The sequence below is a fragment of the Sphaeramia orbicularis genome, chromosome 1 (genome assembly GCF_902148855.1).
Source record: "Sphaeramia orbicularis chromosome 1, fSphaOr1.1, whole genome shotgun sequence".
Taxonomy (NCBI): Eukaryota; Metazoa; Chordata; class Actinopteri; order Kurtiformes; family Apogonidae; genus Sphaeramia; species Sphaeramia orbicularis.
The window spans coordinates 13,120,067-13,192,155 of NC_043957.1; the positions used below are offsets into that span (position 1 = coordinate 13,120,067).

The window sequence follows — 72,089 nt, forward strand, 5'->3', positions numbered from 1 at the left end:
GACCTACGGTTATGGAATTATGGCGATTTTTTAAAGACTAAGTTTAGTTTCACTCTTCACAATGGCAAAATCCCTATAAAAGTCTTGCAGGTGCATTTTTAACATGTCTCTCTGTAGTGCAGTGGTTCATGTAGCTGACTGTGGAGCAGAAGGACCCTAGTTGAAGTCCCAGGCAATCCAAAATTTTTTTTTTTTTTTTTTTAAAACAGGTTTTATTGCATTGTATTGTGGATATTGGAAATTTTGCACACATTCAAAAGTACACGGAGTACATTTTTTCAAAATAAAACCCCAATTAAGAATAATACAAAATGTCTATTGCATAACTTCTTTTTATTTTTATGACCAAACGCTCAACTGTTTGTACAATGTTTCTTCATTCAAAAGTACTCTTTCTCACAGACACACATGCTCACACAATAGGGTTTTTCCAAAATAAATGCCTTAAATGTGATAAATCATCACTTTTATACTCACTTATTCATACAACTTCAATTCATTTTTCAAACTGATTCTTTCTCTCACATACAAAACAAATGCACATACACACAGTAGGGTTTCCAAAATAAAAGTCTCATTTTAAAGGTGATGGTGGCTTCAGCAGAGGGTCGCTGGTGTTCTGTACAGATGTAAGGAGGATAGACACTAAAGGATGGGAACTGGTATGGGGACGGAGAGGTGTGAGTGGAGCTGAGGTGTGGAGGGTCACGGGAGGCGGATTGCAGGGGAGGCGGATCACGCGGTGGGGCGGATCGCGTGGGAGGCGGATCGCCCGGTGCGAGGTCCCGCCCAATGCTGCTTGCAGCTTTAATTATTATTATTATTATACTTCCGTCTCTTTCAACTGGATTTTGACCCCCTAAACATGCTCCAAAACTCACCAAATTTGGCACACATGTCAGGCCTGGTGAAAAATTTGATAAAATGAAAAAAGAAACCCCATAGGTGCCAAAATGGGCTCTCTAGCGCCACCTATGTGAAAAAAAACGGTAACTGCCCTAGTGGCCAGTAGGAATGTCGTAGAGACATGGAACCAGTGCCAAAATATTTGTTGGATGAAGCACTAAAAATGATATGCTGACAGTGATGACCTAACTCAAACAGGAAGTTCGCAATATGCCTTTCAAAATAAAATTTTCAAAACTAACTCCGATGACACCGTTTGTCCTATTGACTTCTAAATAGCACCAAAAGATAGAGTGATCCCTCTGCACAAAAGTGGTCTCGTAGCTTAGTCTTAACTGTCTTAGTTTTTTTTTTACAAGCCTGCAAAGTTGCGATGTTTGGAAGTCATTTTTCACTTTGCAGTTTTTCCCCACATGTGACATATCTACGCGTTCATGGGACTCACCACAATGTTCACATGCAAAAATTTTTGAGATAGGATTTATGGTTATTGATTTATAACAATTTGTTTATTTTCATACTTTTTCCTCTTTAGACTGCCATTTGACTCCCTTAACATGCTCCAAAACTCACCAAATTTGCCATGTATGTCATGGCTGGTGAACACTTTCATTCAATATCAAAATTAACCCCTTGTGTGCCAAAATGGACTCTGTAGTGCCACCTATGTACTAAAAAACACACAAAATCTGCCCTAGCGGCCAGTAGGAATGTCACAGAAACATGAAACAAATGCCAAAATGTTGGTCTGATTGAGCCCGACAAATCCTACACTGACACTCATGAGCTAACTCCAACAGGAAGTTGGCAATCTGCCTTTGAAAGTTACTATACGTTTCTGCAATTACTGCTTAGTCATTTCACACTTTTAAAAAAAAAAATTATACCTCATGAAATTCCCACAAGTCTGCAGAATCCAAAAGTGAAAGAATTTTTCAGATCCGACCTACGGTTATGGAATAATGGTGATTTTTTGAAGACTATGTTTACTTTCACTTTTAACAATGACAAAGTCCCTATAAAACTCTTCCTGGTGCACAGCTGTATGTGTCTGTCTGTAGTGCAGTGGTTCATGTAGCTGCCTAAGGAACAAGAGGACCCAGGTTCAAATCCCAGACAATCCAATTTTTTTTTTTTTTTTTTTTTTTCTTCTTTCTCCATTTTGAAACAGGTTTTCCTGGATTGTATTTTGGATATTGGAAATTTTGCACACATTCAAAAGTACACGGAGTACATTTTTTCTAAATAAAACCCTAATTACCAATAATACAAAATTTCTATTACATAACTTCTTTTCATTTTTATGACCAAACACTCAACTGTTTGTGCAATGTTTCTTCATTCAAAAGTACTCTTTCTCACAGACACACATCCTCACACAATAGGGTTTTTCCAAAATAAAAGCCTTAAATGTGAGAAATCATCACTTTAATGCTCAATTATTTATACAATTTCAATTCATTTTTCAAACTGATTCTTTCTCTCACATACAAAACAAATGCACATGCACACAGTAGGGTTTCCAAAATAAAAGTGTCATTTTAAAGGTGATGGTGGTTTCAGCAGAGGGTCGCTGGTGTTCTGTACAGATGTAAGGAGGACAGACACTAAAGGATGGGAACTGGTATGGGGATGGAGAGGTGTGAGTGGAGCTGAGGTGTGGAGGGTCACGGGAGGCGGATTGCAGGGGAGGCGGATCACGCGGTGGGGCGGATCGCGTGGGAGGCGGATCGCCCGGTGCGAGGTCCCGCCCAATGCTGCTTGCAGCTTTAATTATTATTATTATTATACTATCGTCACTTTAAACTGGATTTTGACCCCCTGAACATGCTCAAAAACTCACCAAATTTGGCACACATATCAGGCCTGGCGAAAAATTTGATAAAATGAAAAAATTAACCCCATACGTGCCAAAATGGGCTCTCTAGCGCCACCTATGTGAAAAATATGGCAAATGCCCTAGTGGCCAGTAGGAATGTCGTAGAGAAATAGAACCAGTGCCAAAATGTTGGTTGGAAAAAGCACTAAAAATCATCCACTGACACTTATGACCTAATTCCAACAGGAAGTTCGCAATATGCCTTTCAAAATAAAATTTCTAAAACTTACTCCGATGACACCGTTTGTCGTATTGACTTCTAAATAGCACCAAAAGATAGACTGAACCCTCCTCACAAAAGTGATCTCGTAGCTTAGTCTTAACTGTCCTAGTTTTTTTTTTACAAGCCCGCAAATTTGTGATGTTTGGAAGTCATTTTTCACTTTGCAGTTTTTCCCCACATGTGACATGTCTACGTGTTCAGGGAACTCACCACAACGTTCACATACAAAAAATTTTGAGATAGGATGTACGGTTTTTGATTTATGAGAATTTGTTTCTTTTCATACTTTTTCCTCTTTAGACTGCCATTTGACCCCCGTAACATGCGCCAAAACTCACCAAATTTGCCATGTATGTCATGGCTGGTGAACACTTTGATTCAATATCAAAATTAACCCCTTGGATGCGAAAATGGACTCTGTAGCGCCACCTATGTACTAAAAAACACACAAAATCTGCCCTAGCGGCCAGTAGGAATGTCACAGAAACATGAAACAAATGGCAAAATGTTGGTCTGATTGAGCCGACAAATCATACACTGACACTCATGAGCTAACTCCAACAGGAAGTTGGCAATCTGCCTTTGAAAGGTACTCTACGTTTCTGCAATTACTGCTTATTCATTTCAGAGTTTTGACATAAAAGTTAGACCTCATTGAATTCCCACAAGTCTGCAGAATCCAAAAGTGAAAGAATTTTTCAGATACGACCTACGGTTATGGAATTATAGCGATTTTTTGAAGACTATGTTTAGTTTCACTTTTCCAAATGGCAAAATCCCTATAAAAGTCTTGCTGGTGCACATTTTCACAAGTCTCTCTGTAGTGCAGTGGTTCATGTAGCTACCTATAGAGCTGAAGGAACCTGGTTCAAGTCCCAAGTAATCCAAAATTTTTTTTTTTTTTTTTTTTTATTTTAAAACAGGTTTTACTGCATTGTATTGTGGATATTGGAAATTTTGCACACATTCAAAAGTACACGGAGTACATTTTTTCAAAATAAAACCAAAATTAAGAATAATACAAAATGTCTATTACATAACTTCTTTTCATTTTTATGACCAAACGCTCAACTGTTTGTACAATGTTTCTTCATTCAAAAGTACTCTTTCTCACAGACACACATCCTCACACAATAGGGTTTTTCCAAAATTAAAGCCTTAAATGTGGTAAATCATCACTTTTATACTCACTTATTCATAAAATTTCAATTAATTTTTCAAACTGATTCTTTCTCTCACATTAAAAACAAATGCACATACACACAGTAGGGTTTCCAAAATAAAAGTCTCATTTTAAAGGTGATGGTGGTTTCAGCAGAGGGTCACTGGTGTTCTGTACAGATGTAAGGAGGACAGACACTAAAGGATGGGAACTGGTATGGGGACGGACAGGTGTGAGTGGAGCTGAGGCGTCGACAGTCACGGGTGGCGGATCGCGGGGGAGGCGGATCGCCCGGTGCGAGGTCCCGCCCAATGCTGCTTGCAGCTTTAATTATTATTATTTTTCCGTGACGCTTTAAACTGGAATTTGCCCCCCTATACATGCTCAAAAACTCACCAAATTTGGCACACATGTCAGGCCTGGCGAAAAATTTGATAAAATGAAAAAATTAACCCCATAGGTGCCAAAATGGCCTCTCTAGCGCCACCTATGTGAAAAAAATGGGAAAAGCCCTAGTGGCCACTAGGAATGTCGTACAGACATGAAACCAGTGCCAAAATTCTTGTTGGATGAAGCGCTACAAATCATCCACTGACACTTATGACCTAACTCCAACAGGAAGTTCGCAATATGCCTTTCAAAATAAAATTTCTAAAACTAACTCCGATGACACCGTTTGTCATATTGACTTCTAAATAGCATCAAAAGATAGAGTGAAACCTCCTCAAAAAAGTGATCTCTCACTTTTTCCGGAACTGTCTTAGTTTTTTTTTTACAAGCCCGCAAAGTTGTGATGTTTGGAACTCATTTTTCACTTTGCAGTTTTTTCCTGACATGTGACATATCTACACGTTCATGGGACTCAGCACAATGCTCACATGCAAAAATTTTTGAGATAGGATGTACGGTTGTTGATTTATAACAATTCTTTTATTTTCATACTTTTTCCACTTTAGACTGCCATTTGACCCCCTTAACATGCTCCAAAACTCACCAAATTTGCCATGTATGTCATGGCTGGTGAACACTTTCATGCAATATCAAAAATTAACCCCTTGGGTGCCAAAATGGACTCTGTAGCGCCACCTATGTACTAAAAAACACACAAAATCTGCCCTAGCAGCCAGTAGGAATGTCACAGAAACATGAAACAAATGCCAAAATGTTGGTCTGATTGAGCCCGACAAATCATACACTGACACTCATGAGCTAACTCCAACAGGAAGTTGGCAATCTGCCTTTGAAAGTTACTCTACGTTTCTGCAATTACTGCTTATTCATTTCAGAGTTTTGACATAAAAGTTAGACCTCATTGAATTCCCACAAGTCTGCAGAATCCAAAAGTGAAAGAATTTTTCAGATACGACCTACGGTTATGGAATTATAGCGATTTTTTGAAGACTATGTTTAGTTTCACTTTTCCAAATGGCAAAATCCCTATAAAAATCTTGCTGGTGCACATTTTCACATGTCTCTCTGTAGTGCAGTGGTTCATGTAGCTGCCTATGGAGCCAAAGGACCCTGGTTCAAGTTCCAGGTAATCCAAAAATTTTTTTTTTTTTTTATTTTATTTTAAAACAGGTTTTACTGCATTGTATTGTGGATATTGGAAATTTTGCACACATTCAAAAGTACACAGAGTACATTTTTCAAAATAAACCAAATTAAGAATAATACAAAATGTCTATTACATAACTTCTTTTCATTTTTATGACCAAACACTCAACTGTTTGTACAATGTTTCTTCATTCAAAAGTACTCTTTCTCACAGACACACATCCTCACACAATAGGGTTTTTCCAAAATAAAAGCCTTAAATGTGGTAAATCATCACTTTTATACTCACTTATTCATACAATTTCAATTCATTTTTCAAACTGATTCTTTCTCTCACATTAAAAACAAATGCACATACAGTAGGGTTTCCAAAATAAAAGTCTCATTTTAAAGGTGATGGTGGTTTCAGCAGAGGGTCACTGGTGTTCTGTACAGATGTAAGGAGGACAGACACTAAAGGATGGGAACTGGTATGGGGACGGACAGGTGTGAGTGGAGCTGAGGCGTCGACAGTCATGGGTGGCGGATCGCGGGGAAGGCGGATCGCCCGGTGCGAGGTCCCGCCCAATGCTGCTTGCAGCTTTAATTTTTTTTTTTTTTGTCTTATTTTTCTTTTTCTTACGCTTTGAGCTCAATTTTGACCCTCTGAACATTTACGAAAACTCACCAAATTTTGCCTAAAATTCAGAATAGTGAGAAATTGAATTTACATATAGGTTTCGTAGATGTCGGTAAAGAAATGTTGCGGCAGCGCCCCCTTGAAAAGTGGAAATGCATTGCGCCAATGGGAGCACGTCCAACATATAGTTTGTCGTAGAGCCACGAAAATCGGTACACAGATTCATCATGAGGAGACAAAAAAAAAAAAATATTATTATGGCCACGCCCCTAAACAAACCCTTAGTCGGCCATATTGGATTGAAATTTCCAAAACTCAGATGTGAATCTCTCAGGCCTACACCCATATATCAGAAAAAATTGAAATTTGGCGCGATAGCGCCCCCTACAATTTTTCCTTTACGAAAATTACCTTATTTCAGACATATGAACACCAATTTGGCTCAAATTTTACTCAGTGGTACATCTCATAGGCCTACATCCATTCAATGGAACAAATTGAATTTTGGCTCCATAATGCCCCATAAAGATTTATTTATACAAAAATGTTTTCAGTTCGGACATACGAACACCGATTTGGCTCAAATTTGACTCAGACGTCTATCTCCCAGGCTTACACCCATTTATCAGAAATATTTGAAATTCGGTGCCATAGCGCCCCCTACAATTTTACCTTTATGAAAATTACTTCACGTTAGACATACGAATACCAATTTGGCTCAAATTTGAATCAGTTGTCAGTCTCCAAGGCCTACACCCATTTATCAAAAGAAATTGCCACTTCGCTCAGTAGCGCCCCCTACAAATTTACCTTCACGAAAATTGCATCAATTCGGACATACAAACACTGATTTGGCTCAAATTTGACTCAGTGGTACATCTTGCAAACCTACACTCATTCAATGGTAGAAATTTATTTTTAGCTGCATAGCGCCCCCTGCAGATTTACTTATACAAAACTTTCTTTAGTTCGGACATACAAACAAAGATTTGCCTCAAATGTGAATCAGTTGTCGATCTCCCAGGCCGACACCCATTCATCAGAAGACATTAAAATTTGGTGCTAGAGTGCCACCTGCTGAACGATGGAAATACTTCTACTGGACGTGCCCGTGGCGAGGGCCTTTAGATGCCGCTTGCGGCTTTAATTATTCTATTAATTTCTTTCTTTATTTTTTTTAATTTATTTTTCTTCTCCTGCTCTTTGAGCTCAATTTTGACCCCCTGAACATTTATGAAAACTTACCAAATTTTGCCGAAAATTCAGGAGTGCGAGAAATTGAATTTACATATAGGTTTCGTAGATTTCAGTAAAGAAATGTTGCTGCAGCGCCCCATTGAAAAGTGAAAATGCATTGCGCCAATGGGAGCACGTCCAACATAAAGTTTGTCATAGAGCCACGAAAATCGGTACACAGATTAATCATGAGGAGACAAACAAAAAATATTATTATGGCCACGCCCCTAAACCCACCCTTAGTCGGCCATATTGGATTGAAATTTCGAAAATGCTGAGTCAGCGTTGTCGCTGACGTTGTATTTTAACTATCTCCTACTAAGCCGTTTGGCCAAATGAGCTCAAAATCGGTGTACAGTATCTAGACAAGTGGGGTATAAAAAGTTAGCTGAAGTTTTTGAATTGGTGTCACCGTTTTTGTGCGACGAGGTTGCATACTTTGCAAAGTTTTTTCGAAAATTTACCATCACAAAAATTGCTTCAGCTCAACATACAAACACCGATTTGGCTGAAATTTGACTCAGACGTCCATCTCCCAGGCCTACACCCATTTATTAAAAGAAATTGAAATTTCGCACTATAGTGCCCCCTACAAATGTACATTTACAAAAAAGACATCAGTTCGGACATACGAACACTGATGTGGCTGAAATTTGACTCAGACATCTTTCTCCCAGGACTACACCTATTTGTCAAAAGAAACTGATATTTTGCACTACAGCGCCCCCTACAACATTTTTTTATATTTTTTTATTAAAATTGCTTCAGTTCGAACATACGATCACCGATTTGGCTCAGATTTGACTCAGATGTCTATCTCTCAGGCCTACACCCATTTATCTGAAAAATTTGAAATTTGGTGCCATAGCGCCCCCTACAAATTTACCTTTACGAAAATTACTTCACTTCAGATATACGAACACCAATTTGGCTCAAATTTGAATCAGTTGTCAATCTCCCAGGCCTAAACCCATTTATCAGAAGAAATTGCCATGTCGCTCAGTAGCGCCCCCTACAAATTTACCTTCATGAAAATTGCATTAATTCAGACATATGAACACCGATTTGGCTCAAGTTTGAATCAATTGTAAATCTCCCAGGCCTACGCCCATTCATCAGAATCAGTATCTAGAGAAGTGGGGAATCAAAAGTTTTTTTTTGGATGGGTGTCACCGTTTTTGTGTGACGACGTCGCAAACTTTGCAAAATTTCTTCGCGAATTTAACATTACAAAAATTGCTTCAGCTCAAACGTACAAACACCGATTTGGCTCAAATTTGACTCAGACGTCCATCTCCCAGGCCTACACCCATTTTATAAAAAAAATGAAATTTCGCACTCTAGCGCCTCCTACAAGTGTACATTTTAAAAAATGACAGTAGTTCGGAGATACGAACACCAATGTGGCTCACATTTGACTCAGACATCTGTCTCCCAGGCCTACACCTACTTGTCAAAAGAAACTGAAATTTCGCAATACAGCGCCGCCTACAAGTTTTTTAAAAACTTTTTTTAGTAACATTGCTTCAGTTTGGACATACGAACACCGATTTGGCTCAAATTTGACTCAGATTTCGATCTCTCAGGCCTACACCCATATATCAGAAAAAATTGCCATTTGGCGCTATAGCGCCCCCTACAATTTTACCTTTACGAAAATTACTTCACTTCAGACATACAAACACATATTTGGCTCAAATTTGACTCAGTGGTAAATCTCGCAGGCCTACACCCATTCAATGGAACAAATTGAATTTTGGCTACATAACGCCCCCTACAGATTTATTTATACAAAAATTTGTTCAGTTCGGACATACTAACACTGATTTGTCTCAAATTTGAGTAAATTGTCAATCTCCCAGGCCTTCACCCATTCATCAGAAGACATTGAAATTTGTTGCTAGACGGCCACCTGCTGAACGATGGCCATACTTCTACTGGACGTGCCCTTGGCAAGGGCCTTTTGATGCCACTTGCGGCTTTAATTTCTCCTTGTCCTGCGCTTTGAGGTCAAATTTGACACCCTGAACATTTACAAAAACTCACCAAATTTTGCCAAAAATTCAGAAGTGCAAGACATTGAATTTACATATAGGTTTCGTAGATGTTGGTAAAGAAATGTTGCGGCACCGCCCCCTTGAAAAGTGGAAATGCATTACGTCAATGGGAGCATGTCCAACGTAAATTTTGTTGTAGAGCCATGAAAATTGGTACACAGATTCATCATGAGAAGACAAACAAAAAAAATTATTGTGGCCACGCCCCTTAACCAACCGGAAGTCGGCCATATTGGATTGAAATTTCCAAAATGCTGAGTCAGCGTTTTCGCTGACATCATATTTTAACTATCTCCTCCTTGGCTGTTTGGCCAAATGAGCTCAAAATCGGTGTACAGTATCTAGAGAAGTGGGGCATCAAAAGTTAGCCGAATTTTTGGGATTGGTGTCACCGTTTTTGTGTGACAACGTCGCAAACTTTGCAAAGTTTCTTCGCGAATTTACCATTACAAAAATTGCTTCAGCTCAGACATACGAACACCGATTTGGCTCAAATTACACTCAGACATCTATGTCCCAGGCCTACACCCATTTATTAAAAGAAATTGAAATTTCGCACTATATCGCCCCCTACAAATGTACATTTATAAAAATGACATCAGTTCGGAGATAGGAACACCGATTTGGCTGAAATTTGACTCAGACATCTGTCTCCCAGGCCTAAACTTACTTGTCAAAAGAAACTGAAATTTCGCACTACAGTTCCCACTACAAGTTTTTTTTAAATTTTTTTTATTAAAATTTCTTCAATTCGGACATACGAACACCAATTTGGCTCAAATTTGACTCAGACGTCTATCGCTGAGGCCTACACCCATTTATCATAAAAATTTTGAAATTTGAAGCTATAGCGCCCCCTACAATTTTACCTTTACGAAAATTACTTGACATCAGACATATGAACACCAATTTTGCTATAATTTGAATCAGTTGTCAATCTCCCTGGCCTACACCCATTCATCAAAAGAAATTGCCATTTCGCTCACTAGCGCCCTCTAGAAATTTTCCTTCATGAAAATTACATCACCTCGGACATATGAACACCGATTTGGCTCAAATTTGACTCAGTGGAACATCTAGCAGGCCTACACCCTTTCAATGGAAGAAATTTAATTTTAGCTGCGTAGCGCCACCTACAGATTTACTTATAGAAAAATTTCCTTAGTTCGGACATACGAGCAATGATTTCCCTCAAATTTGAATCAGTTGTACATTTCCCAGGCCTAAACCCATTCATCAGAAGACACTGAAATTTGGTGCTAGAGCGCCACCTGCTGAACGATGGGCATACTTCTACTGGACGTGCCCTTGGCAAGGGCTTTTAGATGCCACTTGCGGCTTTAATTTTCATTTATGTTGTCTTATTTTTCTTTCTCCTGCGCTTTGAGCTCAATGTTGAGCCCCTGAACATTTACGAAAACTCACCAAAGTTTTCCTAAAATTCAGAAATGTGCAAAATTGAATTTACATAAAGGTTTCGTAGATGTCGGTAAAGAAATGTTACTGCAGCGCCCCCTTGAAAAGTGGAAATACATCGCGCCAATGGGAGCATGTCCAACATAAAGTTTGTCATAGAGCCACGAAAATCGGTCCACAAATTCATCATGAGGAGACAAACAAAAAATATTAATATGGCCACGCCCCTAAACCTACCCTTAGTCGGCCATATTGGATTGAAATTTCCAAAATGCTGAGTCAGTGTTTTTATTGACGTATTTAAACTATCTCCTCGTTGGGCATTTGGCCAAATGCGCTCAAAATTTGTGTACAGTATCTAGATAAGTGGGGCATCAAAAGTTAACCGACTTTTTTGAATCGGTGTCACCGTTTTTGTGCGACGAGGTTGCAAACATTGTGAAGTTTTTTCGGGAATTTACCATCACAAAAATTTCTTCATCTCAGACATACAAACACCGATTTGGCTCAAATTTGACTCAGACGTCTATCTCCCAGGCCTACACCCATTTATTAAAGGAAATGGAAATTTTGCACTATAGCGCCCCTTACAAATTTACATTTACAAAAATGACATCAGTTCGGACATACAAACACCGATTTGGCTCAAATTTGACTCAGACATCTGTCTCCCAGGCTTACACCTATTTGTCAAAAGAAACTGAAATTTTGCACTACAGCGCCCCCTACAAACATTTTTTTATTAAAATTGCTTCAGTTCGGACATGCGAACACCAATTTGGTTCAAATTTGACTCAGACATCCATCTCCCAGGCCTCCACCCATTTATCAGAAAAATTTGAAATTCGGTGCCATAGCGACCCCTACAATTTTACCTTTACTAAAATTACTTCACGTTAGACATACAAACACCAATTTGGCTAGAATTTTAATCAGTTGTCAATCTCCCAGGCCTGCACCCATTTATCAAAAGAAATTGCCACTTCGCTCAGTAGCGCCCCCTACAAATTTATCTTCACGAAAATTGCATCAATTCGGACATACGAACACCGATTTGCAAAAATTTGACTCAGTGGTACATTTTGCAGGCCTACACCCATTCAATGGAAGAAATTTAATTTTAGCTGCAAAGCGCCCCCTACAGATTTACTTATACAAAACTTTCTTTAGTTCAGACATACAAAGATTTGCCTCACATTTAAATCAGTTGTCAATCTCCCAGGCCTAAACCCATTCATCAGAAGACACAAAATTTGGTGCAAGATCGCCACCTGCTGAACGATGGACATACTTCTACTGGACGTGCCCATGGCGAGGGCCTTTAGATTCCACTTGCGGCTTTATTTATTTATTTTTTTGGCCCGATCTGAGTAAAGCCTATTGAGTCTTCAGTGGGCGCATGGGGACAAAATCGCCAGTGACGCGGTCGCCTTTCGCCACTGTCGCCACTCTCACACACATTCACATTCACGGCACTCAGACCTTTCTGAAGATGTATATGACATGTGCACAAATCGCATATTTGCACCTGCTCAGAATGAATGGGAGTCAAAGGGACACGCCAAGTCAGGGTCAGTCACGCGGGTGTAAGTGCACGACACGTGACATCTGACCCCACAGACATGTGGGGGACCTCGAGAGCTTTCAAATAAGGCCAAATACGTGGTTACCATGGAAACAGCTATATTGTTCTTGCTCAGATTATTATGATTTTTATTTTTAGGCCCGAGCCGAGTAAAGCCGGCGCAGGGCCTATTGAGTCTGCAGTGGGCGCATGGGGACAAAATCACCAGTGATGCGGTTGCCTTTCTCCACTGTCGCCACTCTCACACACATTCACATTCACGGCACTGATACCTTTCCGACGATGTACATGACATGTGCACAAATCGCAAATTTACACCTGCTCAGAATGAATGGGAGTCAATGGGACACGTGCACTCGGGGTCAGTCACGTGGGTGAAAGTGCAGGAAACGTGACATCTGACCCCACAGACATGTGGGGGACCTCGAGAGCTTTCAAGTAAGGCCAAATACGTGGTTGCCATAGAAACGGCTATGTTGTTCTTGCTCAGATAATTTTTATCATTTTTATTTTTAGACCCGAGCCGAGTAAAGCCGGCGCAGGGCCTATTGAGTCTGCAGTGGGCGCATGGGGACAAAATCGCCAGTGACGCGGTCGCCTTTCGCCACTGTCGCCACTCTCACACATTTTCACATTCACTGCACTGAGACCTTTCCGACGATGTATATGACATGTGCACAAATCGCATATTTACACCTGCTCAGAATGAATGGGAGTCAATGGGACACGCACACTCGGGGTTAGTCACGTGGGTGTAAGTGCACGACACATGATATCTGACCCCACACACATGTGGGGGACCTCGAGAACTTTCAAAAAAGAGCAAATACGTGGTTGCCATAGAAACGGCTATATTGTTCTTTCTCAGATTATTATTTTATTTATTTATTTATTTATTTTTATTTTTCTTTCTCCTGGCTTTGAGCTCAATTTTGACCCCCTGAACATTTATGAAAACTCACCAAATTTTGCACAAAATTCAGAAATGTGCAAAATTGAATTTACATATAGGTTTCGTAGATGTCGGTAAAGAAATGTTGCTGCAGCGCCCCCTTGAAAAGTGGAAATGCATTACGTCAATGGGAGCATGTCCAACATAAAGTTTGTCGTAGAACCACGAAAATCGGTACACAGATTCATCATGAGGAGACAAACAAAAAATATTTTTGTGGCCACGCCCCTAAACTCACCCTTAGTCGGCCATATTGGATTGAAATTTCCAAAATGTTGAGTCAGCGTTTTCGCTGACGTCGTATTTTAACTATCTCCTCCTTGGCCATTTGGCCGAATGAGTTCAAAATCGGTTTACAGTATCTAGAGACGTGGGGCATCAAAAGTTAGCCAAATTCTTGGGATCGGTGTCACCGTTTTTGTGTGACGACGTCGCAAACTTTGCAAAGTTTCTTTGGGAATTTACCATTACAAAAATTGCTTCACCTCAGACATTCGAACACCGATTTGGCTCAAATTTGACTCAGACGTCTATCTCCCAGGCCTACACCCTTTAATTAAAGAAATTTCGCACAATAGCGCCCCCTACAAAATATACATTTACAAAAATGACACCAGTTCGGACATACGAACACCGAATTGCCTCAAATTTGACTAAGACATCTGTCTCCCAGGCCTACACCTATTTGTCAAAGGAAACTGAAATTTCGCTCTACAGTGTCCCCTCCAAGGTTTTTTTTTACATTTTTTTATTAAAATTGCTTCAGTTCGGACATACGAACACCGATTTGGCTCAAATTTCACTCAGACATCTATCTCTCAGGCCTACACCCATTTGTCAGAAAAAATTGAAATTTGGCGCTATAGCGCCCCCTACAACTTTACCTTTACGATAATGGCTTCAGTTTGGACATATGAACACCGATTTTACTCAAATTTGAATCGGTTGTCAATCTCCCAAGCCTACACCCATTTATCAAAAGAAAATGCCATTTCGCTCAATAACGCCCCCTACAAATTTACCTTCATGAAAATTGCATCAGTTCAGACATACGAACACCGATTTGGCTAAAATTTGACTCAGTGGTATATCTCTCAGGCCTACACCCATTCAATGGAACAAATTTAATTTTGGCTCCATAGCGCCCCCTACAGATTTATTTATACAAAAATTTGTTCAGTTCGGACATACGAACACTGATTTGTCTCAAACTTGAGTCAATTGTCAATCTGCCAGGCCTACACCCATTCATCAGAAGACATAAAATTTGGTGTTACAGCGGCACCTGCTGAATGATGGACATACTACTAGTGGACATGCCCGTGGCGAGGGCCTTTAGATGCCTCTTGCGGCTTCAATTTTTTTTTTTCTTTGTACTGCGCTTTGAGCTCAAATTTGACCCCCTGAACATTTACAAAAACTCACCAAAGTTTTCCCAAAATTCAAAAATGTGCAAAATTAAATTTACAAATAGGTTTCATAGATGTCGGTAAAGAAATGTTGCGGCAGCGCCCCCTTGAAAAGTGGAAATATCTTACGTCAATGGGAGCGTGTCCAACATAATGTTTGTTTTAGAGCCATGAAAATCGGTACACAGATTCATCGTCAGGAGACAAAAAAAATATATTATTATGGCCACACCCCTAGACCAACCGGAAGTCAGCCATATTGGATTGAATTTTCCATAATGCTGAGTCAGTGTTTTTGCTGACGTCGTATTTTAGCTTTCTCCTCCTTGGGCGTTTCGCCGAATGAGCGATTTGGCTCAAATTTGAATCAGACGTCTATCTCCCAGGCCTATATCCATTTATTGAAAGAAATTGAAATTTTGCTTTATAGCGCCCCCTACAAATATACATTTACAAAAAATTGCATCAGTTCAGACATATGAACTGATACAAATGTACATTAACAAAAATTGCATCAGTCCGGACATACGAACACCACTTTGACTCAATTTGAATCATTTGTCATTCTCCCCAGCCTTCACCCATTCATCAGAATACATTGAATTTTGGACTATAGCACCCCCCACAAATCTACCATCGTGAAAATTGTGTCAGTTTTGACATACGAATACTGATTTGGTTTAAATTTGAATCAGTTGTACATCTCCCAGGCCTATACACATTACATGTGAGAAATAGAAATTTTGCTACATGCAAATTTACCTTAACAAAAATTGTCTCAGCTTAGACAAACAGTGATAAATAAGTTTGTTGTACATCTTGCAGGCCTTCACCCATTCAATGGAAGAAATTGAAATTTGGCACCATAGCGTTTTCTACAGAATGGACATATTTGTATGCCATGCATGCAAAATTGTGTTTTTTCATATTTGTATAAAATTCTCCAACATGACTGATCACAAATTTCATTTTTCTTTATTATTATTATTTTTTCTTCTCCTGCTCTTTGAGCTCAAATTTGACCCCCTGAACTTTTACGAAAACTCAAAAAATTTTGCCCAAAATTCAGAAGTGCGAGAAATTGAATTTACATATATGTTTCATAGATGTCGGTAAAGAAATGTTGCTGCAGCGCCCCCTTGAAAAGTGGAAATGCATTACGCCAATGGGAGCACGTCCAACGTAAAGTTTGTTATAGAGCCACGAAAATCGGTACACAGATTCATCATGAGGAGACAAAAAAAAATATTACTATGGCCACGCCCCAAAACCAACCCTTAGTCAGCTATATTGGATTGAAATTTCCAAAATGCTGAGTCAGCGTTTTCACTGACGTCGTATTTTAACTATCTCCTTCTTTGCCGTTTGGCCGAGTGAGCTCAAATCGGTGTACAGTATCTAGAGAAGTGGGGCATCAAAATTTAGCCGAATTTTTTGGATAAGTGTCACCGTTTTTGTGTGACGAGGTCGCAAATTTTGTAAAGTTTCTTCGTGAATTTACCATTACAAAAATTGCTTCAGCTCAGACATACGAACACCGATTATGCTGAAATTTGACTCAGACGTCTATCTCTCAGGCCGACACCCATTTATCAGAAAAATTTTAAATTTGGAGCTTTAGCGCCCCCTACAATTTTACCTTGATGAAAATTACTTCACTTCAGACATGCGAACACCAATTTGGCTCAAATTTGAATCAGTTGTCAATCTCCCAGGCCTACACCCATTTATCAAAAGAAATTGATATTTCGCTCAGTAGCGCCCCCTACAAATTTACCTTTACGAAAATTGCATCAGTTAAGACATACGAACACCGATTTGGCTCAAATTTGACTCAGTGGTACATCTCACAGGCCTACACCCATTCAATGAAACAAATATAATTTTTGCTCATAGCGCCCCCTACAGATTTATTTATAAAAAATTTTGTTCAGTTCGGACTTACGAACACTGATTTGTCTCAAATCAATTGTCAATGTCCCAGGCCTACACCCATTCATCAGAAGACACAAAATTTGGGGCTAGAGCGCCACCTGCTGAACGATGAGCATACTTCCACTGGACGTGCCCTTGGCGAGGGCCCTTAGATGCCGCTTGCGGCTTTAATTTTTTTTTTTTTTGTCTTATTTTTCTTTCTCCTGCGCTTTGAGCTCAATTTTGACCCCCTGAACATTTTCGAAAACTCACCAAATTTTGCCTAAAATTCAGAAGTGCGAGAAATTGAATTTACATATAGGTTTCGTAGATGTCGGTAAAGACATGTTGCGGCAGCCCCCCCTTGAAAAGTGGAAATGCATTGCGCCAATGGGAGCGCGTCCAACAGAAAGTTTGTTGTAGAGCCACGAAAATCGGTAGACAGATTCATCATGAGGAGACAAACAAAAAATATTATTATGGCCACACCCCTAAACCAACCCTTAGTCGGCCATATTGGATTGAAATTTCCAAAATGCTGAGTCAGCGTTTTCGCTGAAGTTGTATTTTAACGATCTCCTACTAAGCCGTTTGGCCGAATGAGCTCAAAATCAGTGTACAGTATCTAGAGAAGTGGGGCATCAAAAGTTAGCCGAATTTTTTGAATCGGCATCACCGTTTTTGTGTGACGAGGTTGCAAACTTTGCGAAGTTTTTTCGAAAATTTACCATCACAAAAATTGCTTCAGCTCAGACATACGAACACCAATTTGGCTGAAATTTGACTCAGACATCTATCTCCCAGGCCTACACCCATTTATTAAAAGAAATTGAAATTTCGCACTATAGCGCCCCCTACAAATGTACATTTACAAAAATGACATCAGTTCGGACATACGAACACCGATTTGGCTCAAATTTGACTCAGACATCTGTCTCAAAGGCCTACACCTATTTATCAAAAGAAACTGAAATTTTGCAATACAGCGCCCCCTGCAAAAATTTTTAATATTTTTTTATTAACATTGCTTCAGTTCGGACATACGAACACCAATTTGGCTCAAATTTGACTCAGACATCTATATCCCAGGCCTACACCCATTTATCAGAAAAATTTTAAATTCGGCGCCATAGCGCCCCCGACAATGTTACCTTTACAAAAATTACTTCATGTTAGACATGCAAACACCAATTTGGCTCATATTTGAATCAGTTGTGAATCTCCCAGGCCTACACCCATTTATCAAAACAAATTGCCACTTCGCTCAGTAGCGCCCCCTACAAATTTACCTTCACGAAAATTGCATCAGTTCAGACATACGAACACCGATTTGGCTCAAATTTGACTCAGTGGTACATCTCACAGGCCTACACCCATTCAATGGAACAAATTGAATTTCGGCTTATAATGCCCCCTACAGATTTATTTATACAAAATTTTGTTCAGTTCGGACATACGAACACTGATTTGTCTCAAATCAATTGTCAATGTCCCAGGCTTACACCCATTCATCAGAAGACACAAAATTTGGGGCAAGAGCGCCACCTGCTGAACGATGAGCATACTTCCACTGGACGTGCCCTTGGCGAGGGCCTTTAGATGCCGCTTGCGCCTTTAATTTTTCTTAACTTTTTTTTTTTTTTTAATTTATTTTCTTCTCCTGCTCTTTGAGCTCAAATTTGACCCCCTGAACACTTACGAAAACTCACCAAATTTTGCCTAAAATTCAGAAGTGCGGGAAATTTAATTTACATATAGGTTTTGTAGATGTCGGTAAAGAAATGTTACCGCAGCGCCCCCTTGAAAAGTGGAAATGCATTACGCCAATGGGAGCATGTCCAATGTAAAGTTTGTTGTAGAGCCACGATAATCGGTACACAGATTCAACATGAGGAGACAAACAAAAAATATTATTATGGCCACGCCCCAAAACCAACCCTCAGTTGGCCATATTGGATTGAAATTTCCAAAATGCTGAGTCAGCGTTTTCGCTGATGTCGTATTTTAACTACCTCCTCCTTGGCCTTTTGGCCAAATGAGCTCAAAATCGGTGTACAGTAACTAGAGAAGTGGGGCATCAAAAGTTAGCCGAATTTTTTGGATAGGTCTCACCGTTTTTGTGTGACGACGTCGCAAACTTTGTAAAGTTTCTTTGTGAATTTACCATAACAAAAATTGCTTCAGCTCAGACATACGAACACCAATTTGGCTCAAATTTGACTCAGACGTCAATCTCCCAGGCCTACACCCATTTATTAAAAGAAATTGAAATTTCGCACAATAGCGCCCCCTACAAATGTACATTTACAAAAATGAAATCAGTTCGGACATACGAACACCGATTTACCTCAAATTTGACTCAGACATCTGTCTCCCAGGCCTAACCCTATTTGTCAAAAGAAACTGAAATTTCACATTACAGCGCCCCCTACAAGTTTTTTTTTTTTTTTTTTTTTATTCAAATTGCTTCGGTTCCGACATACGAACATCAATTTGTCTCAAATTGGACTCAGACGTCTATCTCTTAGCCCTACACCCATTTATCAGAAAAATTTGAAATTTGGACCTATAGCGCCCCCTACAATTTTACTTTTACAAAAATTTCTTCACTTCACACATATGAACACCAATTTGGCTCAAATTTGAGTCAGTTGTTAATCTCCCAGGCCTACACCCATTTATCAAATGAAATTGCCATTTCGCTCAATAGCGACCCCTACAAATTAACCTTCCCAAAATTCCCATTAACCTTCCCAAAATCCCAAAAGCGCCCCCTTGAAAAGTGGAAATGCATTACGCCAATGGGAGCATGTCCAATGTAAAGTTTGTTGTAGAGCCACGATAATCGGTACACAGATTCATCAAGAGGAGACAAACAAAACATATTATTATGGCCACACCCCTAAACCAATCCTTAGTCGGCTATATTGGATTGACATTTCCAAAATGCTGAGTCAGCGTTTTCACTGACGTATTTTCACTATCTCCTACTAAGCCGTTTGGCCAAATGAGCTCAAAATCGGTGTACAGTATCTAGAGAAGTGGGGTATCAAAAGTTAGCCGACTTTTTTCAATCGGTGTCACCGTTTTGTTGCGACGAGGTTGCAAACTTTGAAAAGATATTTCGAAAATTTACCATCATAAAAATTGCTTCACCTTAGACATACAAACACCGATTTTGCTAAGATTTGACTCAGACGTCCATCTCCCAGGCCTACACCCATTTATTAAAAGAAATTTAAATTTCACACTATAGCGCCCTCTACAAATGTACATTACAAAAATGACATCAGTTCGGACATACGAACACCGATTTGGCTCAAATTTTACTAAGACATCTGTCTCTCCGGCCTACACCTATTTGTCAAAAGAAACTGAAATTTTGTACTCCAGCGCCCCCTACAAAATTTTAAATATGTTTTTAATAAAATTGCTTCAGTTCGGACATACGAACACCGATTTGGCTCAAATTTGACTCAGACGTCTATCTCCCTAGCCTACACCCATTTATCCAAAAAATTTTAAATTCGGTGCCATAGCGCCCCCTACAATTTTACCTGTATGAAAATTACTTCATGTTAGACATACGAATACCAATTTGGCTCAAATTTGAATCAGTTGTCAATCTGTCAGGCCTACACTCATTTATCAAAAGAAATTACCACTTCGCTCAGTAGCGCCCCCTACAAATTTACCTTCACGAAAATTGCATTAATTCAGACATACGAACACCGATCTGCCTCAAATTTGAATCAGTTGTCAATCTCCCAGGCCTACACTCATTCATCAGAAGACATTGAAATTTGGTGCTAGAGCGCCACCTGCTGAATGATGGACATACTTCTACTGGACGTGCCCGTGGCGAGGGCCTTCTGATGCCGCTTGTGGCTGTAATTTTTATTTATTTATTTATTTTTGTCTTATTTCTCTTTCTCCTGCGCTTTGAGCTCAATTTTGACCCTCTGAACATTTACGAAAACTCACCAAATTTTGCCTAAAATTCAGAAGTGTGAGACATTGAATTTACATATAGGTTTCGTAGATGTCGGTAAAAAAATGTTGCAGCAGCGCCCCCTTTAAAAGTGGAAATGCATTGCGCCAATGGGAGAGCGTCTAACATAAAGTGTGTCGTAGAGCCACGAAAATCCGTACAAAGATTCATCATGAGGAGAAAAAAAAAAAATTATTATGGCCCATGCCCCAAACCAACCGGAAGTCGAACATATTGGATTGAAATTTCTAAAATGCTGAGTCAGCGTTTTCGCTGATGTTGTATTTTAACTATCTCCTACTAAGCCATTTGGCCAAATGAGCTCAAAATCGGTGTACAGTATCTAGAGACATGGGGCATCAAAAGTTAACCGAATTTTTTGGATTGGTGTCACTATTTTTGTGTGACAACGTCGCAAACTTTGCAAAGTTTCTTTGCGAATTTAACATTACAAAAATTGCTTCAGCACACACATACGAACACCGATTTGGCTCAAATTAAACTCAGACGTCCATCTCCCAGGCCTACACCCATTTATTAAAAGAAATTGAAATTTTTCACTATAGCGCCCCATAAAAATGTACATTTAAAAAAATGACATCAGTTTGGAGATACAAACACCGATTTGGTTCAAATTTGACTCAGACATCTGTCTCCCGGGCCTACACCTACTTGTTAAAAGAAAGGGAAATTTCGCGCTACAGCGCCCCCTAAAAGTTTTTTGTTTTTTTTTTAAATTAAAATTGCTTCAGTTTGGACATACGAACACCAATTTGGCTAAAATTTGACTCAGACGTCTGTCTCTCAGGCCTACACCCATTTATCTGAAAAATTTCAAATTTGGAGCTATAGCACCCCCTACAATTTTACCTTGATGAAAATTACTTCACTTCAGACATACGAACACCAATTTGGCTAAAATTTGAATCAGTAATCAATCTCCCAGGCCCACACCCATTTATCAAAAGAAATTGCTATTTCGCTCACTATTGCCCCCTACAAATTCACCTTCTTGAAAATTGCATCACCTCGGACATATGAACACCGATTTGGATAAAATTTTACTCAGTTGTACATCTCGCAGGCCTACACCCATTCAATGGAAGAAATTTAATTTTAGCTGCATAGCTCCCCCTACAAATGTACATTTACAAAAATGACATCAGTTCGGACATACGAACACCGATTTGGCTCAAATTTCACTCAGACATCTGTCTCCCAGTCCTACACCTATTTGTCAAACGAAACTGAAAATTTGCACTACAGCGCCCCCTACAAAAATTTTTTTATATTTTTAAATTAAAATTGGTTCAGTTCGGACATACGAACACCAATTTGGCTCAAATTTGACTCAGACGTCTATCTTTCAGGCCTACACCAATTTATCAGAAAATTTATAAATTTGGAGCCATAGCGCCCCCTACAATTTTACCTTTACGAAAATTACTTCACGTTAGACATACAAACACCAATTTGGCTCAAATTTGAATCAGTTGTCAATCTCCCAGGCCTACACCCATTTATCAAAAGAAATTGCCACTTCGCTCAGTAGCGCCCACTACAAATTTACCTTCACGACAATTGCATCAATTCGGACATACGAAAACCGATTTAGCTCAAATTTGACTCACTGGTACATCTCGCAGGCCTACACCCATTCAAAAGAAGAAATTTAATTTTAGCTGATTAGCGCCCCTTACAGATTTACTTATGCAAAACTTTCTTTAGTTCGGACATACAAACAAAGATCTGCCTCAAATTTGAATCAGTTGTCAATCTCCCAGGCCTACACCCATTCATCAGAAGACACAAAATTTGGGGCTAGAGCGCCACCTGCTGAACGATGGACATACTTCTGCTGGACGTGCCCGTGGCGAGGGCCTTTCGATGCCACTTGCGGCTTTAATTTTTTTCTTTTGTCTTATTTTTCCTTCTCCTGCGCTTTGAGCTCAATTTTGACCCCCTGAACATTTACGAAAACTCACCAAATTTTGCACAAAATTCAGAAGTGCGAGAAATTGAATTTACATATAGGTTTCTTAGATGTCGGTATAGAAATGTTGCGGCAGCGCCCCCTTGAAAAGTGGAAATGCATTACGCCAATGGGAGCGCATCCAACATAAAGTTTGTCATAGAGGCACGAAAATCGTTAACAGATTCATCATGAGGAGACAAACAAAAAATATTATTATGGCCACGCCCCTAAACGTACCCTTAGTCAGCTATATTGGATTGAAATTTCCAAAATGCTGAGTCAGTGTTTTCGCTGACATTGTATTTTAACTATCTCCTCCTTGGCCGTTTGGCCAAATGAGCTCAAAATCGGTGTACCGTATCTAGAGAAGTGGGGTATCAAAAGTTAGCCAAAGTTTTTGAATCGGTGTCACCGGTTTTGTGCAACGAGGTTGCATACTTTGCAAACTTTTTTCGAAAATGTACCATCACAAAAATTGCTTCAGCTCAGACATACAAACACCGATTTGGCTAAAATTTCCATCAGACGTCTATCTCCCAGGCCTACACCCATTTATTAAATGAAATTGATTATGGCCATGCCCCTAAACCAACCGGAAGTCGACCATATTGGATTGAAATTTCGTAAATGCTGAGTCAGCGTTTTCGCTGACGTTGTTTTTTAACTATCTCCTACTAAACCGTTTGGACAAATGAGCTCAAAATCGGTGTACAGTATCTAGAGAAGTGGGGAATCAAAAGTTAGCCGAATTTTTTGAATCGGTGTCACCGTTTTTTTGCGACAAGGCTGCAAACAATTCAAAGTTTTTTCTAAAATTTGCCATCACAAAAATTGCTGTAGCTTAGAAATACAAACACCGATTTGGCTGAAATTTGACTCAGACGTCCATCTCCCAGGCCTACACCCATTTATTAAAAGAAATTGAAATTTCACACTATAGCGCCCCCTACAAATGTACATTTACAAAAATGACATCAGTTCAGACTTTCGAAAACCGATTTGGCTCAAATTTGACTCAGACATCTTTCTCCCATGCCTACACCCACTTGTCAAAAGAAACTGAAATTTTGCACTACAGCGCCCCCTACAAGTTTTTTTTTTTTTTTTTTTTTTTTTTAAATTGCTTCAGTTCGGACATACGAACACCAATTTGGCTCAAATTTGACTCAGATGTCTATCTCTCAGGCCTACTCCCATTTATCAGATAAATTTTAAATTCGGTGCCATACCGCCCCCTACAATTTTACCTTTATGAAAATTACTTCACGTTAGACATACGAACGCCAATTTGGCTCAAATGTGAATCAGTTTTCAATCTCCCAGGCCTACACCCATTTATCAAAAGAAATTGCCACTTCGCTCAGTAGCACCCCCTACAAATTTACCTTCACGAAAGTTGCATTAATTCGGAAATACGAACACCAATTTGGCTCAAATTTGACTCAGTAGTACATCTCGCAGGCCTACACCCATTCAAAGGAAGAAATTTAATTTTAGCTGCATAGCGCCCCCTACAGATTTACTTATACAAAAATTTCTTTAGTTCGGACATACAAACAAAAATTTGCCTCAAATTTGAATCAGTTGTAAATCTCCCAGGCCTACACCCATTCATCAGAAGACATTGAAATTTGGGGCTAGAGCGCCACCTGCTGAACGATGCAAATACTTCTACTGGACGTGCCCTTGGCGAGGGACTGTACATGCCGTTTGCGGCCTTAATTTTTATTCACTTTTCTTCTCCTGCTCTTTGAGCTCAAATTTGACCCCCTGAACATTTACAAAAACTATCCAAATTTTGCCTAAAATTCAGAAGTTTTAGAACTTGAATTTACATTTAGGTTTCGTAGATGTTGGTAAAGAAATGTTGCCGCAGTGCCCCCTTGAAAAGTGGAAATGCATTACGCCAATGGGAGCACGTCCAACATAAACTTTTTTGTAGAGCCACGAAAATCGGGACACAGATTCATCATGAGGAGACAAACAAAAAATATTAGATTGGCCATGCCCCAAAACCAACCCTTAGTCGGCCATATTGGATTGAAATTTCCAAAATGCTGAGTCAGCGTTATCGCTGACGTCGTATTTTAACTATCCCCTCCTAAGGCGTTTTGCCAAATGACTTCAAAATCGGTGTACAGTATCTAGAGAAGTGGGGCATCAAAAGTTAGCCGAATTTTTTGGATTGGTATCACTATTTTTGTGTGACGACGTTTCTTCACAAATTTACCAGTGCAAAAATTGCTTCAGCTCACACATATGAACACCAATTTTGCTCAAATTAGACTCAGACATCTACCTCCCAGGCCTACACCCATTTATTGAAAGACATTGAAATTTCGCACAATAGCGGCCCCTACAATTTTTTTTTTTTTTTTTTTTTTTTTTTTTTTATTGCTTCAGTTGGGACATACGAACCCCAATTTGGCTCAAATTTGACTCAGACATCTATCTCTAAGGCCTACACCCATATATCAGAAAAAGTTGAAATTTGGCGCTATAGCGCCCCCTACAATTTTACCTTTACAAAAATTACTTTTCTTCAGACATACGAACACCAATTTGACTCAAATTTGAAGCAGTTTTCAATCTCCCAGGCCTACACCCATTCATCAAAAGAAATTGCCATTTTGCTCAATAGCGCCCCCTACAAATTTACCTTCATTAAAATTGCATCAGTTAAGATATATGAACACCGATTTGGCTCAAATTTTACTCAGTGGTACATCTCCAAGGCCGACACCCATTCAATGGAAAAAATTGAATTTTGGCTCCATAGCGCCCCTTACAGATTTATTTATACAAAAAATTTTTTCAGTTCGGACATACGAACACTGATTTGTCTAAAATTTGGGTCAATTGTCAATCTCCCAGGCCTAATCCCATTCATCACAAGACACAAAATTTGGGGCTAGAGCGCCACCTGCTGAACAATGGACATACTTCTACTGGACGTGCCCATGGCGAGGGCCTTTAGATGCCGCTTGCGGCTTTAATTTTTAAAAATTTTTTATTTTTTTATTGTTTTCCTTCTCCTGCGCATTGAGCTCATTTTTGACCCCCTGAACATTTACAAAAACTCACCAAATTTTCCCAAAATTCAGAAATGTGCTAAATTGAATTTACATATAGGTTTCGTAGGTTTTCGTACGCCAATGGGTGCACATCCAACATGAAGTTTGTCGTAGTGCCACGAAAATCGATACACAGATTCATCATGAGGAGACAAACAAAAAATATTACAGTGGCAACGCCCCTAAATCAACCGGAAGTCGGCCATATTGGATTGAAATTTCAAAAATGCTGAGTCAGCGTTTTCGCTGACGTCGTATTTTAATTTTACTATCTCATACTAAGCCGTTTGGCCAAATGAGCTCAAAATCGGTGTACAGTATCTAGAGAAGTGGGGCATTAAAAGTTAGCCAAATTCTTTGAATCGGTATCACCATTTTTGTGTGACGAGGTTGCAAACATTGCAAAGTTTTTTCGAAAATTTACCATCACAAAAATTGCTTCAGCTTAGACATACAAACACCGATTTGGCTCAAATTTGACTCAGACGTCTATCTCCCAGGCCTACACCCATTTATTAAAAGAAATTGAAATTTTGCACTATAGCGCCCCCTACAAATGTACATTTACAAAAATGACATCAGTTCGGACATACGAACACCGATTTGGCTCAAATTTGACTTAGACATGTGTCTCCCAGGCCTACACCTATTTGTCAACAGAAATTGAAATTTTGCACTACAGCGCCCCCTACAACAATTTTTCATATTTTTTTATTAAAGTTTCTTCAGTTCAGACATACAAACACTGATTTGGCTCAAATTTGACTCAGACATCTATCTCCCAGGCCTACACCCATTTATCATAAAAAAATTGAAATTCGGTGCCATAGCGCCCCCTACAATTTTACCTTTATGAAAATTACTTCACGTTAGACATGCGAACACCAATTTGGCTCAAATTTGAATCAGTTGTCAATCTCCCAGTCCTACACCCATTTATCAAAAGAAAATGCCATTTCAAACAATAGCGCCCCCTACAAATTTACCTTCATTAAAATTGCATCAGTTCAGACATACGAACACCGATTTTGCTCAAATTTCACTCAGTGGTACATCTCGCAGGCCATTCAAAGGAACAAATTGAATTTTGGCTCCATAGCGCCCCCTAAAGATTTATTTATACAAAAAATGTTTTCAGTTCGGACATACGAACACTGATTTGTCTCAAATTTGAGTCAATTGTCAATGTCCCAGGCCTACACCCATTCATCAGAAGACATTGAAATTTGAGGCTAGAGCGCCGAGCACCGATTTGGCTTAAATTTGACTCAGACGTCTATCTTCCAGGCCTACACCCATTTATTGAAAGAAATTGAAATTTCGCACTATAGCACCCCCTACAACTGTACATTTACAAAAATGACATCAGTTTGGACATACGAACACCGACTTGTCTCAAATTTGACTCAGACATCTGTCTCCCAGGCCTATACCTATTTGTCAAAAGAAACTGAAATTATGCAGTACAGCGCCCCCTACAACAATTTTTCATATTTTTTGATTAAAGTTTCTTCAGTTCAGACATACGAACACCGATTTGGCTCAAATTTGACTCAGACGTCTATCTCCCAGGCCTACACCCATTTATCATAAAAAAAATTGAAATTCGGTGCCATAGCGCCCCCTACAATTTTACCTTTATGAAAATTACTTCACGTTAGACATGCGAACACCAATTTGGCTCAAATTTGAATCAGTTGTCAATCTCCCAGGCCTACACCCATTTATCAAAAGAAAATGCCATTTCAAACAATAGCGCCCCCAACAAATTTACCTTCATTAAAATTGCATCAGTTCAGACATACGAACACCGATTTTGCTCAAATTTCACTCAGTGGTACATCTCGCAGGCCATTCAATGGAACAAATTGAATTTTGGCTCAATAGCGCCCCCTAAAGATTTATTTATACAAATTTTTTTTTCAGTTCGGACATACGAACACTGATTTGTCTCAAATTTGAGTCAATTGTCAATGTCCCAGGCCTACACCCATTCATCATAAGACATTGAAATTTGGGGCTAGAGCGCCGAGCACCGATTTTGCTTAAGTTTGACTCAGACATCTATCTTCCAGGCCTACACCCATTTATTGAAAGAAATTGAAATTTCGCACTATAGCACCCCCTACAACTGTACATTTACAAAAATGACATCAGTTCGGACATACGAACACCAACTTGTCTCAAATTTGACTTAGACATCTGTCTCCCAGGCCTACACCTATTTGTCAAAAGAAACTGAAATTATGCAGTACAGCGCCCCCTACAAAAATTTTTAATATTTTTTTTATTAAAATTGCTTCAGTTCGGACATATGAACACCAATTTGGCTCAAATTTGACTCAGACCTCTATCTCTCAGGCCTACACCCATTTATCAGAAAAAATTGAAATTCGGTGCCATAGCGCCCCCTACAATTTTACCTTTACGAAAATTACTTCACTTTTGACATACAAACACCAATTTGGCTCAAATTTGAATCAGTTGTCAATCTCTCAGGCCTACACCCATTTATCAAAAGAAAATGACATTTCGCTAAATAGCGCCCCCTACAAATTTACCTTCACAAAAATTGCATTAATTCAAACATACAAACACCGATTTGGCTCAAATTTGACTCAGTGGTAAATCTCTCAGGTCTACACCCATTCAAAGGAAGACATTTAATTTTTGCTGCATACCGCCCCCTACAGATTTACTTATACAAAAATTTCTTTAGTTTGGACATACAAACAAAGATCTGCCTCAAATTTGAATCAGTTGTCAATCTCCCAGGCCTACACCCTTTCATCAGAAGACATTGAAAGTTGGTGCTAGAGCGCCACCTGCTGAACGATGGACATACTTCTACTGGACGTGCCCGTGGCGAGGGCATTTGGATGCCGCTTGCGGCTTTAATTTTTCTTTCTCCTGTGCTTTGAGCTCAAATAGTACCTCTTTAACATTTACAAAAACTCACCAAAATTTGCCCAAAATTCAGAAATGTGCAAAATTGAATTTAGATATAGGTTTCGTAGATGTCGGTAAAGAAATGTTGTGGCAGCGCCCCCTTGAAAAGTGGAAATGCATTACGTCAATGGGAGCACGTCCAATGTAAAGTTTGTCGTAGATTCATGAAAATCCGTACACAGATTCATCATGAGGAGACAAACAAAAAATATTATTGTGGCCACGCCCCTAAACCAACCGGAAGTTTGCCATATTGGATTTAAATTTCCAAACTGCTGAGTCAGCATTTTCACTGACGTCGTATTTTAACTATCTCCTCCTTGGCTGTTTGGCCAAATGAGCTCAAAATCAGTGTACAGTATCTAGAGAAGAAGGGCATCAAAAGTTAGCCAAATTTTCTGGATTGGTGTCACTGTGTTTGTGTGACGACGTCGCAAACTTTGCAAAGTTTCTTCGCGAATTTACCATTACCATTTACCATACAATTTACCTTCATGAAAATTGCATTAATTCAGACATACAAACACCGATTTGGCTCAAATTTGACTCAGTGGTAAATCTCGCAGGTCTACACCCATTCAAAGGAAGAAATTTAATTTTAGCTGTATAGCGTCCCCTACAGATTTACTTATACAAAAATTTCTTTAGTTTGGACATACAAACAAAGATCTTCCTCAAATGTAAATCAGTTGTCAATCTCCCAGGCCTACACCCATTCATCAGAAGACATTGAAATTTGGTGCTAGAGTGCCACCTGCTGAACAATGGACATACTTCTACTGGACGTGCCCGTGGCGAGGGCCTTTAGATGCCGTGTGCGGCTTTAATTGAAATTGGAATGTTTAACTTTATTTTGCAGAGTTCTCTTGTAAACCAGCCCATTCTATATGATCTTCACCCATGAAAAATATAAATCCCTCTCCCAGATGAGACGCATAAACTGCAGTAGTAGCCATCAAAGATTTCCAGAAGTCTAGTTTCTGTTTTTTAGTTTCAACTGTTTTCTCAGTTCTTGCTACTCAGAGATGAGATGTTCAATGATGGAACCTCAAATGTCCTGAAGGGGGCAGTAAATTGATACAATTCCATTCAGAGTCAAATCAGAAGCCTTTCTCTTGCATTTTTATTGTGTACTATAAAAATTAAACTACTTTATTATTATTATTATTATTATTATTATTTTTTTTTTTTTTTTTTTTTTTTTTTTTACTGTTAATCATATTTTACCTTTTATTTTTGTTGTAGAAATTTGTGACTTCCTTCAACAAAAGAGTTTGGATCGGGCTGAAGGATGTAGATAAGAAGGGGGTGTGGAAATGGGTTGATGAGACAACACTGAACATAAGGTACAAATGTTATAACCTCCGCCAAGGAGGTGATGTTTTTGTCGGCGTTGTCAGTGTCTGTCTGTCTGTCTGTTTGTCTTTCTGTCTGTTTGTTTGTCTGTCTATCTGTTTGTCTGTCTGTTTATTTGTCTGTCTGGTTGTCTGTCTGTCTGTTTGTTTGTCTGTCCGTCTGTTTGTCTTTCTGTCTGTTTGTCTGTTTGTTTGTCTGTCTGTCTGTCATTCTGTCTGTCTGTCTGTTTGTTTGTCTGTCTGTCTGTTTGTCTGTCTGTCTGTTTGTTTGTTTGTTTGTCTGTCCGTCTGTTTGCCTGTCCGTCTGTTTGTCTGTCCGTTTGTCTGTTTGTCTGTCTGTCTGTTTGTCTGTCATTCTGTCTGTCTGTCTGTTTGTTTGTCTGTCCGTCTGTTTGTCTTTCTGTCTGTTTGTCTGTTTGTTTGTCTGTCTGTTTGTCTGTCATTCTGTCTGTCTGTCTGTTTGTTTGTCTGTCTGTCTGTTTGTCTGTCTGTCTGTTTGTTTGTTTGTCTGTCCGTCTGTTTGCCTGTCCGTCTGTTTGTCTGTCCGTTTGTCTGTTTGTCTGTCTGTCTGTCTGTTTGTCTGTCCGTCTGTTTGTCTGTCCGTCTGTCTGTTTGTCTGTCTGCCTGTCTGTCCGTGTGCAAGATAACTCAAAAAGTTATGGACAGATTTGGATGAAAATTTCAGGAAATGTTGATTCTGGCACAAGGAACAAATTATTCAATTTTGGTGGTGATCGGGGGTGGGGGGGCACTGATCTGCCTTGACGGAGGTCTGCGCGCTCCGACTGCTTCTAGTTGTTTATTTAATAACATTTGAGAGAGAGAGATAGACGGACTCTCCTGAGGTTAGGGATGGTGTAATAATGTGATCAGTACTTATGTCCTGTTTCTCAGAGTCTCCTGGGAGGAAGGAAGATCTGGCTTTAAATTTCCCAGCTTATCTGTGAAGCACCAATCAGCTGCAGCCAGCAAAGCAACACCACTCCTGCAGCTCATCCTCAATCAATCATTATCTGTTGGAGGGAAAGGCAGAACACACCCACACAAGGAAGAGAACAGAAAAAAACTACAAAAATACAACAGAATCACAAATGACACAGCACACTACCACATACAACCCAATATGATCTCAAGTGGGCTGGACCAGTAAAAAAAATAGAATGATCTCTTAGATATAATAATCCAAATTTTTCCCTTTGTTTTAGTGTGAAAAAAGCAAAACAAAATTACAGTATGAAAATGGAATAATCCCAACAACCATGCATAATCATACAAAAATATTACATCTCAGCTTATTATTAACACAACTTACAGATCACAGTGGATCTGCAAATGCACAAAAATTTAGTAACAGGCATAATGTTGTTAAAATTCCAGTTATTTTTCTCAAGCCATTTCAGGTTGTTCACATTTTGTTGTGCAAGGTAACTTTGTAAATGTGAATAATTTCATAATGTAATTTAACTTTTTCCACATACCCATAAGGATCCAGTGGGACTTTTATGTCAGTTCCCAAATGAATTTTTCTCTGTATTTAACCATTCCTAAGTGATTTATCACCATTTATAATAATATCATCCTCTGAATTTTGCATTTTTTCCAGTGAAAATCATCTTTTTTTCCTACGTCTAACAGACTGAAAATGAAGATGTTCATTAAAGCTCCAAGTAAAGTCAAAGGTTATTGTATCAAAACAGAAAAAAAAAACTGAAGAAAAGGTGACTTTTTCTGTAAAATATATCATTAACTGAACATAAACCCAGTGTCTCATCCACTGTCATTGATTCAACCCCATGGGCTTTACTGGTGGATCAATGTTGTAGAAGAAGACGGTGTTTCCACGGTAACTACAGAGTCTCTGAATGCCTAAATGGGTCATATCTGATGACCATGAAAAGATGAATAACTGCATTTTACACCAATTATTGACATGGATTGTGTCCCACTTCTCTAGATACTGTACACCGATTTTGAGTTCATTTGGCCAAACGGCCAAGGAGGAGATAGTTAAAATACGACGTCAGCGAAAACGCTTACTCAGCATTTTGGAAATTTCAATCCAATATGGCCGACTTCCAGTTGGTTTAGGGGCGTGGCCACAATAATATTTTTTTGTTTGTTTCCTCATGATGAATCTGTGTGCCAATTTTTGTGGCTCTACGACAAACTTTACGTTGGACATGCTCCCATTGACGTAATGCATTTCCACTTTTCAAGGGGGCGCTGCCGCAACATTTTTTTACCGACATCTACGAAACCTATAAGTAAATTAAATTTTGCACATTTCTGAATTTTGGGCAAACTTTGGTGAGTTTTCGTAAATGTTCAGGGGGTCAAAATTGAGCTCAAAGCACAGGAGAAAGAAAAAAAAAAAATAAATAAAAAAATAATAAGAAGAAGAATCTGAGCAAGAACAATACAGCCGTTTCTATGGCAACCACGTATTTGGTCTTATTTGAAAGCTCTCGAGCTTCCCCACATGTCTGTGGGGTCAGATGTCACGTGTTGTGCACTTACACCCACGTGACTGACCCCGACTGGGCGTGTCCCATTGACTCCCATTCATTCTGAGCAGGTGTAAATATGCGATTTGTGCACATGTCATGTACATCGTCGGAAAGGTCTCAGTGCCGTGAATGTGAATATGTGTGAGAGTGGCGACAGTGGCAAAAGGCGACCGCGTCACTGGCGATTTCGTCACCATGCGCCCACTGCAGACTCAATAGGCCCTGTGCCGGCTTTACTCGGCTCGGGCCTAATAATAATAATCTGAGCAAGAACAATATAGCCGTTTCTATGGCAACCACATATTTGGCCTTATTTGAAAGCTCTCGAGGTCTCCCACATGTCTGTGGGGTCAGATGTCACGTGTCGTGCACTTACACCCACGTGACTGACCCCGACTGGGTGTGTCTCATTGACTCCCATTCATTCTGAGCAGGTTTAAATACGCGATTTGTGCACATGTCATGTACATCTTCGGAAAGGTCTCAGTGCCGTGAATGTGAATATGTGTGAAAGTGGCGACAGTGGTGAAAGGCGACCGCGTCACTGGCGATTTCGTCCCCATGCGCCCACTGCAGACTCAATAGGCCCTGCGCCGGCTTTATTCGGCTCGGGCCTAATAATAAGAATCTGAGCAAGAACAATATAGCCGTTTTTATAGCAACCACGTATTTGGCCTTATGTGAAAGCTCTCGAGGTCCCCCACATGTCTGCGGGGTCAGATGTCACATGTCGTGCACTTACACCCACGTGGCTGACCCCGAGTGGGCGTGTCCCATTGACTCCCATTCATTCTGAGCAGGTGTAAATATGCGATTTGTGCACATGTCATATACATCGTCGGAAAGGTCTCAGTGCCGTGAATGTGAATATGTGTGAGAGTGGCCGCAGTGGTGAAAGGCAACCGCGTCACTGGCGATTTCGTCCCCATGCGCCCACTGCAGACTCAATAGGCCCTGCGCCGGCTTTACTCGGCTCGGGCCTAATAATAAGAATCTGAGCAAGAACAATATAGCCGTTTCCATGGCAACCATGTATTTGGCCTTATGTGAAAGCTCTCGAGGTCCCCCACATATCTGTGGGGTCAGATGTCACGTGTCGTGCACTTACACACACGTGACTGACCCCGAGTGGGCGTGTCCCATTGACTCCCATTCATTCTGAGCAGGTTTAAATATGCAATTTGTGCACATGTCATATACATCTTCGGAAAGGTCTCAGTGCCCTGAATGTGAATATGTGTGAGAGTGGCGACAGTGGTGAAAGGCGACCGCATTACTGGCGATTTCGTCCCCATGCGCCCACTGCAGACTCAATAGGCCCTGCGCCGGCTCTACTCTGCTCGGGCCTAATAATAAGAATCTGAGCAAGAACAACATAGCCGTTTCTATGGCAACCACGTATTTGGTCTTATTTGAAAGCTCTCGAGCTCCCCCACATGTCTGTGGGGTCAGATGTCACGTGTTGTGCACTTACACCCACGTGACTGACCCCGACTGGGCGTGTCCCATTGACTCCCATTCATTCTGAGCAGGTGTAAATATGCGATTTGTGCACATGTCATGTACATCGTCGGAAAGGTCTCAGTGCCGTGAATGTGAATATGTGTGAGAGTGGCGACAGTGGCGAAAGGCGACCGCGTCACTGGCGATTTCGTCCCCATGCACCCACTGCCAACTCAATAGGCCCTGCGCCGGCTTTACTCGGCTCGGGCTTAATTAAAATTGTGTTAATAATTGAACATGAAAGTGATGATTTATCACATTTAGGGCTTTTATTTTGGGAAAAACCCTTTTATGTAAACATGTGTGTCTGTGAGAAAGAGTACTTTTGAATTAAGAAACAGTGTACAAACAGTTGAGCATTTGGTCATAAAAAAATCAGACCAACATTTTGGCATTTGTTTCATGTTTCTGTGACATTCCTACTGGCCGCTAGGGCAGATTTTGTGTGTTTTTTAGTACATAGGTGGCACTACAGAGTCCATTTTGGCAGCCAAGGGGTTAATTTTGATATTGAATCAAAGTGTTCACAAGCCATGACATACATGGCAAATTTGGTGAGGTTTGAAGCATGTTAAGGGGGTCAAATGGCAGTCTAAAGTGGAAAAAGTATGAAAATAAACAAATTGCTATAAATCAATAGCCGTACATCCTATCTCAAAAAATTTTGCATGTGAGTGTTGTGCTGAGTCCCCTGAACGTGTAGATATGTCACATGTGGGGAAAAACTCTAAAGTGAAAAATGAGTTCCAAACATCGCAACTTTGCGGGCTTCTAAAAAGCAAACCAAGACAGTTAAGGTTAAGTTACGAGATCACATTTTTGAGGAGAGTGCACTCTATCTTTTGGTGCTATTTAGAAGTCAATACGACAAATGGTGTAATCGGAGTTAGTTTTAAAAATTTTATTTTGAAAGGCATAATGTGAACTTCCTGTTGGAGATAGCTCATAGGTGTCAGTGCTTGATTTGTTGGGCTTGATTAAACAAAAGTTTTGGCATTGGTTTCGTGTGTCTACGACATTCCTACTAGAAGTTAGCAATTTGAGCATTTTATTTTGAAAGGCAAATTCTGAACTTCCTGTTGGAGTTAGGTCATGAGTGTCAGCACGTGATTTGTCGGGCTCGATGAGATGAAAATTTTGGTGTTTGTTTCATGTTTCTACGACATTCCTACTGGCCGCTAGGGCCGTTTTTGTGTTTCTAGGGGGTGCTAGAGAGCTCATTTTGGCACCTATGGGGTTTATTTTTACATTTTATCAAATTTTTCGCCAGACCTGACATGTGTGCCAAATTTGGTGAGTTTTTGAGCATGTTTAGGGGGTCAAAATCCAGGTCAAAGTGGTGTGTGAATAATAATTAAAGCTGCAAGCAGCATTGGGCGGGACCTCGCACCGGGCGATCCGCCTCCCCTCACTGTCGACACCTCAGCTCTGCCGACCCCTAAAGTCCAAGCCAAGCCCCACTCAGCAACATATCAAACCCCATAAGCACTCCCTGTATACGAAGTATGTGATGATCAAAATTTGTGTGGCATGTGGCCTGGTTAAGGTTTGATTGACATGTTGGATGTATTACATTTGTACATATAGCCTCATTTTTAGACAACACAGTGTTACCCAGTAAACTATTTTTGCTTACTACAGAAACTACAGTACCACCTTAACCAAAATATCACAAACACCACTTTATAGTTAATAAAAATTTATTCAGAATTAAGTCATATATATATCATTTTACATATATGTAGTTGTATTAATTTAACAAAAAAAAACCTGACAAAACATCTTTTAGAATTTTGCATTTTGTTTAAGACACTACATTTACAAATGCTAAATTTGTATTAAATTAATGTCTTTTCTGTGCAGTAGGGAAGGTTAAAAATTCCAACATTCACTGTAAACATGTAATGTTCTGAACACAAATTACTGTGAATAGGGTTCATCTAAACTACTGCTAACTGCTGCTATATAATATTACACAGAAAAAAATATCAAGTAAAAAAAAAAAATCACTTTAAACATATCACAGACAACACTTTAGAGTTAACAAGCATTTATTTCTAATTAATTAATAAATTATTTTTTTCTTCTTTATGGGCTCAGCTGGCTGACAGGCAGCTGTCTGTACCAATAAGGCAGCAGCTGACACCAACTGTACTCCCAGTCATCATTGCCCATTTTTCTAACACCTTTGCTCTTTTATTTGGACATTTTACCAGGGAGTACTAATTAATTTAACTACCATAAAAAAATACATATCAAAAATACTTGCGGATCACAGAGTTGAGACGTCATATACAGGAACAAACCTCAGAGAGAAAAAACAATTAGTTCTGGCACACAGGAGGAGATACATATTTTTGTAATGCAATTTTGTCCTGTTCAACACCACTGGTACACACAATGAGAGGTGTGTGTACCTTTTGGTGCCACAACAGATTTGCTCTTAGTTCATGAACAGTACATCAATCTTAAATCAGAAAGTGCACCGTTAACAATGAACTTCAACCTGAGAAAAAAAAACACATACACATACAAACAACACATTCAAAGAATACATACAAACTGTATGTATTCTTTACATACAGTTACAGCACAGACCAACCGTTCACATATGGCAGAACCCAAAAACACAACTACTTACAGTGGTGACACATGATTATCAATACAAGCATATCTATGCACCATGACTAAATCTATGTCCTGCATAATGCACACTATTTAACAAGATAATAAATATACATAAATACCTGATATAAATAACTATCAATAAATATACTGTCCATACACGCATACAATAAACCACAAAAACAACTACACAACCTAGTTGGACAGATTTACACATTTAAGAAACAAAGCAATATGTACATAGTCGTTTGTGCCTTAAAACCCCACATATAAAAAAAACAACTGAACCTACTCATAAACGACTGCAACAATCATCATGCACATTATTTAACAAGAGACTGGCAACATTTTGCCAGAATGAATACCCAATATCAATAACCATCAATAAATATACTGTCCCAACACGCATACAATAAAACCACAAAAACACCTACACAACCTAGTTTGACAGATTTACACATTTAAGGAACAACAAAGCAATATGTACATAGTCATTTTATTCTTAAAACCATATATATATAAAAAAACAACTACACCTACTCAAACGACTGCAACAATAACAACAACCAGATCTAACTTTATGTCTCTTGTTTGCATCAAGCTCATTAATTAACAAGAGATTGGCAACACTTTGCCAGAATAAATACCGATAAATACCAGATATAAAACACCATCAATAAATATACTGTCCCTACACAAACACAAACCACACAACCTAGCTGGACAGATTTACACACATTTAAAATGCAACAAATAAATATATACACATGCTAAAAGTCAGTTTCCTCTTACAACCCGTAAAAATAATCAATTACGCCTACTCAAACTGTAAAAACATCAACCATAACAACCATCAAACCTAATCTACTCTACATCGGACTCATCATCGAAAAAACCCTCTAAATCTTCAAACTCCTCTGCAAACAGCAAATCTACATCTTCTAATAAATCCTGATCTTTAACACGAAAACCACACCAGATGGCTTCATGATCACTAAAGTACGCAGACATCACTGTACAATCCACATCATACCATGTTGTTTTGACATAAACATGGTCAATCAGTGTCCCCTTCTCTGTTGTCTCTTGCGTTACATGCTGAATATATCCTTTTTGGCCCATAAATTTACAAATTGATGGTCTTTTCAAAATGTCCTCATTAAAATCCCCCATTATAACAATTGTGTTACTGATTGGATTCAACCAATCTAGTAACTTCCCCAGATTCTGTTTGAATAATGAATTTGGATAACATGGTGGATGATAAATTACTGCCATCAAGATGTTCAATTTGCTAAACAGGCACACCAAACACTCCAGATTCAAATCGGGCACCTGCAGAATCTCACAGTCCAAATCACCTGCTGTATACAAGCCTACTCCACCATGTTCTAGGTCCCTAAGCTCAGACAATTTGGGGTTACTGCTGCTGTAACACAAGGCTCGAGGACGACTGTGGAAAATGTAACCGTCAATGTGAACACTGTCTGTTGAGGATTGTGCACTGAGCCACGTCTCTGTCACAGCAATACAGTTAGGCTGTAAATGCTGCGTGCAAGACACCAAATGGGACAGGTGGCGACTTAAATTTTGAACGTTCATTAAATACACAGAGAAACTGTGTGTATTTAATGAAGGCTGTGGCTGCTCAATCAGAAATGGAGGCATGCTATCCAAGGCCTCCTTTATGGTGTCCTTGCAGTAAATGGCCTTCTCTTTAAAATCCCTGATGACGAGTCCAGACAAAGCCCTGACACGACTAAGTGCTACATACGCCTGCCCAGGTGCAAACACCTTATTGAACGAACCAACGGCCTCATCTACAGTCAATCCCTGCACTTTATGTACAGTACACGCCCACGCTAGCCTAAGAGGAAACTGACGACGCAGACCACCCCGTGCAGTGGCCGACTCCTGAACAGGATCAATGGCAGTAGAACTACGACATTCTACTACAGCATGTGAACGTTGCTTTCTCCTCTGTGAGCCAATTTTTTCATCATCAAATTTAACATAAACTGTGAGAGGGAAGCTTTTGTCCTCTCCAAACTCAATATGAGTAACAGTTCCACATGCTCCATTGACCAGACCGTCTACAACGTCAATGTTTCTGCAAAGCATTACACGTGCATTCCGAGCCAAACACAATTTCTCGGGTAAACATGTGTACGATGCTCTGCTGTGATGCCCTACTATCTCCTCTAATTTGCCCGTTTTCTTGCTATTCATAAAATCTTGAGCCTCAATAGTGGTATAATCTGGACAAGTTGCAAACAACCGTTTCAGATTATGCTCACTGGTTTGCATATTAGTTGGAAAGATATGCAAAGCTGAGGTCTCTTCCCCAGTCTCACGGGACTTTAAAATCGCAACGTCGCTCTTCAACAAGGGGGTTTTCTTTGAACGTACTCTCAACCTATTCAGCAGCTCAGCAAAAACACTATCCTTCTGCCTAACAACTGTTGTGAGCTCCACCTTATTAAAATGACACCACAGGTCCACAACCACCTGACTGGTGTACAGAGGCCTCCCTTTAACGGGTGGCAACTGATAAAAGTCCCCCACAGCTATCACACTAACTTTACCAAAAGGGGAAAAGTCGCCTGACTGCTTAATCTGCCTCAACCGGCAATGCACGTAAGCCAACAGATTGTGATCTACCATGCTGATCTCGTCGATGATTAGAATTTGGAGGTGACTCAATTGAGCTCTCAAAGAGTTTAGCTTATCTTCACCCAAAGGAATGTAAGGTAAGCTAACCTGTTTACCAATACTCAATGCGTGATGGATTGTTACTGCATTTAAATTATATGCAGCTACGCCTGTGGGAGCAGTTAACAAAACTGAAATAGTATCTGGTCGATCACAAAGTGTTGACAGCAGTCTCCCTGCCTCATATTGGATAGCTCTGATTAAATGACTTTTCCCCGTCCCTGCGCCACCTGTCACAAACACATGCAAAGGCTCAGGGTTTTTACCCATCACCTTATCCAAACACCACTTCCTAATCCTATCAAAAACAGCCTTCTGCGTATCATTCAGAGAATGAATCAAGGCTAAACCCTCACTCCTAGACAAAATGGTGGTGTTTTTCTCAAACTGAGCTACCTGTCTACCACCAACAAACAAATCGGGGACATTTTCTTCAGATTCTACCAGTTGCTCATCCTGTATCTCTGCCTGCTGCTGCTGCTGTCTGTCCTCTAAACATTCTAAGCGTTCGACTTCCTGCTCAGGACAAAGCTCCCCCCACGCATCTTCATCAACGCCATTTAACTTCTCCACAATTTCCTGAGCGCGCTCTAAATGAGGACAGTCCACTTCAAACTTCACCCTATTCTCATCGACGACGTCCTGCACCAAACGCACGGAGCCGTCAGCCAACGTCACCTTCCCTTCCTCATAGAAGTGTTTGAAGAGCGCAAAGCCTTCGGGCTTGAGCTCTGAATCAGTTCTATAAGGAAGGAACAACTGCAACAGACTCTGAAAGTGGGCTTCCTCCTGTTTTTCTAAGTCAAAACGCATGTACCGCACAACCGCAAACTGAGATCGTGTTCTCCTCAAGATGAATCCCAAACCGCCTTTCAATTGAATTTGGTTTGGAGATTTTTCATTCTTGGTGAGAACACGATACTCCGACACAAAAGTACAAATGCACATGTCGTCAAACACATCACCGTCGGGCCTATTCCTGTATCTATCTACGATGCTAGTCATCCACATATCCTCTGACCCAATACCATGAGAGGATGCCCTTTGCAACAAAACACCGAGGGACAATGTTAAATGATGCATGCGACTATCATGGAAGGTCTTAGTACTCAGAGGAAACAACACCGGGAAACACTTTGCTTCATTTAGATGGTCAGAAAGCATCCTAACTGGACTGTTTCCCTCTGCAGGTGCTATACTCACAATGTCCTCAAAATACTGGTCTAAACTTTCTTGCCCGATGTCAACAGGAAATAAGCAAGTGTCCTGAAACATGCAGTGCTGTTGTCTGTCATGTAACAGTTCGTCTTGCACTATGTCTTCTGATTCCTCATCTACACCATCAACATTTGCTGCAACATCCTCAGCCTGGCTAACCTCACCCTGTACAACAACCTGCTCAACCTGAGAAGACTGAACCTGAACATCCTCATCCTCAGGTTCAGGCTCTTCTTGCTCACCATCTTCCCGTCTACAAAATTCATTTATCCACTCCTCATTGAACTCAATGTCTTTATACAACACATTTGTCCTCTTCAAATATTCTAACGCCCGCCTTACACGCAGTGTATCAACAAACTGATACTCATAATGCCCTTTATAGGTCAGTTTACGTTTCAACTTAACCTGAAGCAGAGACCCCTCCATACTGGACCGCGGCAACACATTGGTGGTCTGTACAATGTTGGCCGGAACACATGTAACAGGCCCATGTACACCATTCTGACCACCTTTAGGCAACGCTAACGTCTTCATAAATGGGATATGTAAAGCTATCAGGTGCTGCTCTAAGCTATTTAGACATCCCAGTTCTGAAGGAATGGGGTCTAGATCGAGGTTATTTTTCCATGATTCAGCTGGGACTTCACCTTTACTAATCTTATTATGACACGTATAACAAATCCACAGCTGACCTCTACACACAGCTAAGTGACAGGGCTCGACACAACCCTCATCACAACTATGCAAATAATGCTCACTAATGCAATTATCTGCAATGTCAGCTGTTGCTACACTTGCAGCATAAACTTCCCTGTCACATGTCAGCACCTGAGATTTAAACATCAGCCTATGACAAACACAGCACACAAAATCTGGTCCATCCCTGACCTTCTCTAAAAAGTGATCCATAACCAAGCTAAAATCTACCGACCTCTCGAGCCTCTGCTTCCGACTCAACCTGACGCGATCAAGAACCTGCTGCCTATATTTACAATTACCGTGATACTGTATTTTAATATTTTCCTTAACCTTCTCTCTATGCTGCTTATCATCCCTGTATTTGTTCACACTCCTATCTTTGACCCTATCCCTATGCTGCCGATCATCCCTATACTTCCTGACACTCCCAGCTTTAACCCTATCCCTATGCTGCTGATCATCCCTATACTTCCTGACACTCCCAGCTTTAACCCTATCCCTATGCTGCTGATCATCCCTATACTTCCTGACACTCCCAGCTTTAACCCTATCCCTATGCTGCTGATCATCCCAATACTTCCTGACACTCCCAGCTTTAACCCTATCCCTATGCTGCTGATCATCCCTATATTTACTGACACTCCCAGCTTTAACCCTATCCCTATGCTCACTGTCATCCCTATATTTACTGACACTCCCAGCTTTAACCCTATCCCTATGCTCACTGTCATCCCTATATTTACTGACACTCCCAGCTTTAACCCTATCCCTATGCTCACTGTCATCCCTATATTTACTGACACTCCCAGCTTTAACCCTATCCCTATGCTCACTGTCATCCCTGTATTTCCTGATACTCACAGCTTTAACCCTATCCCTATGCTCACTGTTATCCCTGTATTTCATTATACTCCGAGATATATTCTTCTCCCTGAACAAAACATTCTCCCTGTACATCTCCCTGAAGTATAATTTAAATCTCTCTCTATGTAACCCACATTTCTCAGACAGACTTTGCTTCTGCCTCAAATACTTGGACCTCAAAGTACTACTACTATTACAACTCACATCAACACCATCTACAACTTCTACAACATCTCTATCTGTACACACACTGTCAATGACATCCATCACTGTTGACCTAGTACTATAGCTTGTCTCCTCACCAACTCTACAGTAACCATAACAACCCTGCTGTCCAGGCTTACACACACATACCACAGACTCAAAATGCTCCCCCCTGACATTTTCCAAGTAAATACAGTCTGATGACAAACACTTACTGCTACAGCTATACTTTACCCAACGTCCATCAAGAAACGTACACACACCAACTCCCAAGCAATCTGCAGTGGCCTGGATTTCCACCTCTGTGGCCCAAGTGCTTACATACTTCATCCTGGACTGCTTAACGTACTCTGCAACAGACGAATAGCCAGTCCTCAAAAGACTCTGATACCTATCAGCATTACGCACCAACTCGCTACAAACGGCCAACCTAATCCTACGATGGTTCTTCTGCGATCCACTCACAGCCTGAGACACAGCTCTGAAGAAGCAGTTCCCATCTGGAACTATCTTCTCGTTTGTACAGGGAACACCTAAATACCTGACCTCTCTACACACCAGCCCACCAACTTTCATAAAATCTATATGTAATTGACTACACAGAGCCTGACACACATCTACACCGAGGGGACGGAAGACCAGCTCTACATTCCTAACTGCATCAACAAACTCTACATCAGAGTTGACTGTAGTACTATCAAAATGCTTTGATTTCTTCGACATACGGGTGCATGAAGAAATCTTACGCTTTCTACTGACAGTAGATGTGGATTCTGTTTCTGAGCTACTGCTAACCTCACCAGAAACGGTCAGAATGGAAATGCCAGACAGCGCTTGGCTCACTTCTACACCAGCCCCACTCCCAGATACAGAGGGGGCTGCACAAAGATCAAAGACTTCACTAAACCCTGGTGCTGCAGCAGAGCTCATCTCAGAGACGCAACTTTCCACTGCAATACCAGAGGATACTGGACACACAACACCAGTAACACTAATGGCAGACAGCTCAAAGGGCTTCTCCCCTGAAGTGAGACTGTCTGCCAAACAACAAATATACTGATGCAGGTCATCCAGACACGATAAATGAAGAACTACACTGGTACCATCACCATGTACCAGGCCACAGCTACTGCGAGAGTGACTATCAACCACAGCAAACTGTCCATCCTCACAGATGATAGCAGACGTATTGCCACAAAGTGTCAGCAGACAAGTGCTGTACTGACTAAAAATCCTCTCCAGGCCAGTCTGCACACTAACGTACACACCGATGTCGATCCATTCACCTGATATAACGCCTACCTCACCTGACCATGTGTCACCACAACTTACGCTAAACTCTGGCCTATCTATTGGAAAAACCTTGGGAAGATCTGGAACGGACAACATATTAGACACGTGGCTGAAAACGTTTTTGTTACGCAAATCAGAATACAATTTATCACCTTCAATCAACACGCGATCCAGATCAAGTCTCTCCCACGAGAACACACTTTTCACTGCGTGTCTAGCTAAGCTGACTAAGGCAATGGCCATACACTGCACTCCTCTATACAAAAACCTGTGATCTCCCTGGTGAAAAGATCCCCGCACAACCTTTACTAACCTAATCCCTCCATGATCCATCCTGGTTGCTGCCATATGATCACAGTCAGACAGAGCTGCACTAACATGAGGAACACAAGGAACAGAACCACACTTACCTTTGCTGATCTTCTGTGGCACCTGAGCTCCCTCCTGGACAGCAGACTGGTCCCTGACATCTTCTGGCACCACAGCAACCTCTGGCATCTCCACCTCCCCCTGACACAATGTAGAAATGGCATTTTACCTACTCAAGTCATCAAGAGAAGAAATAATGCTGCTACCAATAATCAATAAGTACACACCTGGACCAACGCTGCCCTGGGCTGGGCGGCAACCACATGGGCAGAGTAAAGTGTTGCCGGCGCCTATGAAGTAGAGGTACAGAGCCATGTTAAATCAACAGTTATTTATTCACTGTAAGAGTTATCAAAATATAAAAAAACCAAACATACAAATACACGCAGTTTGACATTTTAACTTTGCTGTGCATTCACACAATCCTTTCAAATTAATGCAATACATGTTTGACTTGATCTTAGGAACTCCACAACAGCATACAATTCAAAATGCATACCTGCCGCTTTCGTCCTGCGTACTTGGTGGCAACACCTCTTGGCTGACGCTTCCCTGGGGAATCCTAAACAAATAAGAGGCACATTTCTAGAGGCTGTCTCCTTTTCTATACAAAAATGTACAATAACACAAACAAACAATAACTCAGCTCAATGCATAGTTTTTACTTTCCAAACTTACAAACCTACTCAAAGCACCAATTCCACAAAAAAAGTATGTTATAGACTATACACATGAAGGTGAGAGGCAAAAAGTTAAATGGGCAGAGGAGGACAAACACTTACATACTTACAAATAATAATGTACAACTCTGTTTGTGCGCGTAATAATATTATTGGGAAAATAAATAAGAGGGAGAAATTTTTAAACTTACCTGGCCGGATGGTGGAACAGCAATGCTGCCAGACCCAGTGGAAGGAGCAAACTCCTCCATGGCATCCAACATAGCACTACTGAACCACACTGCGTTGGACGGGATGGGATCGGACTGTCGCACCAGTGGTGTTCCAGCCTTCAAACAAACGGAAAAAAAAAAAAAAAAAAAGAGTTAGTTATATGCTGGAGTTTTGTTTAACACATACAAAATGACAACCAGAAAGTGACATAGAGCCAAATATTACCTTTCCCTCCTGTCCAACCACAGTCCACCCCCGGGGGTGCCTCCGATGAGGCAGGGGCTCTGGTCCCGTCGCGACCACCCTGGGAGCCACCCGGGGACTGGGTGGCGTGCAGGGACAGGGGGGCGTCCGAGGAGAGGCAGTAGGCTCCGGTGGAGGGGGTGCAAGCTGACAGAAGGCAGCATCACACAACAGGTCCACCAGGATGGGCATGCCATCGGTGTCACTGAGGTGAACCTGAAAAACAGTCAAACACAGCACACATTGACTCTATACATGTATGAGACGCCACAGAAAAAAAACCAAATCAGTGAAATAACGAGACTCTGTACTCACGCCGTCAGGGCACCAAAGGCTCAGCCGGTTCAGCAACAGGTGGTCCGCCACAGCCACGTATGGGAGACCTAACACACATAAGAAAAAAGTAAAGAGCTGTGCTTTTATTTGCACACAATAAATATTTATGTTGAATTATACATTCCAAAGAAAAATGCCTGTGATTAGGACCAAAGCTTCAGCGTACCCATGCGTGCTGCCACCCGGTGGTACTCCTGACGCAGCAGCTCTTGCAGGTCCAGGGGGATGTTCAGGCGTGGAGGGAAATCCAGAACAAACACCTAGAGAAAGACATTTTAGCATTAAAAAAAATAAAAATAAAAAAAATACACACACACCGGATGCTTCAAACAAATACAAGAGGACTTGTAAAACAAACACACCTTGGGCCAGCGGCTGCGGACTGTTGTCAGGAGTGCGTCGAAGTCCACCGCTGCCTCACTGATAGTACGACAACCTGTGAGGTTGTTGCTCGGTGCGCAGAGGCACACGAGGTCAGGGGTCCAGGGGACGGTCAGGTGCCTCACCTCCATCTTCAGGTCAGCTGCTGCGCCACCTGGAACAGAGAGAAAAGAAAAACAGAAAGGCAGCTCCGGGATGGCGACGTCCTCGTCGACCATGGCCCTCAGGTGGGAGTCCCCGATGACGAACACGATCTGAAACAACAGACACAGCACTTTAGAACAGACACACTAACCATGACTGATAACAAACAGCATTCTTTCGAAAATAGAAAACATGATACCTTCTTCTCCAGGTGTCTTGGAGGGACCAACTTCACCTGACGGCCGGTCAGGTGGGAAGTTGGCCATCTCCTCACTGGGTGACGACTGCCAGTGCCACGCCCTGTATAATCAACATAAAAGACTTGAGTGTAAATACGTACTTAGAATACATGCAAAGGCTCAGAATAAGGAATTTTTAAAAATGAATATTTTAAATAAGAATAAAGAATTTAATAAACTGTTTGACACATACGCGGAACAAACTCAGGGACAGGTGGCTGGGGGGTCCAATCCAGCTGCTCTGCCCTCATCTTCTTCATGGCCAGGGCCCGCCTGTGGCCCTTGGCACGCGGCATCTAAAAAAAACGCAGACAAATCAAATTCAACCATCACAGAGAAAATACATAAATCACAGTGAAATTTTGCACACATACTCACAAAAAAACTATAGCCAGCTTTTGACCTCAGTAATCCAATAAATGTTCAAACTCACCTTTGCAGGAATATTAAGAAATGTACAAGTGTGTGTGTGTGTGTGTGTGTGTGTGTGTGTGTGTCTAGGTGTGTTTTATGTGTTGCGTAAGTATATGTATGTGTGTTTCTGTGAGTTTGTGTACAAATCTGTAATTTGTAAATTGAATGGATGTATGAAAGTGTAAAGGTGTAGTGTGAAGGGATCCGTACGTCGAAGAATCTCAGGTCACAGGCAAATCTTCAACCTGGAATTAAAGAACACATATTTGTGTTCAACAATGAAAACAGTCACAAAACTTTGATGAGTTAACTACAATCCTTTTCTTCACCAATCACAGAAAACGGGCAGCATAACACAGCTCATCCTAACCTGTCAATATGAGGGAAATATAAACAGACAGATTCACTCAACAATGAAAAAAAAAAAAAAAAAACTGGGAGATTACTTCAGAGACATCAACTTATATCAGCATGTCATGACTTGATCACTGCTACTAAATATTAGCTGCACATTGTTTTACTTCAACAATTACTCCTAATCTATGATTGTTAGAATCTGTGCAACAAAACATATACTAGAAAAATAGTCAACAAAATCTGATGTAAAGCTGTAATAAATTAATTTTCAACTTTTACTAACATGAGCAAAGAGTACCATTCCCATTACAAGACTAGGCCAACCACTAACCAAGCATCCTCATTGAGCATTTACTCATTAGGAAGAAAATGGCCAACATGACATTAAATGCTGTGTCCACATAGGCTGAAAAATAGAACAGGCAAAAGGTGCTAACACTTTTGCTAATTTAATAATACTAGCATAAACATACATGCTGAATGACACTAACATAAGCCATGACCATACCAGCATAGAATGGAATATAGAATAAAGGTCTAATATTATAATCAGACTCACACTCAAGATGTACTTAAACATGAGCTACATTGAAGATGAAAAACTCCTGGTTTTCATAGTAAATATTGATTAAATATTAATTTTTGAAGGCCGAAATACAACCTGACCCACAACTTAAACTCCACATATCTACACATTAAACCCCAACAAAATGGCAAGAAATCCATCTAAAGTGTATCACACATGGAAAGGGACAATCCTGCCATCTTCCCTGATGACCGCAGTGGGCAGCTGGCCATGGACCAATATGTGTTCAATTATTTTAGTTCACATGCATGATTTAAGGTAAATATGTCTTGCAGGGGCAGAGGAATTTGTTTTGTTTTTTTTTAATTCAATTTAAATTGATTTGGCCTGTTTTGATGTTTGTGTTACAAACTGTGTATATACTGTATGTATACTGTCTATATACAGGGTGGGGAAGCAAAATTTACAATGAACATTTAGTTGTTTTTTCTCAGCAGGCACTACGTCAATTGTTTTGAAACCAAACATATATTGATGTCATAATCATACCTAAGACTACTTTCAGAAACTTTTGCCCATATGAGTAATCAGGAAAGCAAACGTCAAAGAGTGTGTGATTTGCTGAATGCACTCGTCACACCAAAGGAGATTTCAAAAATAGTTGGAGTGTCCATAAAGACTGTTTAGAATGGAAAGAAGAGAATGACTATGAGCAAAACTATTATGAGAAAGTCTGGAAGATACTATTACAGAAGAATGGGAGAAGTTGTCACCCGAATATTTGAGGAACACTTGCGCAAGTTTCAGGAAGCGTGTGAAGGCAGTTATTGAGAAAGAAGGAGGACACATAGAATAAAAACATTTTCTATTATGTCAATTTTCTTGTGGCAAATAAATTCTCATGACTTTCAGTAAACTAATTGGTCATACACTGTCTTTCAATCCCTGCCTCAAAATATTGTAAATTTTGCTTCCCCACCCTGTATTGTATGTATACTGTGTATATACTGTGTCTACTATGTTACAGGGAGGCTACTGTGTCCATTCATTTGTCTGTTCATTTGTTACGTACAGATTTGTCCTACATTTCTTTCAGTGTGCAGACATGTATATTTCTTTCAGTGTACAGACATGTGGGCTGTATTCTACTTTTGAATGTGTATTTATTCTTCTGTTCTATCATATGTTTTGGTTCTGTTCTTTCTATCTTGTACAGTCACTGTGTGACTTCAGTTTTAAAGGAGCTGATGGTTATACATGCTTTCACTGATCCTTATTCAATAAAGGAACATCATGTTACTGTTAGTATTTATATGACATATATAGTCTATGGGAAACTGTCAGTTACCGAGGTATAAATAATACAGAAACTGAAAGGGACAATGTAATCAAATTCCTTGGAATAACTGTACAAAAGAAGTGAAGTTGTTTTATGTTGTAGTGCATGGAGGTGTGGGGGAATACTGACTGCACAAATCCAAATCCAATCAACATTATTCAAAAAAGGCCAATACCACTGATCAATACAGCGTCCTATAGGGAACACACACATCAATTTATGATCAAATAAAAAAATTTAAAGTTTAGTGACCTAGTCCACTTTAAAACAACCCAATTTATGTTAAAAAAAAAAAAAAAAAAAAATCTGTTTCCTGTTCATATTCAGAGCTTGATTAAAATATGGGAAATTATTTCTAATTTCAGAGGAAGTCATGGTTCAATAAACCTTCTGTTAGAACAAATATGAACACATTTAGTCTGTGTGTTGGAGGAAATGTTTGGAACAAGTTCAATCCTGAGTTCAAAGACTGTACAACACTATTTATGTTTAATCTATGTATGTTTAAATGAAATGTCATGAAAATACACTGTATGAAGAATGAGAGGAAAAATAAACATTCACAAACTATTGAATTTTTTTTGTTGTTGTTGTTTCTATTGTTACAAAGCTAAAGGCATTGGTATCTATTTTATTTCATTTTGTTTGGTGATATGAAGGGGGGGGGCAGAATGATCTTAGGCTTCAGACTCTGTAGTTTTTAAACATTGGATCTGCATAAATGTCTAATGTTTGAAATGTCTGAATAAACACAATTGAACTGAACTACTGATTGCAAAATCATCTAAAATCATCATTTAGGTAAAATTATTGAAATTAATAATCACAAATGTTTATATACTGACAGTAGGTCTAGTTCCTGTGGTTCCATTGTGTAGTGGGCAGTGGAAGAACTATTGGTTTCCATTTGTGGTGACTGTTGACTGAGATGAGGGATGAGATAAAATAAACCTGAACTCAGCCTGGTCTGGGGCAGGCTAGCTCCACAGAATAAATCTCCATGGTAACTTATGTCAACACATATCCTGCTTTTGTGAAACCGGATCATGGATAAGTTGAGCCAGGATAACCAACATATCCTGGCTTAATCCCTTATCCTACTTTTGTGAAACAGGTCCCAGGTCAGACGTGTCACATCACATTGGTAGGAATATGTCATGTGTTTTGTTATTCATTTTATCATTTTTATAACTTTTCCTGTAGCAAAGTGAAAAAGGGACCGGGACCATGGAGTTCCAGAACGGCTGTCCAGGAACAGCTGGTCCAGACACTGGTCCTGGGCCAGCTGGTCCAAAAGCCTGAACCTTTCACACATGATTATTTGTCATTAAATCTCAAGTCACCTTGTTTTTTGCAGCTTTTGTTTTCTTTCAATTGAAAAAATAAATAAATAAAATAAAATCTAACCTAATACTGTTTGTTTACAAGGCATTAAAATATGAGTAGAGTATAAGTACTTTTATCAGTAATATGCAGTCAAATTAAATGCAGGCATTTAAGTAAACGTGTCTGACTTTAGGGTTGAACCTCGACTATATCTGTAAAACAATAGAAATGAAACAGAACCATCCATCTCACAGAAAGTTAGATGTGATTTAGTTTAAGGAATGCGAAGTTGAAAGTACACATTCTACCATTTTTAAATACAAATTAAGGATATGTAATGAAGGTTAACGTCATTTAAAATGTATTTCAGATGGAATAAGTGATTCAGCAACCAGTAAAACCTTAAACCCAACCCATCCACTTAAGTACTGTGTCATTTTATTGAACTAGAGGTTGTTTTGTGAATGGACATGAACTGGACTTCAGTTTCTGTTACTGCTCCCTCATACATCATCAACCTGATTTGAAAAAATTACCCTGAACTTTGGGGTGCGGTGGAAACGCAATTACCAGGAAGTTTTTTTTACCCCAAACAAGTTCCTGGTAAATAAGTTCCTGGGCTTTTGGTTGAAAAGGGCCTACTGGAATACAAAAAGCACAGTAGAGATGCGCACAAGCGATTCAAAAATATTTGCTGGTCTCTGGCTCCCTCTAGTGGGCAAATAGTGCAACATGCGCGGTAAGGACGCAACACCTGTATGAATTGAACGCGTGGAGCTGCCGTGCCAAATTACAATCAATACAATGCGCACGAGTCAAAGTGTAAAAGTAAACGATACAAATACATGGATGGTCTGCAGTTGGGCAGCGAGTATAACTCACTTCTTATTACAAGTGAGCGTACTGAAATGAACAAGCTAAGCTGAGGAACATTCACTAACGCTAATTTAACAGTCATGTGAACTCAGTGAACAGATTCTACATATTCTTAATACACTCAAATCACACTAACCAACATCAGAAACACTGCAAACAAATACAAACTCAGTAATGCTATAACAGCTAGATACAGACAAATTAAGGCATAATTACTTACACTGCATCATGCACACACCCAGACCACTTCGCCATAACTCATACAGATATCTGCCGACAGCGGAAAAGACAGGCTACAGCAAAGTACGTCAATTACAAAATAAGTCTAGTAAATTAAATAGACTTTCTGTCACATACAGTACTCAACAAACACCATCCAAACAGCTCACAACTTGGCCTAGGTTTTCAAGGCAGAAACACAATGTGACCCACGACTTAAACTCCACATATCTACACATTAAACCCCAATAAAATGGCAACAAATCCATCCACAGTCCCACAAAGAAAAACAAAAGCAAAATGTCAAATGAGCGCAGTCAGCATATTAGCACAAAGGCTAGCACCTCAGAACAAAGAGCTAATGTGTTAGCATGCAGTTAGCAAACACTCACTCAGCACCAGGACACACAAAGCCAGAAAAAAACAGTACAGGCAGAATACACATTTATTCTCTTAAATGTTGACTTCAAAAACCTTTAAATACAAAGCATTATCACCTCAGCTTGGTTTAGAATCAATAAACAAAGAGCTAAGATCAAGCTACACGGTAATATGTTTCACACACACTTACTGCTTGCAAGAAATTCTCTTAAAAGCCCATTTTTAGTTGATATGTACTCACCGGTTGGCCAGTCAAGAAATCCAAAACTCCAACGAAGTCCAAAAAGCGAAGATGAAAAGTCCACAGATGAAAAGTCCAGAGATGAATTGATGTCACTTTTGTCAAGCACTTGTAATTAAGCTCACCCACTCACAAGCAAAGACAGAAGTCTGACGGTAACGGTCCTGCACTGTTTTATAGATGCTCCAAGCATTCGACTCTGAGCCAATCAGGACACAGGCTCTGTCCATTGAACCAAATAAGACGGTGCTGCGGTGCTGTGGGCGGGGCAAAGCTCGCACACAGAGCACAGCAGAGCAGAGCAGAGACCATAATGGTCTACAGTTGAAAAGCTGCTGTTTAATCCATAATCATACATGTTATCTTAAACATTTTAAGACAGGAGGTGTTTTGAAAGTGTTGTGACCATATATAATATATAATACTGTATGTTGAACAAAAAGTCTGAAATTAGTAAGCAGATCATGGAAACAGACTGTGTAGGGAAAAAAAAAATATCTGCCTTCTCTGGGAATTGAACTTGAAAAGTCTTGAATTGCAGTTCAGTAAACTAACCATTACCCCATCTGTACAGATAGTCACCAAGCAACTATAAAAAGTTTTATATGTTTATTTTCTAAGTTCAAACTGACAGTAAAACTACTCTTCAAACAAATTGGATTATTCCATAACCATAGGGCCTATCTCAAAAATTCTTTAACTTTTGGTTTCTGCAGACTTGTGGGAATTTAATGAGGTGTAACTTTTGTGTTTTATATGTGAGAGAAAGAATCAGTTTGATAAATGAAGTGAAATTGTATGAATAATAGAGCATAAAAGTGATGATTTATCACATTTAAGGCTATTATTTTGGAAAAACCCTATTGTGTGAGCATGTGTGTCTGTGAGAAAGAGTACTTTTGAATGAAGAAACATTGTACAAACAGTTGAAGGTTTGGTCATAAAAATGAAAAGAAGTTATGTAACAGACAGTATGTATTATTTTTAATAAGGGTTTTATTTTGAAAAAAATGTACTCTGTGTACTTTTTAATATGTGCAGAATTTCCAATATCCACAATACAATGCAGTAAAACCTGTTTTAAAATTAAAATTAAAAAAAAAAAAAAAAACTGGTTTTCCTGGGATTTGAACACAGGTTCTCTTGTTCCACAGGTAGCTACATGAACCACTGCACTACAGACAGACATATACAAGTGTGCACCAGGAAGAGTTTTATAGGGACTTTGTCATTGTGAAAAGTGAAACTAAACATAGTCTTCAAAAAATCGCCATAATTCCATAACCGTAGGTCGTATCTGAAAAATTCTTTCACTTTTGGATTCTGCAGACTTGTGGGAATTTAATGATGTATAACTTTTTTCTCAAAAGTCTGAAATGAATAAGCAGTAATTGCAGAAACGTAGAGTAACTTTCAAAGGCAGATTGCCAACTTCCTGTTGGAGTTAGCTCATGAGTGTCAGTGTAGAATTTGTCGGGCTCAATCAGACCAACATTTTGGCATTTGTTTCATGTTTCTGTGACATTCCTACTGGCCGCTAGGGCAGATTTTGTGTGTTTTTTAGTACATAGGTGGCGCTACAGAGTCCATTTTGGCACCCAAGGGGTTAAATTTGATATTGTATGAAAGTGTTGACCAGCCATGACATACATGGCAAATTTGGTGAATTTTGGAGCATGTTAAGGGGGTCAAATGGCAGTCTAAAGTGGAAAAAGTATGAAAATAAACAAATAGTCATAAATCAATAACCGTACATGCTATCTGAAAATTTTTTGCATGTGAGCATTGTGCTGAGTCCCGTGAACGCGTAGATATGTCACATGTAGGGAAAAACTGCAAAGTGAAAAATGAGTTCCAAACATGGCAACTTTGTGGGCTTGTAAAAAAAAAAATAAGACAGTTAAGACTTAGCTACGAGATCACTTTTGTGAGGAGGGTTCACTCTATCTTTTGGTGCTATTTAGAAGTCAATACAACAAACGGTGTCATCCGAGTAAGTTTTAGAAATTTTATTTTGAAAGGCATATTGCGAACTTCCTGTTGGAGTTAGGTCATAAGTGTCAGTGGATGATTTTTAGTGCTTTTTGCAACCAACATTTTGGTACTGGTTCTATGTCTGTACGACATTCCTACTGGCCACTAGGGCATTTGCCATTTTTTTCACATAGGTGGCGCTATAGAGCCCATTTTGGCACCTATGGGGTTAATTTTTTCATTTTATTAAATTTTTCGCCAGGCCTGACATGTGTGCCAAATTTGCTGAGTTTTTGAACATGTTCAGGGGGTCAAAATCCAGTTTAAAGTGACGATAGTATAATAATAATAATAATTAAAGCTGCAAGCAGCATTGGGCGGGACCTCGCACCGGGCGATCCGCCTCCCCCGCGATCCGCCACCCGTGACTGTCGACGCCTCAGCTCCACTCACACCTGTCCGTCCCCATACCAGTTCCCATCCTTTAGTGTCTGTCCTCCTTACATCTGTACAGAACACCAGTGACCCTCTGCTGAAACCACCATCACCTTTAAAATGAGACTTTTATTTTGGAAACCCTACTGTGTGTATGTGCATTTGTTTTTAATGTGAGAGAAAGAATCAGTTTGAAAAATGAATTGAAATTGTATGAATAAGTGAGTATAAAAGTGATGATTTACCACATTTAAGGCTTTTATTTTGGAAAAACCCTATTGTGTGAGGATGTGTGTCTGTGAGAAAGAGTACTTTTGAATGAAGAAACATTGTACAAACAGTTGGGCGTTTGGTCATAAAAATGAAAAGAAGTTATGTAATAGACATTTTGTATTATTCTTAATTTTGGTTTTATTTTGAAAAAATGTACTCCGTGTACTTTTGAATGTGTGCAAAATTTCCAATATCCACAAAACAATGCAGTAAAACCTGTTTTAAAATAAAATTAAAGCTGCAAACAGCATTGGGCGGGACCTCGCACCGGGCGTTCCGCCTCCCCCGCGATCTGCGTCCCGGGAATGTCCACACCTCAGCTCCACTCACACCTCTCCATCCCCATACCAGTTCCCATCCTTTAGTGTCTGTCCTCCTTACATCTGTACAGAACACCAGCGACCCTCTGCTGAAACCACCATCACCTTTAAAATGACACTTTTATTTTGGAAACCCTACTGTGTGCATGTGCATTTGTTTTGTATGTGAGAGAAAGAATCAGTTTGAAAAATGAATTGAAATTGTATAAATAATTGAGCATTAAAGTGATGATTTCTCACATTTAAGGCTTTTATTTTGGAAAAACCCTATTGTGTGAGGATGTGTGTCTGTGAGAAAGAGTACTTTTGAATGAAGAAACATTGCACAAACAGTTGAGTGTTTGGTCATAAAAATGAAAAGAAGTTATGTAATAGAAATTTTGTATTATTGGTAATTAGGGTTTTATTTAGAAAAAATGTACTCCGTGTACTTTTGAATGTGTGCAAAATTTCCAATATCCAAAATACAATCCAGTAAAACCTGTTTTAAAATGGAGAAAGAAGAAAAAAAAAAAAAAAAAAAAAAAATTGGATTGTCTGGGATTTGAACCTGGGTCCTCTTGTTCCATAGGCAGCTACATGAACCACTGCACTACAGACAGACACTTACAGCTGTGCACCAGGAAGAATTTTATAGGGACTTTGTCATTGTTAAAAGTGAAAGTAAACATAGTCTTCAAAAAATCACCATTATTCCATAACCGTAGGTCGGATCTGAAAAATTCTTTCACTTTTGGATTCTGCAGACTTGTGGGAATTTCATGAGGTATAATTTTTTTTTTTAAAGTGTGAAATGACTAAGCAGTAATTGCAGAAACGTATAGTAACTTTCAAAGGCAGATTGCCAACTTCCTGTTGGAGTTAGCTCATGAGTGTCAGTGTAGGATTTGTCGGGCTCAATCAGACCAACATTTTGGCATTTGTTTCATGTTTCTGTGACATTCCTACTGGCCGCTAGGGCAGATTTTGTGTGTTTTTTAGTACATAGGTGGCGCTACAGAGTCCATTTTGGCACACAAGGGGTTAATTTTGATATTGAATGAAAGTGTTCACCAGCCATGACATACATGGCAAATTTGGTGAGTTTTGGAGCATGTTAGGGAGTCAAATGGCAGTCTAAAGAGGAAAAAGTATGAAAATAAACAAATTGTTATAAATCAATAACCGTAAATCCTATCTCAAAAATTTTTGCATGTGAACATTGTGGTGAGTCCCATGAACGCGTAGATATGTCACATGTGGGGAAAAACTGCAAAGTGAAAAATGACTTCCAAACATCGCAACTTTGCAGGCTTGTAAAAAAAAAACTAAGACAGTTAAGACTAAGCTACGAGACCACTTTTGTGCAGAGGGATCACTCTATCTTTTGGTGCTATTTAGAAGTCAATAGGACAAACGGTGTCATCGGAGTTAGTTTTGAAAATTTTATTTTGAAAGGCATATTGCGAACTTCCTGTTTGAGTTAGGTCATCACTGTCAGCATATCATTTTTAGTGCTTCATCCAACAAATATTTTGGCACTGGTTCCATGTCTCTACGACATTCCTACTGGCCACTAGGGCAGTTACCGTTTTTTTTCACATAGGTGGCGCTAGAGAGCCCATTTTGGCACCTATGGGGTTTCTTTTTTCATTTTATCAAATTTTTCACCAGGCCTGACATGTGTGCCAAATTTGGTGAGTTTTGGAGCATGTTTAGGGGGTCAAAATCCAGTTGAAAGAGACGGAAGTATAATAATAATAATAATTAAAGCTGCAAGCAGCATTGGGCGGGACCTCGCACCGGGCGATCCGCCTCCCCCGCGATCCGCCACCCGTGACTGTCGACGCCTCAGCTCCACTCACACCTGTCCGTCCCCATACCAGTTCCCATCCTTTAGTGTCTGTCCTCCTTACATCTGTACAGAACACCAGTGACCCTCTGCTGAAACCACCATCACCTTTAAAATGAGACTTTTATTTTGGAAACCCTACTGTGTGTATGTGCATTTGTTTTTAATGTGAGAGAAAGAATCAGTTTGAAAAATGAATTGAAATTGTATGAATAAGTGAGTATAAAAGTGATGATTTACCACATTTAAGGCTTTTATTTTGGAAAAACCCTATTGTGTGAGGATGTGTGTCTGTGAGAAAGAGTACTTTTGAATGAAGAAACATTGTACAAACAGTTGGGCGTTTGGTCATAAAAATGAAAAGAAGTTATGTAATAGACATTTTGTATTATTCTTAATTTTGGTTTTATTTTGAAAAAATGTACTCCGTGTACTTTTGAATGTGTGCAAAATTTCCAATATCCACAATACAATGCAGTAAAACCTGTTTTAAAATAAAATTAAAGCTGCAAACAGCATTGGGCGGGACCTCGCACCGGGCGTTCCGCCTCCCCCGCGATCTGCGTCCCGGGAATGTCCACACCTCAGCTCCACTCACACCTCTCCATCCCCATACCAGTTCCCATCCTTTAGTGTCTGTCCTCCTTACATCTGTACAGAACACCAGCGACCCTCTGCTGAAACCACCATCACCTTTAAAATGACACTTTTATTTTGGAAACCCTACTGTGTGCATGTGCATTTGTTTTGTATGTGAGAGAAAGAATCAGTTTGAAAAATGAATTGAAATTGTATAAATAATTGAGCATTAAAGTGATGATTTCTCACATTTAAGGCTTTTATTTTGGAAAAACCCTATTGTGTGAGGATGTGTGTCTGTGAGAAAGAGTACTTTTGAATGAAGAAACATTGCACAAACAGTTGAGTGTTTGGTCATAAAAATGAAAAGAAGTTATGTAATAGAAATTTTGTATTATTGGTAATTAGGGTTTTATTTAGAAAAAATGTACTCCGTGTACTTTTGAATGTGTGCAAAATTTCCAATATCCAAAATACAATCCAGTAAAACCTGTTTTAAAATGGAGAAAGAAGAAAAAAAAAAAAAAAAAAAAAAAATTGGATTGTCTGGGATTTGAACCTGGGTCCTCTTGTTCCATAGGCAGCTACATGAACCACTGCACTACAGACAGACACTTACAGCTGTGCACCAGGAAGAATTTTATAGGGACTTTGTCATTGTTAAAAGTGAAAGTAAACATAGTCTTCAAAAAATCACCATTATTCCATAACCGTAGGTCGGATCTGAAAAATTCTTTCACTTTTGGATTCTGCAGACTTGTGGGAATTTCATGAGGTATAATTTTTTTTTTAAAGTGTGAAATGACTAAGCAGTAATTGCAGAAACGTATAGTAACTTTCAAAGGCAGATTGCCAACTTCCTGTTGGAGTTAGCTCATGAGTGTCAGTGTAGGATTTGTCGGGCTCAATCAGACCAACATTTTGGCATTTGTTTCATGTTTCTGTGACATTCCTACTGGCCGCTAGGGCAGATTTTGTGTGTTTTTTAGTACATAGGTGGCGCTACAGAGTCCATTTTGGCACACAAGGGGTTAATTTTGATATTGAATGAAAGTGTTCACCAGCCATGACATACATGGCAAATTTGGTGAGTTTTGGAGCATGTTAAGGGAGTCAAATGGCAGTCTAAAGAGGAAAAAGTATGAAAATAAACAAATTGTTATAAATCAATAACCGTAAATCCTATCTCAAAAATTTTTGCATGTGAACATTGTGGTGAGTCCCATGAACGCGTAGATATGTCACATGTGGGGAAAAACTGCAAAGTGAAAAATGACTTCCAAACATCGCAACTTTGCAGGCTTGTAAAAAAAAAACTAAGACAGTTAAGACTAAGCTACGAGACCACTTTTGTGCAGAGGGATCACTCTATCTTTTGGTGCTATTTAGAAGTCAATAGGACAAACGGTGTCATCGGAGTTAGTTTTGAAAATTTTATTTTGAAAGGCATATTGCGAACTTCCTGTTTGAGTTAGGTCATCACTGTCAGCATATCATTTTTAGTGCTTCATCCAACAAATATTTTGGCACTGGTTCCATGTCTCTACGACATTCCTACTGGCCACTAGGGCAGTTACCGTTTTTTTTCACATAGGTGGCGCTAGAGAGCCCATTTTGGCACCTATGGGGTTTCTTTTTTCATTTTATCAAATTTTTCACCAGGCCTGACATGTGTGCCAAATTTGGTGAGTTTTGGAGCATGTTTAGGGGGTCAAAATCCAGTTGAAAGAGACGGAAGTATAATAATAATAATAATAATAATATAAAAACGAACGAATAACAATAGGGCCTTGCTTGCAGGCAAGGCCTCTCACTGTGTGAGAGGGCCTTACCTTTCAGCTCGGTCCCTAATAATAATATAAAAACGAACGAATAACAATAGGGCCTTGCTTGCAGGCAAGGCCTCTCACTGTGTGAGAGGGCCTTACCTTTCAGCTCGGTCCCTAATAATAATATAAAAACGAACGAATAACAATAGGGCCTTGCTTGCAGGCAAGGCCTCTCACTGTGTGAGAGGGCCTTACCTTTCGGCTCGGTCCCTAATAATATAAAAACGAACGAATAACAATAGGGCCTTGCTTGCAGGCAAGGCCTTTCACTGTGTGAGAGGGCCTTACCTTTCGGCTCGGTCCCTAATAATAATAATAATAATATAAAAACGAACGAATAACAATAGGGCCTTGCTTGCAGGCAAGGCCTCTCACTGTGTGAGAGGGCCTTACCTTTCGGCTCGGTCCCTAATAATAATATAAAAACGAACGAATAACAATAGGGCCTTGCTTGCAGGCAAGGCCTCTCACTGTGTGAGAGGGCCTTACCTTTCGGCTCGGTCCCTAATAAAAAACGAACGAATAACAATAGGGCCTTGCTTGCAGGCAAGGCCTCTCACTGTGTGAGAGGGCCTTACCTTTCGGCTCGGTCCCTAAAAAAACGAACGAATAACAATAGGGCCTTGCTTGCAGGCAAGGCCTCTCACTGTGTGAGAGGGCCTTACCTTTCGGCTCGGTCCCTAAAAAACGAACGAATAACAATAGGGCCTTGCTTGCAGGCAAGGCCTCTCACTGTGTGAGAGGGCCTTACCTTTCGGCTCGGTCCCTAATAAAAAACGAACGAATAACAATAGGGCCTTTCTTGCAGGCAAGGCCTCTCACTGTGTGAGAGGGCCTTACCTTTCGGCTCGGTCCCTAATAATATAAAAACGAACGAATAACAATAGGGCCTTTCTTGCAGGCAAGGCCTCTCACTGCGTGAGAGGGCCTTACCTTTCGGCTCGGTCCCTAATTAAAGCTGCAAGCAGCATTGGGCGGGACCTCGCACCGGGCGTTCCGCCTCCCCCGCGATCTGCGTCCCGGGAAAGTCCACACCTCAGCTCCACTCACACCTCTCCGTCCCCATACCAGTTCCCACCCTTTAGTGTCTGTCCTCCTTACATCTGTACAGAACACCAGCGACCCTCTGCTGAAACCACCATCACCTTTAAAATGACACTTTTATTTTGGAAACCCTACTGTGTGCATGTGCATTTGTTTTGAATGTGAGAGAAAGAATCAGTTTGAAAAATGAATTGAAATTGTATAAATAATTGAGCATTAAAGTGATGATTTCTCACATTTAAGGCTTTTATTTTGGAAAAACCCTATTGTGTGAGCATGTGTGTCTGTGAGAAAGAGTACTTTTGAATGAAGAAACATTGCACAAACAGTTGAGTGTTTGGTCATAAAAATGAAAAGAAGTTATGTAATAGAAATTTTCTATTATTGGTAATTAGGGTTTTATTTAGAAAAAATGTACTCAGTGTACTTTTGATTGTGTGCAAAATTTCCAATATCCAAAATACAATCCAGTAAAACCTGTTTTAAAATGGAGAAAGAAGAAAAAAAAAAAAAAAAAAAAAAAAAATTGGATTGTCTGGGATTTGAACCTGGGTCCTCTTATTTCACAGGCAGCTACATGAACCACTGCACTAAGGACAGACACATACAGCTGTGCACCAGGAAGAGTTTTATAGGGACTTTGTCATTGTTAAAAGTGAAAGTAAACATAGTCTTCAAAAAATCGCCATTATTCCATAACCGTAGGTCGGATCTGAAAAATTCTTTCACTTTTGGATTCTGCAGACTTGTGGGAATTTAATGAGGTATAACTTTATATTCAGAGGTCTGAAATGACTAAGCAGTAATTGCAGAAACGTATAGTAACTTTCAAAGGCAGATTGCCAACTTCCTGTTGGAGTTAGCTCATGAGTGTCAGTGTAGGATTTGTCGGGCTTAATCAGACCAACATTTTGGCATTTGTTTCATGTTTCTGTGACATTCCTACTGGCCGCTAGGGCAGATTTTGTGTGTTTTTTAGTACATAGGTGGCGCTACAGAGTCCATTTTGGCACACAAGGGGTTAATTTTGATATTGAATGAAAGTGTTCACCAGCCATGACATACATGGCAAATTTGGTGAGTTTTGGAGCATGTTAAGGGGGTCAAATGGCAGTCTAAAGCCGAAAAAGTATGAAAATAAACAAACTGTTATAAATCAATAACCGTACCTCCTATCTCAAAAAGTTTTGGATGTGAGAGTTGTGCTGAGTCCCGTGAACGCGTAGATATGTCACATGTGGGGAAAAACTCCAAAATGAAAAATGAGTTCCAAATATGGCAACTTTGCGGGCTTGTAAAAAAAAAACTAAGACAGTTATGGAAAAGGTGTGAAATCGTTGTATTAAGGAGAGTTCACTGTATCTTTTGGCACTATTTAGAAGTCAATACCACAAACCGTGTCATCGGAGTTAGTTTTAGAAATTTTATTTTGAAAGGCATATTGCGAAGTTCCTGTTGCAGATAGGTCATGAGTGTCAGTGGATGATTTGTAGAGCATGATTCATCAAAAATTTTAGCACTGGTTTCATGTCTGTATGACATTCCTACTGGCCACTAGGGCAATTGCCGTTTTTTTTTCACATAGGTGGCGCTAGAGAGCCCATTTTGGCACCTATGGGGTTAATTTTTTCATTTTATCAAATTTTTCGCCAGGCCTGACATGTGTGCCAAATTTGGTGAGTTTTCGTGCATGTTCAGGGGGTCAAAATCCAGGTCAAAGTGGTGTGTGAATAATAATAATATAAAAACGAACGAAAAACAATAGGGCCTTGCTTGCAGGCAAGGCCTCTCACTGCGTGAGAGGGCCTTTACCTTTCGGCTCGGTCCCTAAAAATAATTAAAGCCGCAAGCGGCATCTACAGGCCCTCGCCAAGGGCACGTCCAGTGGAAGTATGCCCATCGTTCAGCAGGTGGCACTCTAGCACCAAATTTCAGTTTCTTCTGATGAATGGGTGTAGGCCTGGGAGATTGACAACTGATTCAAATTTGAGGGAAATCATTGCTCGTATGTCCGAAGTAAGGGAATTTTTGTATAAGTAAATCTGTAGGGGGCGCTATACAGCTAACATTAAATTTCTTCATTTGAATGGGTGTAGGCCTGCACGATGTACCACTGAGTCAAATTTGAGCATAATCGGTGGTCGTATGTCCGAAGTAATGCAATTTTCGTGAAGGTAAATTTGTAGGGGGCGCTAATGAGCGAAATGGAAATTTCTTTTGATAAATGGGTGTAGGCCTGGGAGATTAACAAATGATTCAAATTTGGGCCAAATTGGTGTTCGTATGTCTGAAGTGAAGTAATTTTCGTGAAGGTCAAATTGTAGGGGGCACTATAGCTCCAAATTTCAAATTTTTCTGACAAATTGGTTTAGGCCTGAGAGATAGACGTCTGAGTCAAATTTGAGCCAAATTGGTGTTCGTATGTCCGAACTGAAGTATTTTAATAAAAAAATAAAAAAAAAACTTGAAGGGGGCGCTGTAGTGCAAAATTTCAGTTTTTATTGATAAATAGGTGTAGGCCTGGGAGACAGATGTCTGAGTCAAATTTGAGCCAAATCGGTGTTTGTATGTCCGAACTGATGTAATTTTTGTAAATGTACATTTGTAGGGGGCGCTATTGTGCGAAATTTCAATTTCTTTTATTAAATGGGTGTAGGCCAGGGAGATGGATGTCTGAGTCAAAATTAAGCCAAATCGGTGTTTGTATGTCTGAGCTTAAGCAATTTTTGTAATGGTAAATTTTTGAAAAAACTTCGCAAAGTTTGTAACCTCGTTACACAAAAACGGTGACATCGATTCAAAAAATTCGGCTAACTTTTTATGTCCCACTTCTCTAGATACTGTACACCGATTTTGAGCTCATCCGGCCAAACGGCTTAGTAGGAGATAGTTAAAATACGACGTCAGCAAAAACGCTGACTCAGCATTTTGGAAAATTCAATCCAATATGGCCGACTAAGGGTATGTTTTGGGGCGTGGCCATAATAATATTTTTTATTTGTCTCCTCATGATGAATCTGTGTACCGATTTTCGTGGCTCTACGACAAACTTTATGTTGGACGTGCTCCCATTGGGGCAATGCATTTCCACTTTTCAAGGGCGCGCTGCTGCAACATTTCTTTGCCGACATGTACGAAACCTATACGTAAATTCAATTTCTCGCACTTCTGAATTTTGTGCAAAATTTGGTGAGTTTTCGTAAATGTTCAGGGGGTCAAAATTGAGCTCAAAGCTCAGGAGAAAGAAAAATAAGACAAAAAAACAAAAATAAAAATAATAATCTGAGAAAGAACAATATAGCCGTTTCGATGGTAACCAATTATTTGACCTTATTTGAAAGGTCTCGAGGTCCCCCACATGTCTGTGGGGTCAGAGGTCACGTGTCGTGGACTTACACCCACATGACTGACCCCGAGTGGGCGTGTCCCATTGACTCCCATTTATTCTGAGCAGGTGTAAATATGCGATTTGTGCACATGTCATATACATCTTCGGAAAGGTCTCAGTGCCGTGAATGTGAATATGTTTGAGAGTGGCGACAGTGGCGAAAGGCGACCGCGTCACTGGTGATTTTGTCCCCATGCGCCCACTGCAGACTCAATAGGCCCTGCGCCGGCTTTACTCGGCTCGGGCCTAAAAATAATAATAATCTGAGCAAGATCAATATAGCCGTTTCCATGGAAACCACATATTTGCCCTTTTTTGAAAGTTCTCGAGGTCCCCCACATGTGTGTGGGGTCAGATGTCACCTGTCGTGCACGTACACACATGTGACTGACCGCGACTGGGCGTGTCCCATTGACTCCCATTCATTCTGAGCAGGTGTAAATATGCGATTTGTGCACATGTCATGTACATCGTCGGAAAGGTCTCAGTGCTGTGAATGTGAATATGTGTGAGAGTGGCGACAGTGGCGAAAGGCGACCGCGTCACTGGTGATTTCGTCCCAATGCGCCCACTGCAGTCTCAAAAGGCCCTGCGCCGGCTTAACTCGGCTCGGGCCTAATTAAAGCAGCAAGCGGCATCTAAAGGCCCTCGCCAAGGGCACGTCCAGTGGAAGTATGCTCATCGTTCAGCAGGTGGCGCTCTAGCCCCAAATTTTGTGTCTTCTGATGAATGGGTGTAGGCCTGGGACATTGACAATTGATTTGAGACAAATCAGTGTTCGTATGTCCGAACTGAACAAAATTTTTTATAAATAAATCTGTAGGTGGCGCTATGAGCCAAAATTCAATTTGTTCCATGGAATGGGTGTAGGCCTGTGAGATATACCACTGAGTCAAATTTCAGCCAAATCGGTGTTCGTATGTCTGAACTGATGCAATTTTTGTGAAGGTAAATTTGTAGGGGGCGCTACTGAGCAAAGTTGCAATTTGTTTTGATAAATGGGTGTAGGCCTGGGAGATTGACTACTGATTCACATTTGAGCCAAATTGGTGTTCGCATGTCTAACATGAAGTAATTTTCGTAAAGGTAACATTGTAGGGGGCGCTATGGCGCCGAATTAATTTTTTTTCTGATAAATGGGTGTAGGCCTGGGATATAGATGTCTGAGTCAAATTTGAGCCAAATTGGTGTTCGTATGTCCGAACTGAAGCAATTTAAAAAAAAAAAAAATTAAAATTTTCTGCAGGGGGCGCTGTATTGCAAAATTTCAGTTTCTTTTGATAAATAGGTGTAGGCCTTGGAGACAGATGTCTTAGTCAAATTTGAGCCAAATTGGTGTTCGTATGTCCGAACTAATGTCATTTTTTTAAATGTACATTTGTAGGGGGCGATATAGTTCGAAATTTCAATTTCTTTTAATAAATGGGTGTAGGCCTGGGAGATAGACATCTGAGTCAAATTTCAGACAAATCGGTGTTCGTATGTCTGAGCTGAAGCAATTTTTATGATTGTAAATTTTCGAAAAAAACTTCGCAACATTTGCAACCTCGTCACACAAAAACTGTGACACCGATTCAAAAAATTCGTCTAACTTTTGATGCCCCACTTCTCTAGATACTGTACACCTATTTTGAGCTCATTCGGCCAAACGGCTTGGTAAGAGATAGTTAAAATACGACGTCAGCGAAAACGCTGACTCAACATTCTGGAAATTTCAATCCAATATGGCTGACTAAGGGTTGGTTTAGAGGCGTGGCCATAATAATATTTTTTTTTGTCTCCTCATGATGAATCTGTCTACCCATTTTCGTGGCTCTACGACAAACTTTATGTTGGACGTGCTCCCATTCGCGTAATGCATTTCGACTTTTCAAGGGGGCGCTGCAGCAACATTTCTTTACCGACATCTACGAAACGTATATGTAAATTCAATTTTTCACACTTCTGAATTTTGTGCAAAATTTGGTGAGTTTTCGTAAATGTTCAGGGGGTCAAAATTGAGCTGAAAGTGCAGGAGAAGGAAAAATTAGACAAAATTAAAGCCGCAAGCGGCATCTAAAGGCCTTCGCCAAGGGCACGTCCAGTAGAAGTATTCTCATCGTTCAGCTAGTGGCGCTCTAGCTCCAAATTTTGTGTCTTCTGATGAATGGGTGTAGGCCTGGGAGATTGACAATTGACTCAAATTTGAGACAAATCAGTGTTCGTATGTCCGAACTGAAAAAAATTCTTGTATAAATAAATCTTTAGGGGGCATTATGGAGCCAAAATTCAATTTGTTCCATTGAATGGATGTAGGCCTACGAGATGTACCACTGAGTCAAATTTGAGCCAAATTGGTGTTCGTATGTCTGAAGTAAGGTAATTTTCGTTAAGGAAAAATTGTAGGGGGCGCTATCGCGCCAAATTTCAATTTTTTTCTGATATATGGATGTAGGCCTGAGAGATAGACATCTGAGTCAAATTTGAGCCAAATTGGTATTCGTATGTCCGAACTGAAGAAATTTTACTACAAAAATTTAAAAAAAAAACTTGTAAGGGGCGGTGTATTGCGAAATTTTAGTTTCTTTTGACAAATAGGTGTACGCCTGGGAGACAAATGTCTGAGTGAAACGTGAGCCAAATTGGTGTTCATATCTCCGAACTGATGTAATTTTTGTAAATGTACAGTAGTAGGAGGCGCTATAGTGCGAAATTTCAATTTCTTTTAATAAATGGGTGTAGGCCTAGGAGATGGACATCTGAGCCAAATTTCAGCCAAATCGTTGTTTGTATGTCTGAGCTGAAGCAATTTTTGTAATGGTAAATTTGCGAAGAAACTTTGCAAAGTTTGCGACGTCGTCAAACAAAAACGGTGACACCCATCCAAAATTTTCGGCTAACTTTTGATGCCCCACTTCTCTAGATACTGATTCTGATGAATGGGCGTAGGCCTGGGAGATTTTACAATTGACTCAAATTAGAGACAAATCAGTGTTTGTATGTCCAAACAAGAGAAATTCTTGTATAAGTAAATCTGAAGGGGGCGCTATGAAGCTACAATTAAATTTCTTCCGTTGAATGGGTGTAGGCCTGCGAGATGTACCACTGAGTCAAATTTGAATCAAATCGGTGTTCATATGTCTGAATTAATGCAACGTTCATGAAGGTAAATTTGTAGGGGGCGCTATTGAGCGACATGGAAATTTCTTCTGATAAATGGGTGTAGGCCTGGGAGATTGACAACTGATTCAAATTTGAGCCAAATTGGTGTTCGTATATCTGAAGTGAAGTAATTTTCGTAAAGGTAAATTTGTAGGGGGCACTATGGCACCAATTTTCAAATTTTTCTGATAAATGGGTGTAGGCCTTGGAGATAGACATCTGAGTCAAATTTGAGCCAAATTGGTGTTCGTATGTCCGAACTGAAGCAATTTTAATAAAAAAATATTTAAAAAATTTGTAGGGGGCGCTGTAGTGCAAAATTTCAGTTTCTTTTGATAAATAGGTGTAGGCCGGGGAGACAGATGTCTGAGTCAAATTTGAGGCAAATCGGTGTTCGTATTTCCGAACTGATGTCATTTTTGTAAATGTACATTTGTAGGGGGCGCTATAGTGCGAAATTTCAATTTCTTTTAATAAATGGGTGTAAGCCTTGGAGATAGACGTCTGAGTCAAATTTCAGCCAAATCGGTGTTTGTATGTCTGAGCTGAAGCAGTTTTTGTGATGGTACATTTTCGAAAAAACTTCGCAAAGTTTGCAAACTCGTCGCACAAAAACGGTGATACCGATTAAAAAAATTCGGGTAACTTTTGATGCCCCCCTTCTCTAGATACTGTACACATATTTTGAGCTCATTCGGCCAAACGGCTTAGTAGGAGATAGTTAAAATACAACGTCAGCGAAAACGCTGACTCAGCATTTTGGAAATTTCAATCCAATATGGCCGACTAAGGGTTGGTTTAGGGGCGTGGCCATAATAACATTTTTTGTTTGTCTCCTCATGATGAATCTGTGTACTGATTTTCGTGGCTCTATGACAAACTTTATGTTGGACGCGGTCCCATTGGCGCAATGCATTTCCACTTTTCAAGGGGGCGCTGCCGCAAATATTCTTTACCAACATTTATGAAACTTATATGTAAATTCAATTTTGCACATTTCTGAATGTTAGGCAAAATTTGGTGAGTTTTCGTAAATGTTCAGAGGGTCAAAATTGAGCTCAAAGCGCAGGAGAAGGAAAAATAAGACAAAAATAAATAAATAAATAAATAAAATTAAAGCCGCAAGCGGCGTCTAAAGGCCCTCACCACAAGCACGTCCAGTGGAAGTATGTCCATCGTTCAGCAGGTGGTGCTCTAGCACCAAATTTCAGTGTCTTCTGATGAATTGGTGTAGGTCTGGGAGATTGACAACTCATTCAAATTTGAGGCAGATCTTTTTTCGTATGTCCAAACTAAAGAAATTTTTATGTAAGTAAATCTGTAGGGGGCGCTATGCAGCTAAATTTAAATTTCTTCTGTTGAATGGGGGTAGGCCTGCGAGATGTACCACTGACTCAAATTTGAGCCAAATCGGTGTTCATATGTCCGAATTAATGCAATTTTTGTGAAGGTAAATTTGTAGGGGGCGCTACTGAGCGAAGTGGCATTTTCTTTTGATAAATGTGTGTAGGCCTGGGAGATTGATAACTGTTTCAAATTTGAGCCAAATTGGTGTTCGCATGTCTAATATGAAGTAATGTTCGCATAGGTAAAATTGTAGGGGGCGCGATGGCACCGAATTTCAAATTTTTCTGATAAATGGGTGTAGGACAAGGAGATGGACATCTGAGTGAAATTTGAGCCAAATCCGTGTTCGTATGTCCGAACTGAAGCAATTTTAATAAAAAAATATTAAAAATTTTTGTAGGGGGCGCTATAGTGCAAAATTTCAGTTTCTTTTGACAAGTACGTGTAGGCCTGGGAGACAGAATTCTGAGTCAAATTTGAGCCAAGTCGGTGTTCGTATGTCCGAACTGATGTCATTTTTGTAAATCTACATTTGTAGGGGGCGCTATAGTGCAAAATTTCAATTTATTTCAATAAATGGGTGTAGGCCTGGGAGATGGACGTCTGAGTCAAATTTCAGCCAAATCGGTGTTTGTATGTGTAAGCTGAAGCAATTCTTGTGATGGTAAATTTTCGAAAAAACTTCGCAAAATTTGAAACCTCGTCACACAAAAGCGGTGATGCCACTTCCAAAAATTCGACTAACTTTAGATGCCCCACTTCTCTAGATACTGTACACCAATTTTGAGCTCATTTGGCCAAACAGTTTAGTAGGAGATAGTTAAAATACAACGTTAGCGAAAACGCTGACCCAGCATTTTGGAAAATTCAATCCAATATGGCCGACTAAGGGTTCGTTTAGGGGCGTGGCCATAATAATATTTTTTGTTTGTCTCCTCATGATGAATCTGTCTACCGATTTTCGTGGCTTTACGAGAAACTTTATGTTGGATGCGCTCCCATTGGCGCAATGCATTTCCGCTTTTCAAGGGGGCGCTGCCGCAACATTTCTTTACCGACATCTACGAAATCTATATGTAAATTCAATTTCTCGCACTTCTGAATTTTAGGCAAAATTCGGTGAGTTTTTGTAAATGATCAGAGGGTCAAAATTGAGCTCAAAGCGCAGGAGAAAGAAAAATAAGACAAAAAAAAAATAATTAAAGCCGCAAGCGGCATCTAAAGGCCCTCGCCACGGGCACGTCCAGTGGAAGTATGCTCATTGTTCAGCAGGTGGAGCTCTAGCCCCAAATTTTGTGTCTTCTGATGAATGGGTGTAGGCCTGGGACATTGACAATTGATTTGAGACAAATCAGTGTTCGTATGTCGGAACTGAACAAAATTTTGTATAAATAAATCATTAGGGGGCGCTATAAGCCGAAATTCAATTTTTTCCATTGAATGGGTGTAGGCCTGTGAGATGTACCACTGAGTCAATTTTGAGCCAAATCGGTGTTCGTATGTCTGAACTGATGCAATTTTCGTGAAGGTAAATTTGTAGGGGGCGCTACTGAACGAAGTGGCAATTTGTTTTGATAAATGGGTGTAGGCCAGGGAGATTGACAACTGATTCAAATTTGAGCCAAATTGGTGTTCACATTTCTAACATGAAGAAATTTTTGTAAAGGTAACATTGTAGGGGGAGCTATGGTGCCGAATTTAATTTTTTTCTGATAAATGGGTGTACGCCTGGGATATAGATGTCTGAGTCAAATTTGAGCCAAATATGTGTTCGTATGTCCGAACTGAAGAAATCTTAATAAAAAAATATTTAAAATTTTTGCAGGGGGCGCTGTATTTCAAAATTTTCAGTTTCTTTTGATAAATAGGTGTAGGCCTTTGAGACAGATGTCTGAGTCAAATTTGAGCCAAATCGGTGTTCGTATGTCCGAACTGATGTCATTTTTGTCAATGTACATTTGTAGGGGGCGCTATAGTGCAAAATTTCAATTTCTTTTAATAAATGGGTGTAGGCCTGGGAGATGGACGTCTGAGTCAAATTTCAGCCAAATCGGTGTTCGTATGTCTGAGGTGAAGCAATTTTTGTGATGGTAAATTTTCGAAAAAACTTTGCAAAGTTTGCAACCTCGTCACACAAAAACGGTGATGCCGATTAAAAAAATTCGGCTAACTTTTGATGCCCCACTTCTCTAGATACTGTACACTGATTTTGAGCTCATTCGGCCAAACGGCTTAGTAGGACATAGTTAAAATACAACTTCAGCGAAAACGCTGACTCAGCATTTTGGAAATTTCAATCCAATATGGCCGACAAAGGGTTGGTTTAGGGGTGTGGCCATAATAATATTTTTTGTTTGTCTCCTCATGATGAATCTGTCTCCCGATTTTTGTGGCTCTACGACAAACTTTATGTTGGACATGCTCCCATTGGCGCAATGCATTTCCACTTTTCAAGGGGGCGCTGCCGCAACATTTCTTTACTGACATCTACGAAACCTATATGTAAATTCAATTTCTCGCACTTCTGAATTTTAGGCAAAATTTGGTGAGTTTTCGTAAATGTTCAGAGGGTCAAAATTGAGCTCAAAGCGCAGGAGAAAGAGAAATAAGACAAAAAAAATAAATAAATAAAAATAATAATAATCTGAGCAAGAACAATATAGCTGTTTCTATGGCAACCACGTATTTGCCCTTTTTTGAAAGTTCTCGAGGTCCCCCACATGTCTGTGGGGTCAGATGTCACGTGTCGTGCACTTACACCCACATGACTGACCGCGACTGGGCGTGTCCCATTGACTCCCATTCATTCTGAGCAGGTGTAAATATGCGATTTGTGCACATGTCATATACATCGTCGGAAAGGTCTCAGTGCCGTGAATGTGAATATGTATGAGAGTGGCGACAGTGGCGAAAGGCGACCGCGTCACTGGCAATTTTGTCCCCATGCGCCCACTGCAGACTCAATAGGCCCTGCGCCGGCTTTACTCGGCTCGGGCCTAATAATAATAATAAAAATAAAAATAATAATAATCTGAGCAAGAACAATATAGCCGTTTCTATGGCAACCACGTATTTGGCCTGATTTGAAAGCTCTCGAGCTCCCCCACATGTCTGTGGGGTCAGATGTCACGTGTCGTGCACTTACACACACGTGACTGACCCCGACTGCGCGTGTCCTATTGACTCCCATTCATTCTGAGCAGGTGTAAATATGCGATTTGTGCACATGTCATATACATCGTCGGAAAGGTCTCAGTGCCACTAATGTGAATATGTGTGAGAGTGGCGACAGTGGTGAAAGGCGACCGCGTCACTGGCGATTTCGTCCCCATGCGCCCACTGCAGACTCAATAGGCCCTGTGCTGGCTTGCGATTTCGTCCCCATGCGCCCACTGCAGACTCAATAGGCCGTGCGCCGGCTTTACTCGGCTCGAGCCTAATAATAATAATCTGAGCAAGAACAATATAGCCGTTTCCATGGTAACCACGTATTTGGCCTTATGTTAAAGCTCTCGAGGTCCCCCGCATGTCTGTGGGGTCAGATGTCACGTGTCGTGCACTTTCACTCACATGACTGACCCCGACTTGGCGTGTCCCATTGACTCCCATTCATTCTGAGCAGGTGTAAATATGTGACTTGTGCACATGTCATGTACATCGTCGGAAACGTCTCAGTGCCGTGAATGTGAATATGTGTGAGAGTGGCGACAGTGGCAAAAGGCGACCGCGTCACTGGCGATTTCGTCCCCATGCGCCC

The 72,089-nt window shown here is 40.0% G+C and overlaps 1 protein-coding gene across 1 annotated transcript; it reads right to left on the bottom strand.

Moving 5' to 3' along the window:
- Positions 1-37,693: 37,693 nt before the first annotated feature.
- LOC115422793 (uncharacterized) lies at positions 37,694-42,432 on the bottom strand. Its single transcript, XM_030139374.1, has one exon. The coding sequence runs from the start codon at positions 42,430-42,432 to the stop codon at positions 37,759-37,761; it is 4,674 nt and encodes a 1,557-aa protein (XP_029995234.1). The 3' UTR covers positions 37,694-37,758.
- Positions 42,433-72,089: the final 29,657 nt, after the last annotated feature.

Coding starts and splice junctions, on each gene's coding strand:
- LOC115422793 (XM_030139374.1), bottom strand. CDS start 42,432: ATGAAATACAGGGATAACAGTGAGCATAGGGATAGGGTTAAAGCTGTG.